This window comes from Lynx canadensis, chromosome E1 (assembly GCF_007474595.2).
Source record: "Lynx canadensis isolate LIC74 chromosome E1, mLynCan4.pri.v2, whole genome shotgun sequence".
Taxonomy (NCBI): Eukaryota; Metazoa; Chordata; class Mammalia; order Carnivora; family Felidae; genus Lynx; species Lynx canadensis.
This window is the reverse complement of record NC_044316.2, coordinates 37,246,526-37,311,730: the sequence shown is the minus strand read 5'-3', so window position 1 is coordinate 37,311,730 and position 65,205 is coordinate 37,246,526. Positions and strand designations below refer to the sequence as shown.

The 65,205-nt window shown below is 51.6% G+C and overlaps 1 protein-coding gene across 2 annotated transcripts; it reads right to left on the bottom strand.

Annotated features, from left to right (window-relative positions):
- Positions 1-31,382: 31,382 nt before the first annotated feature.
- On the bottom strand, positions 31,383-59,363 carry SOCS7 (suppressor of cytokine signaling 7). Of its 2 annotated transcripts, XM_030295562.1 has the most exons (10): positions 58,299-59,363; positions 51,512-51,576; positions 48,169-48,273; positions 47,619-47,720; positions 46,621-46,751; positions 45,943-46,111; positions 43,660-43,788; positions 35,906-36,041; positions 35,341-35,491; positions 31,383-32,131 (listed from the first exon to the last, which is right to left on the bottom strand). In XM_030295562.1, the coding sequence occupies exons 1-9, from the start codon at positions 59,261-59,263 to the stop codon at positions 35,371-35,373; spliced, it is 1,923 nt and encodes a 640-aa protein (XP_030151422.1). In that variant the 5' UTR covers positions 59,264-59,363; the 3' UTR covers positions 31,383-32,131; positions 35,341-35,370. The 2 variants fall into 2 exon arrangements, with proteins under 2 accessions (XP_030151422.1, XP_030151423.1); XM_030295563.1 differs by lacking the exon at positions 47,619-47,720 and having other exon boundaries at positions 58,299-59,360.
- Between the last annotated feature and the right edge of the window lie 5,842 nt (positions 59,364-65,205).

Genomic DNA, 65,205 nt, shown 5'->3' with positions numbered 1-65,205 from the left:
TAGTCCACAAAGGATTTTTTTTTTAATTAATGAAACAGCCCCTGATTTTATGAAGAGACAGGCATGCAACAGATAAAAGAGGCCATAGAGCTTAGTGTTTAAACATTCCTAAACAGGATTCAAAGGGATCTGGGTTTGAATCCCAAACTGCCCACTTCCTAGCTGTGTGTCCTTGGACTAGTTACTAACCTCTCTGAGGTTTCTACAATCATAAAGCAGAAATAATCTTGTGCACAGTAGTATTTCCTGGCGTGGAAATAATAAATGCTAGTTGCCACAAATATGTGGTTCCCACAATGCGTGCCAGGTGCTTCGGGAATGTTCCTTCATCGGACAACAGGTCCTGGTCTAGAAGTTGGAGCTAAAGCAACGAACAGGACTAAGTCCCTACCCTCGTGGGGTTTAAGGTCTCTACTACCCAGAGGAGGAAATCCCCATATATTTGAGGAAACGGGGGGGGGGGGGGGGGGGGGGCTTACAGAGAAGAATATTTGAACCGGACATTGAAGGATGAATAGGAGTTTAAAAAACAGAGGAGGCAAGGAAGGGGAAGACATGGTATGGGACATTTCTGGTAAGGGGGAAAGAGTGATACATCCCACTCCTGCCTTGTCCTCTCCACCTCCACCTCCCGTTTCAGCCCTCATCGCTCGCTTGGTCTGCAGCATCCCATCGCCTAACACCCTCCGTGGTTCCAAAGTATCTATGGAAGCAAGTAAGCTCCTTAGTGTAGTGTGGCATGAGGGGTCTGCCATGATGGTGGAGGAGAGGGGTAGGATCTGGCCTTCATTGGCCTTGACAGTCTCATCTCTACTCTCGGTCTTGCACTCACTGATGCCATAAGAAGCCAGGCTATTTCACACCTTTGCTCATGCCAAACCCCTCTGTCTGGAATGGCACTCTCTCCCCACTCCATGAGTCCCTCTTGTTTCTTGCAGACATCTTTCAAGCCTTGGCAAGCTTCCTCAGTGAAGCCTTTTCCCCCTCAGAGCTGGAGCCTTTTTTGAGGAGGCAGGGGCTTTGCCCATATCTATTGATGGAGCCCTGGGCACCCCTACACCGCTCAAGAGCAAACGCTGATTCCAAGCAGGCACAGGGAGAACCCTGGTACACAGCAGAGTCATGGAGAAGCAGAACACAATTGTCCTGTCTGCATCCACCGCCAGGTGATGTCTGCCCTCCCCTCTCCTTCACTATATCAACCCCTACTTGGATTTCAAGGCTTAGCTGGGGACAGGGGGAAGGGTCCACCTTCCCAGAGTGCGGTGGCTGTCCTCCAGGCTTTTTTCTTGTTGAGGAGGGTAGCAGTGACCACAGGACAGGCTTAGGATTCAGAAAGACCCAGATTTAAACTCAGATGCTAGCTGACCTTTGATGAAGTTGTCTGCCCTCTCAGGGTCTCAATTCTCGTATCAGTAAATATACAACCACTGCATGATGGCCGTTTCATAAAAGAACTTGGGGCATCCTCAACTTGGGGTGCCTGGGTGGCTCAGTTGGTTAAGCATCCAACTCTTGGTTTTGGTCATGATCTCGTGGTTCATGAGATTGAGCCCCATATCCAGCTCCACACTGACAGTGCAGAGCCTGCGTGGGATTCTCTCTCTACCTCCCTCTCTGCCTCTCTCTCTCTCAAAGTAAAAAAAAGAAAAAAAAATCCTCAACGGTAGGTTTGGAAACAGGACATGAGAGAAAGGAGATTAATCTTATCACCAACTGGTTTTTTACTAACCTCGTATGGCAATTCTACCCACCGACAGTCTTTCCACCTTTGTGACCCCATTCACACTCTGATGATGTCCCCTTGTGTCTGCTTCTGTCTGTCTGACTCCCCAGTTAGGCCAGGCCATTTTTATGTTAATATTTTTGGCAGGGAGCAGCAAAGAATGTTCTAGACTGGCAGACAGTATAGAGATAAATCTCAGAACCCATGGTTAATGAAATTGTACTGGAGCTTTTGGGTGGTAGGAAAGGCAGACAATGAACCCCTTGAGGGCAGGGCTGTGTCTTACTCATCCAGATCCCAAGACCCACAGAGAGAGCTGAGAGCACAGACAGTGCGTAGGAAATGGTCACCAAATGAACAAAGGTCGGTTTGCGTTGAGATCTGGCCACTGCCTGATTTTCCAGTTCCTGGAGTCTGCTCCTTCTAACCCCCACGACTGGCATATACATAGGGACACTCTATGTATATGCCAGGCCTGGGAATGTCCTCAGCGCCCCAGGCTGCACCCAGTCTCTCAGATAACACTTTAGCCAGCACAGTGGGGACCTAAGCGCGTGGGAGCCACCAGAGGAGGAAAAGCTCCCAGGAAGGAAGGCAAGAGGGCTGTTTTTCTGTCCCAGCAGCAGTCTCAGTCTGGTTGCTGCCTCCTACTCCCCTCTAGCAGACATCTCACCACCTCCTGGGCTCTGGGTTCAATCTCAGCTGCCCCCTCACCCCCACCAGGAGCTGCAGGGCAGTGGGAGGGCCCAGTGCCAAGGATTCATTAGAGTTAATGAAGGCTCAGCTCTGCAGATGCCAGTGTGAGATACAGGAGAGTACCAGAACCACCCACAGCCCCCCATCAGGGCCCGGGGGTGCTCAGTTCCCTCCTCCCCGTCTCTTGGGGAGGAACCAGGGGCCACACCTCAGAAGAGGAAAGGAAGATTTAGAAGAATCATTTCAAGTATAGAGAGTGCCAGGATGCCAAGGACAGATCGGGGTGTGGGGGACATGAACTAGAAAACAGCCTCAGGGTGGGGTACGGTTCTCACCCGAGCTCACCTGGGCTCACCAAGGCGCCACTGTCCACTGCTCAGTCCAAAAAAAAACCCACCAACGGCCAGCCGCTCCTTCCTCTCCCTCCTTTCATAGAATCACGGCAGGTCAGAGCTGAAGAGACTCTGGAAACTTCTCCACTACCCGGGGATTACGTATAACTATGCAGCCACCTGAACCATCTCCCCACCTGGCTTCTGTCCTTCATCTTCCTCCCATTTCTGCCTGTCCCTTCCCTCTGCCTTTATCCCTTTGACCTTGGCCTTTCTCTAGGCCTTGGCTCCCCCATGAGTCAAGCAGGGAGTTGGGAGGTGGTGGGGGAGGGGGGGTGCTGCCTATAAAAACCTTCCAGTTGAAATTTTCAAAGATGTCTCCCCTTCATTTGGCTTCTCTCTCCTTCCCTCCCTTTCTCTTGGAGAACAATCCAGAGTTTCCTCCACATTGAGAATGAAGGAGAGTGTGATGGGAGGTGGGAGTCTCCGGCCTTTGGGGGGTTCTCAAGAGCAGGAAAAGCTCCAATAGGCCAGACTGCCACCGTCCCTCCTACCGGGGGCTCTAAGTCCTGTGTTGGCACCAGATTCCCTCCAAGGAGTGTTCTCGTGCTCTTTGAGGAAATTAAAAAGGAAGATGCAGCTGTGGATTTAGGAGCCCAGAATCAGACAGAAATCAATGCGGGGACTGATAGAAACCGGGCACAGGGCCAAAGTGAACTCTACCCTTCTCTATATTGACCCACACTTGGGGCCAAGCCTCTTGGAGTGGTTGTCCTCCTAAATGGCTTCCACATGTCCCCCTAGCTTGGCCAAATTCCTCCAGCCCACGCCCCTCCTGCCAGCCTGCCCTCGCAAAGAGGCTGGCACTGGGTCTGTTTCCATCCTTGGCTTGCGGGTCCCAGTCATTCCTAAGCCCCGCCCTGAGCTGTCTCTCCTCCCAGGGATTCAGGCTGAGCTTTGAAAGGGTCACTTCAAAGAGGACCTGCCTGCTGAGGGCCCAGCCAGACCCAGGGACGGCTCCTCCTCGGCCAGATTCCCGGAGGCTGGGGACAAAGGCCCCACTGTTCCCCCGACCCCCAGACGCCCCCAAATGCACTGGGCATAAGAAGTCTTTCTTTCCCCCAGTTCCGCTCTTTACAGGCCCCAGCTCTTTGCCACTGGGAGTAACCCTGGCCCCTCCTTCAGGAGAGGGCTGGGGCATGGGGGGACGGGGAGCTGGCAGATCCCCCTCCACTGCCACCATACCCCCTCGGGCTGCCAGGATGTGAAGGCAGCCTTGGAGCCGACTTCAGGACTGGTGGCCCATGTGCCTCACTGCCCCTCAACCACCAAGCCCTGCCCAGGCCTGCAGTGGCCTCCTCCTTCTCCCATCCTTCAGAACCACAGCCGTCCTTCCAGGCCTCCTCCAGGCAGCCTCCCAGGACTCCCTCTCCTCAGAGGAACCTCACAGCCCCAAACCACAGCAGCCATCTCAGGTTCCCAGGACGCTGGGGTTCTGCCCCTTCTCCCCAGTACCCCACAGCAGAAACCGGGTCTCACCCGCTCCTCTAACTTCCTACCACACGGTGCTGCTCCCAAAGCAGGGCCCTTAAAGTTTCTGTCTCAGCTCCTCACCCCATGCCTGAATTCCTTCTAGACCAGCTTGTGCTTGTTCACCTCCACTGACGGGAGCCTCATTACCTCCAGGGGCAGCTCATTTGCTCGGACCAGACGGGGTTCTCTTTATTGCGCCAAAAGCATGTTGTTCTCATTTCCATCCATTGGTGATTATCTGTTTCATAATAGCTGCTCCTAGTAGGTGAAATTATCTCATATCAGCCACTCTACCTGCATCACCCCCTTGAATCCTGTCCATGATTTTGAGGGGTGATTTCAGCGATATGAAAATTGAGGCTAAAAACAACTAAATAACTCGGTCACAAGGTCCCAGTCAAACAGTGAGTAAAGGGTAAGAGCTGAAAGTTGAACCTTAGCAGGCGGAAGGCAGGGCCCGAACAACCAACCTGCCTCCCACCGTGCCGAGGGGCCCAGGCCTCTTGTCTCCCACGGTTGCCTGTCTGTATTAAAAGGACATCCCCAGGCTGGGGTCTTCGTTTTTCTTAGAGACCTTTGCCAGCAGATGAAGTGTGGCCTGGGCATGGCGGATGACTGATGTTATTTCAGACCAGCAAATGGGGAGCAGAGGGATAGTCAGAGGGAAAGAAGCCACCTGCCCAGGGGCAGTGGGTTTGAGGAGGGTGGAGGAGACGACCCTGGGGCTAAGGTTTAGGACTGGAGGTGGCTGGAAATTCAACCTCTTCCCATGGAGGAGAGGTAGAGAGGCAGCTATGATAAGCCACGCCTTAAACCAAACACTCTGTCCACCCTCCAACTTGAAAAGGGCAGAATTCTCCACCAAGGTGATGCCTTGGGCTGAAGATCTCAGGGCCACAGAGATGAAAAAGGAATGGGACTCAGTAATCCTACCTGTAGTCTTTACCCATGTGCCCGCTGCTCAGCACCATCCCCTTAGAATTCGAGGCGGGGTGGGGGGGGGCGTGGAGAAGGAGGGAGTGAGAGCAAGCCAGAAGCCAGAAGACTGAGGCCCCCCAGTGGCCCCTGTTAAGCCTTAGAAGGCAGTCGTGACCGGGCGTGAGTAGCTTTCCTTTCCTCTCTAGGTTTAGATCAGGCACTCCCAGCACAGATAACACAGTGATACACCTCTAGGCTGCCTTCCCAAGACTCCAACTCCAGCTACTTCCAAAGGGTGAGATTACAGGGCTCTGTGGTTTTTCCATATCCTGTCAATCAGTCCGTCAACAAACATTCTCTGAGCACCGGCTGTGTGCCTGGCCCCGTGGACAACAAGACAAACACCGCACCTTTGGGGCTGCTTGGAATGAGGTTGAGAGCACAGTCAATTCCTCAGCCCTGCCACTTACTACTAGCCGCGTGACCTTAGGGAGACACAACTTATTTGTGCCAGTTTCTTCACCTGTTAAGCGGGATAGTGAGAATGCATCTACCTAGTGGTAAACACTATGGAAGTGGTTCCTATTATTATTTTCTTGTCCTCAAATAACTCCAGGATAATGGGGGAGACTGATGTGTAGACCAACTGTCACAATGCCAGGGGTAGAGCTGGGCACGGGGCACCCTGGGAGGCCAGGAGAAGGGCTGCTCCCTGGCCTGCACTTCATAAACATTTATAGAGAGCCGCTCTGTGCCAGGCGCTGTGCTGGCCACTGGGGACACAGAGATGAACGGGACACATTGTCCACTCATCTGTGCTCCTCCCCTCTCTCCCAAGGCCCAATCCCAGAACCCTGCACTGAGTGGGGGGGGGGGGGGGCATCATGAACAGAACAAAGTGGAGAGAATCAAGGCCTGGAAATCAGGACACCTGGGTTCATGTCCACCACGCACGGGGTACCTGACCTTGGGCCCTCTCTGGCCTCAGTTTCCCCACTGTGGCATGAAGGAGTTGGACAAGATGACCCCTCTGGTCCTGCCCCACTTCTGACAGGTGATGAATAACTCCACTCCCACAGAGCTTGAAACTCACCCCAAGTGCAGTCCCTAGGCCATCCCAGCCTGCTGGCCGGCCCACTGAGGCAGTGGGGAAGAGATGTCTGCCTGGCACTGACTGGCACTGCCTTGCTGAAGAGCTGGCACAATTTCACATGAAATAGGGGGGCCTGGATCTAAAGGCGGGTTGTTTGAAGGGGGTGGGGGGTGCTGGGGAAAGGCAGAGCCAGCTCCCACAGGCCCTATTCATAGCTCTCCCTGGGGAGGGAGACACAGCAGGATAATTAAAACCGGGCTTTGTCCAAATCCCTGACCAAGCCAATATCTCACCTTTGAACCCCTGCAGCCAACAGAGCAGGGCTGATGTCCCTTTGGAAGGAAAACACCAATGAACTGAGCCACAGTCCAAGTGCTATGGGCCGACATGGGGTGGGGGTGGGGGTGTTGGAGGAGTAAATGAGCGGATTCCAGACCCACCAACATGGATGGGCGCCTGGGGCTTCGCCACCCTGAGGCCTCCGGTGGCCTTCCCGGTAGCAGCCTGACAACACGCATCCAAGCTCCAACCCAGCGAGAGGCTAACCTTGTTCTTGGGCTGTGTCCACGATGGACCCAGACTCGGGGTGGGAGTGACAGCAGGGCAAGGGAGGTCCCGAGAAGCAGGATGGCAGGGTGAGAGTGTGGTCTCTGCAGCCAGATTGCCTGGCTCTAACACTTGTTTACGATGTGATCTTGGCCAAGCCATTAGCTGTCTATGCTTCCGTGTCCTCAACTGTAAAATGCCGATAATAACGGGACCCACGTCACAGTGGTGTTGTGAGAATAAAATGAGGTAATTTCTAAAAATCCTGACCTTGCTACCTATCTCTTAACTCTCAGCTGTATTAATAAAGCAACTCCCTCCCTTAAAAACACAACCCCCTCCCCCCCCCCCCGCAAAGAACATATACTCATTTGAATATATTTGCATCCCCTATGAATCTCTCCAGAATCCTGCACTGGAAGCCAACATCACAGGAAGCTACATAACCCACTATGTAACCCACTACACCGGAGGAAACTTCCTAGAGTGACATCCAAGCCAGACTGGCTCGCAAGCCTCTCCCTACAAGTTCCCCTGGATAGCTAACTCCCCTTCCGCAGGGGTCAGGAGCAACCTGATGAGGGGGCAGAGAAGTCCCCATCCAGGCAGCCCAGCACAAGGCCTATGCAAGAGGGACTGGGTTCAGTCCCTCTCTGCTCAGGCTGTGATCCTTGAAAGCCTGCCCCATTCCCCACGGTGTCCTAAAGCCACCTTCCTAACAGCACTCCCCTCTCCAAAGCTTCACCTAATGCCAGGATTCTCATCAGGGTACCCAGGTTCTAGCCCGGGCAAGATCGCTGTGTAGTCTCAGACCCTGATACCCACCCTGCCCGCTCCCGGGGCTTCTGGAGGTCCTGGAAACCAGCATTGGAGGTAAGGGATTTACTGCTCTCATCATTCCCAAGGGGAGGGCAAGGCCTCAGATGCCGGAACTGGAGTTTCCAGGCACCTAGGGGTAGACCCAATCACCTTGTGAGCAAGTGGAAGAGGCTGGGACTGGGGGACCTTTGGGTTGTGTTTGGAGGCGAAATGACTGGTTATGTAATGGAGATTCAAATCGCATGCCAATGAGCACATCTCAGGGAGAGCAGCCACTTTGGGGGAATAAGGCTGTTGCCCTGGCAGAGGGGGAGAACCACAGGGAATCAAACTCCATCCACCCCCAGCTGGGCCTGGGGTAGGGGTGGGGGGTGGGGGTGGACATGGTAGGGGGGGTGGAGATGAAGTATGTGTTGGTGAGGGGGAGACTCCAAGGGACTCAGGCTTAATGACCTCCACCCCCACCCCCTGTCCATCCTGAAATTCAAGTTTGTAATTAGGAAACACTTGGGCTGAAAGGCGCAGGGAGAGTCCAGGAAGAGAGATGCAGATTGAGGGAGAACTGAGCATACATCCAGCTCCTGAGAAACACACCAGTCTCGGAAAGAGTTTGCAAAGCACCAGACCCCAGCTCCAACGTGGGATGGTGGGAAGGGGAGGCAGCTAGGGAAGAACATCCATCAGTAAGCCTTGTCAGAAGAGGAAGAGGCCTCAGCCCAGACCTTGACCACAACCTGGACCCCTAGGAAACTCTTCCAAACTGGGAAAGAGCTGGCCTGACAGTGCCCAGCCCTTCAACTTGGGAAGGAGGGTGGTGTGTGTTGGGGTACTCCAGTAGCCCCAGGGCAGCCAGGCTCGAGGTAGGGGGCTAGCTCCAAAGGGGCCCACAGGCCCTTGCTGGCCCATCCCCAGCTTCAGCAGCTGGCAGATGAAAGAATCCAAGCAAAGCAGCCCAGCGCTGAGTAATGCCCCTGGCACCCCGCGCCCAGACCCACCCACAGCCAGCCCCGAGGGGGCAGAGGGGAGGGCAGCGGAGCCCTCGGGACCCGGGATCCCGGTCCCAGGAGCCAGTGGGGCGGCAGACCCAGCTCCCCCAGCTCCCCCGAAGCTCGTCGTGCGGCCCGGCCCGGTAGGGGGCGAGTGTGGCGCGGGGAGGGGGGTGTCCGGCCCCAGTGGCCAAGGACATCCCGCTCCGGGAACCCCCTCCCCCACTCCCTCTCGCTCCAGCTGTGCCGGGGCCTCACCAACGGAAAACGAAAACTCGGGCAGAGGAAACAGCGGCAGGCGCCCCGCCTGAAAAACCCGGACAAAAGGCGCGGGCCTCCCGCCCCCGCTGCCCGGCCGCTGGGGGCCTGGCACGGCTGCCCAGGTCGGTGCCCTCTGCCCTGGCAGCCCCGTGCGCGTCCCGGCCCCCGGCCTGCCTTCCTCCTTCCCGCCCCTTGCCCAGGGCAGCTCTCGCTCCGGCTCCCTCCCCGGTCCACCACCAGCCGAAGTTCCCAGCAGCCGTGCCCGCGGTGGCCGCACCGTGCGCCCCCGGCTGTGCCCGCCGAGCGGGGGCGCCGCGACCCCGACCCCCCGCGGCCAGCTCCCCCGCAGCGCCTGGATCCGCCCCCTCCCCTAGCCCAGCGCCCTCACCTGAGGGGGCCGGGGCTCCGGGCGGGGCGGGATCCCGACCAGGCAGAAGGCGACTCCATTCATCGGGCGGCAGCGGCGGCTCTGCGGCCAGGGCACTGCCGGGGGCGCGGGCAGGGACCCGGGAGGGGCGGGGCCGGAGGGGGCGGGGCCGAGCGCGGAGCGCCCCCACCCCCGGGGGCCAGCCCCTTCGCTCCGCCCCCTGCGCTCGACGGGGCTCACCCGCCGCCTCTCCCCAGGGCAGCTGACTGGTAAAGGGGGCTCACGCAGGGGTTTGCGCCGGCAGCGGAGCTAGAGGGCAGTATAGCCCGGAGAAGGGAGGTGGTCTCAGGGAGACAATTTGGACTAGCCTCCCGGGAACCGGCCCAGATAGATGGTGATCCAGGCCGGCCCAGGAAAGAGGCCAAGGGCACCGAACCCAGAACTAGCACAGGGAGAGGGAGGCAAGGAGGAAGAAAGGCAGAGAGAAGCAGAGAGAAACACAAGCAGACAGAGGTGCTCAGAAACAAAGACTGAGAGACACAGAAAGCATGAAAGAGGCAGAGACAAGATAGAGACAGAGTAGAGAGCGGCAGAGAAAGAGACAAAGATGAAGAGAAACGCGGGTTGAAGAGACGGAAAGACGGAAGAAGGCTTACAGAGCTTTTCCATCCTCATGGAGACAGGGCAGAAATGGTGATGCCCATGGGGGTGGGGGCGGAAGGGGCTAGATAGGGCCCCTCTATCTAGGGCCCCCGTCCCAGGGAGAGTCTCGGCCCAGGACCCCAGGGAGACAGAGGAATGGAGGCTGGAAGAAAGAGGTGGGCAGGTGCCCCAGCCCTTCAGACCCCCAGCCAGCCAGCCTGGGGCTCAGGCCTCTGGACCAGCCCATAGATCTGCTCTGCAGTAGACAACAGTGAGAGCCCAGATACCCCCAGGCCTCCCAGTTACACGCTCTCCACAGCCTCCCTTTGGGGCTTCATTCCAAGATGGGCCCAAAGAGCCACTGGGGTCTTGACCCAGTTCATTTCCTTGCCCCCAAGCAGGACCCCTCATCAGGCCATCTCCTGATGAGCCAGGAAGAGATAGTCCTTCAGTCCTTCATTTCTGCCGGAAAGTTCTTTCTGCTATCTAACTGACGTCCTTCTTACTTCCTATTTCCGACAGCCCATGCTTACCTCTTTCCCATGCCTTCTTGCAGTTTTCAAGGGCTCCTGTATTCCTTCTCCCAGATTATGAAGGAAAGAAAGCAGAGGCCACAGGCAGATAGGAATTTGATTTGGACAAGACAGGCAACAAAAGTGGAAGACTGACTCTACCTACTGGAATCACCCAACCCCTCTGGGGCAAGGAGACCACCAAAAACCTGCTCGCTTCACCACCATCACCAACCCCAAGTCCCCGCAAGATCAGGGACTCAGGTCCTGGAGGGGGTTGAGGGGCTCAGCCACTAACTGGGCCATCCCTGCTCCTGTGAGTCTGAGGAAGGAGACGCTGACTTGTTTTTAAATCTGATGTTTTATTTCATTTCTTTTACATCCCCTGGAAGTCCATGCAGAGGGATGCTTTTACGATGATGGAAGGGCACTTAATGACCCCTCTTCCTGTCCTCCTCTCTCCATCAAGGTCACATGCAGCTGGAATTATCCCCCACTTCTGAGAAGTGCTTCCTGCTATCTAACTGTAATCCGTCATGCTGCCTGTATTCTCTTGCTTCGTTTTCAACAACGTTCCCGTCTCTACCTCTTTCTGTCCCGTGGTTCCTGTGGTTCAAGGCTTGCTGCCACCCTGGCTCAGGGTCCTTTTCTCTCAGAACAAACGGGCTGTCTGTGTGAGGGGGAAGCAGTAGCATCAGGGATCCAGGCTGAACTGAGGCTGTGGGGGAGGGGAGGAGAGGAGGGAGGTGACCACTGGGGTGCCCCTGGCTCACTTTTTCCAGAGTCTGATGCCCTCAGACCCTGCGGGAGGCAGTGAGAGGAAATGAGCTCACACCGGCCAGCAGATGAATTCCTCCCTCCACAATGCACTGCGCTCACCTCCCCCACCCTCTCCCACTTCCCAGAAAGTGCGCTCTTCCCCCACCCTGCTGCCCTTCCCACCTCTTCCTGCACCTTGACCCCGCACCCCCATCCTGTCCCGGCCCTCCCCCCATCAAACTTCTCCAGCCCCTCTTCCTCCCGTCCTTTCCCTCAGACTCCCCGGGTCTCGCTCCCTGGTCCCACCACCCACCCCCAAATCCACTCTATCGCGGGCACACTCTTGCTCTAGGGGTCCTAGAAGTACCGCTGAACAGGGGCAGAAGGTGTCCCTCACTGAGGACCCTCCTTATACTTCCCCTCTTTCTAAGACCCTCCCCCCAGCCCAGTCACCTGCCTCTGTTCACAAATGCTTACTGGGAACCCTAGTAGATGAGGGGTTGAGGGAGTGGAGGTCGCCCCTGGGAAGATGGAGATTAGACCTAGCTCCTTCCCTTGAGGAGTCCTCGGCTTTTACCAATCCTGACTCTGTAGCGACATCTCTGAAAAGGAGCAAAGGGAGGCTAGAGAAACAGAGGAAGGCTTCCACAAGGAGGTGGCCTTGAGCTTCTGGGGGCTTCACGGATGAGGGGGGCAGTGGGGTGGAGTGGGGAATGCGGGGAGCGCTCCAGGGAAAAGGACTCTCATAGGCAAAGGCAGGGAGGCAGGAGAAAGCAGAGTCTAGTGGTGTGGCTGGCACCAAGCAGAGGGTATGGAAGGTACATACGTGGGCAGGAAGCATGGAGGGAAGAGGAAGGAAATGTGGGCGGGGATATGACGACGGAGTGACTGGGCCTTGAGGCACTTTGATTCTAGCCTGGCCGGGGGCAGGGATTGAAGCAGAGATGTGCCACGTCGCCAGAAAGAAGGAGGGCAACAAGGAGATGGGAATGGTGGGGAGCGGGGTGGGGGAGACACTGCACCAGGGCAGGGGCAAGAAACATCAGAGACCCCAGGAGGACGCGGTGACCAACTGGGAGTTGGGGGAAGGAGAGTGTTCTCGAGGGAGAGGGGGCATGCCAGGCCCTGTATGGGCCTTTGTATGTATTATTCCAGGTCAGCCTTACAAAGGAGCTGTGAAAGAGATACTATAATCCTCACTTACGGATAAGGAAACGGAGGCCCAGAGAGCTTGAGTCTCTTACCTAAGTCCAGCCAGGATCTGAACCCAGGCATGTGGGCTCCAGAGTCCACACACTGAACCTACAGGCTGTGTTGCCCGTGGACAACTGCGGGCAGAGGCCCGAACGGGGGACATGGCTTTGGAAGTCGTCAGCAGACCAGGAGTGTGATTCAGATTCTACAAGGGCAGGTGCAGGGAGGAGACTGGGTAGGTGACAGGACATGAGGAGCACCCACCTTTAGGGGCACGTGAGGAGGGAAGAGGGCGTGAGGACGACAGAGAAGACAGAGTGGAAGCAGGGGGCCAGAGGAAATGGCACTGTGTTGGGCAGAGAGGGCACTTTCAGGGGACTGCAGGAGGCAGAGGCCAGCTCATACAGGGAGAAAGAGTCAGGGGTGAGGAAGTGGAATCGGGCTTGTTAAAAAACAGCAGCACACGGGTGCCTGGGTGGCTCAGTCGGTGAAGCGTCCGACTCTTGATTTGGGCTTAGGTCTTGATCTCATGGTTCAGGGGATCGAACTCTGCACTTGGGCTGGGCACTGGCAGCGCCGAGCCTGCATGGGACTCTCTCTCTGCCTTCCCCGCACTCTCTCTCTCTCTCTCTCTCTCTCTCAATAAATAAATAAATAAACTTAAAAAAAAGAAAGAAAGCAAGCAGCACAGGTGAGCTGTGGGAGAGACTTGGGTGGGAGAGAGACCTGGAGTAAAGAAAAAACCAGAGCATGTGGGGCTCCAGAGGGAGAACCTGTGTTCCCCACCGTCAGGGAGGAGTCCTCGGACCAGAGCCATCCAGTCAGGATCAGGCCTAGCCCAGGAGCCAGCTAGGAGTCGTATGGTGTCATCAAGGAGCACTGACTCGAGAGTCCAAAGACCTGGGTTCAAGTTCCCATCCTGCCCACCTGATAGCTCTATGTCTTTGAGGAAAAGGACATTCTCTGAACCCGTTTCACCCTCTGTAAGATGGGAACAACAAGACCTTCCCGGCCTGCCTCCCATGTGCGGGTCACATTTGATAATGGATTCAAAGCACACCGTAAGCTGTGAAGGAGAAACAGAGGATCGAGGTTATAGGCCGGGCAGCCCTAAACCTGGACGACAGGGGCGGCCCTTCCACTGAAGGGGAAAGAGCACCCCCTGGTGGAGAAGGGCGAGAGGGCGGGACCAGAGGGGAGAGAGCCTGTTCTTATGCCTCTCTGGCTTTCGGACCCCCAGGTTGTCCTCTGCTTGTCCCCCAAAGGAACCTACCCCCACCGAAATTTTCATCTCCAAAGCAGGTGTGGGCCCATTCATTCAAGTCAAGAGATGTTTATCAAACAAGCCACACCCCGTAAAACCCTGCTGTCAGGGCAGGGGCCGGATAAAAGATGCCCCGTCCTGCCATTCTCCCCTGGCAGCCCCTCAGGGAACCCGTGTTTGTCGCGATGCAGGGAGAAGAGGCCTTGGGCTGGGGTCTCAGCCCTGCAGGCTCCCAACTGTTTGACACTGGGTGATTGAGGACCCGGTGGCCTGGACTGAGTGTACAAGGCTAACAGATGACTTATACGGGCGATGACACCACCTAGGACATCACGAAGACGTGTTAAAATGTGCCGAGTGCCTACTGTGTGCCAAGCTCTTTACCAACATTATTCCATTTACTCCCCATGACCACCCTGTAAGGGGGGCATTATTAGCCCCGCTATATAAATGAGGACACAAAGCTCAGAAAAGGTTAAGTAACTTGCTGAGGTCTGATGCCAAGCTGTTGCTCTACGAAGCAGGATCCCTCCGGGAGGAGCTAGGCCAGGTAGTCCCTTCCAGCTCCAGGATGCTAAATTCTGAGGTTCTGTGTGAGGGCTTCTAAATTCTTCCAGCAACTGGCCTGCAGTCCTGCTTCTGCCACGGGTCCCCAGACCCCGCCTGGCTGTCCCGAACCACTGCACATCCTGCACACAGAAGGGCCCTGGCCCCTCTCCTCCCCATCTCCATTCTGCCCTTCTAGGAAAGGAGGGGGGTGGAGAGGAGGAAAAGGGAGAAGAGGGAAACGTAGAGGGAAGGAAGAGAAGGAGAGGGGAGGGGTGAAGAAGGAGGGGAAGGGTAGCTCCCACCTCCCCCTGGAAGCTCTGGAAATCCCCGGCAGCTGCTCCCTCTCCTCTGTCTGGCTCTGAGCCAGCCCTGGGAGGGAGAGGGGAATTGGATGGAGAGAAAAGAGGGGCAGGGCTCCGACCGCAGGGGGCAAGCCCCTCAGTCCTGGCACCCACCCCACCTGGCAGTTCCAGCCCCTGTGAGAGATTCCAGGCATGCTCCCCTTTAAGAAACCTACATGCCAAAATCCACACATACCACACAGACACATTGGGACGGTTCTTGCACTATAAAAGGATTCTTTGCTTTACAAGAGGGCTCAGCACATGGGAAACTTAAAATAGGAGCTTCCCCTGGTGAAAGAAGCTCCGATTTCAGAAGTACCCCATACAAACCGTGCTCCCGGCACATCCAGAAAGCTGGTGACGCCCATGGGGCCAGCAGGGCTGGGGCTGCCTTAAGACATGGCCATCAGCCTGGGCACCTCCCTGGTTGTGCTGATCACCAGAGTCCCTGTCTTGCGGGGCGGGGGGGGGCGGGTGTCTCACAGTCTAGCAGTCACAGGCTGGCTGCTGTGCTGTTCAGCAGAGGTGTCCTAGGACACCTAGAAGGGACCTGGAAAGCCACCGCTCAGCACAGCTGGCAGGGATTTCACAGCAGCCCAGAGAGAGGACAGATATCCAAGACCTCCCAGTGTCCCTTTGATGGGGACGGGCAGGAGCCCAATGTCCTACTCTCCTCCAGCTCTCTCCTCCCTTCCACGGTGCCAGGGCACAGGGGAGCCAGGCTCTCTCCTCTGGGGAAGGGGAAACAGCTGACCCCCCCGAAGACGTATAGGGAAGGCAGATGGGGGCAATTGGGAGCAATCTGGGCAGAGCAGCACTCCCGGTGAAATGCATTTAGGGTCCTCTAGGCAGAAAGTAGTGAGGGTCCCTAGCCCTACCCTTCCTTTTTTTTTTTTTTTAAATTGAGGCAACATTCACATAACATAAAATTAACTATTTTAATTCAGTGGCATTTAGTACTGTCCCCCCACCCCCCACTTGTTTGCACTCAGAGTGGAGCCGAGGGTAGAGTCGGTAATGACAGCAACAGCAGATAATGACGAATGGAGTCCCCTTCCCCCTGCCAGGCCTGGTGCTGCCACCAGCCATTTAAATTAACAACCAAGATGCCAAACAGGCCTGGAGACTAGACTAGCCCACAACTCCGCCCCAAAGAGCACACGCAGCCCAGGAAAGATGCCCAGAGCACTTCATGCCTCCCCAGAACTTAGGATCATCGTCGCACACCCCCCCCTGCCCCCGCCACCAACTGCTCACCCTCTATCCCTCCTCCTGCCCCTCCTCATCACCGGCACAGACAACCCAAGAACCCCTCTGCCAGAGGCAGGGGGCCCATGCTCAGCCTGGAGGGGAGGGGTCTCAGAGCCCAGGTCCCCAGGCTACTGCGTTAGGCTGATCAACCCCAATGAGCCCAGCAGTGTGGCTGAACTCAGCAAGCCCAGGAACAGAAAACCCCACCACTCCAGACCCCACCCCAAGTCAAGACTATGAAGATTATGAAGGGAGTAAGACAGCTTCAGGAGCAGCCCCCTCACTCCTGCCCACGTCAGGCTGTGCCCTTCTTTGAGCGGGAGACTACAAGTCAGGATAGAGGCCCCCCTCGCTCACTTAAGGGGACTGGTCCCGCTTGTCCATTTGCTGAGCTCCCCGGAGGGGGTGAGGAGCTCCAACCTGACCGGGTCTTCACCCCTGCCCCCTTGCGATGGAGCCTGTGTAAAGGAAAAGACAGCCCCCAGGGCCTGGCTGGGGCTGCAGGTGTGCATTTGGGGCGCCTATAGAGAAACTGCCCAGCCCACCCCATCTTTTCACTGCCATGAAATGGTGACGGCAGCTGCAGCAGCTGCCGTAACTGGGAGGGGAGGGGGAGGCTGGCTGGGAGAAGCCCCTCGAGGTGCAGGTGGGGGAGGGAGGGGGTTGGATCTTGAGGTCTCGCTAGGGGGTCAGCGGTCGTTGTGGCCTTGGACAGCTACCTCGACCTCCTGTGCCTCCTTCATTCCGCCCAGCCTGCAGCCCCCTTAGGCCTAGGATCCTGGCAGGGCTGAGACCTCACCGAGTGGGGAGGGGGGCTTCTAAATGCGGGTGCTCTCCTGGGTGGGGAGAGAGGCAGCGTGCGCGCCCTCTGTGCGCGCCTCCCTGTGTGTCAGCGTGTGTGCGTGTGTGTGTGTGTGTGTGTGTGTACCACCAGCTGTGTGTCACACCAGCCCCATCCCTCCCCCCAGAGCTCCGGCCCCGCTCGGAGCCCCAGCGCCCCAGCCCCCCCTCCCCCTTGGCGCGCCCACCCTCGTCCCCTGCTTACGGCCCCCGCCCTCCCCTCCCAGACACGCACCCGCGTCCCGCGCCCGCCGACCTGCTCCATGCTGCTGCCCGCTACGCCTTCCTCGCCGCGCCAGCCCCGGGGGGCGCCGGGGGCGGCGGCCCCTCCATGCGCCCTGTCGCCCTGTCGGTGCGGCAACCCGGCGACCGCCCAGCGCGAGGAGCACCGGTTGTCAGCCGCCCAGACACCCCCCCCACACCCCGCCCCGCCCCGCAGGCCCCGCCCCCTCCCCCTCCCCCCCGCGGGTGGAGGCGCCGCGCGCACGCGCGCGCGCGCACGCGCGCGCCCGGTCACACACCCACACACTCACAATCTCACACGCATAATGCACACCCACTCACACATCCAGGGCCGCATCCCTGCCAGCACCCCTTGTTCTGCCTGTCCTGGGGGCATTGTTAGCCCAGAGAGGACCATCCCTCCAAGGGAAGCCCCTCTCTTCGTTTCTGAGATTTATGAGTTAGAGGGGCCCCACCCCTCATCTTACAGGGGCCACAGAAAGGCTTGCCGGGGGTCACACAGCAGCTTGGACAGAGCTGACCCCGTGGCCCAAACCACTCGTCTCCCAGGCCGATGCCCCTCCTCGAGCAGGTCACAGACGCCCACGGAGCCTGGAACACAGGAAGACACGGCAGCGGCCCCCACCCTGTGAGCAGGGGTCTGGATCCTGTGACCCTGTGAGCGCAGGAGATGGTCGGGAGGCGCCCCTCCCTGTTGCCAGGATCCAGCCTCTGCTCAAACGTGCTCTGAGGCCCTTGGCTGGGGGTGGGGAGCAGAGATGGAGATTCCTGTCGCCTACCGTGTGCCATGCCCCAGGCATATGCCAAGCAGGAGGAGGGGCTGAACCGTTTGCCCACTGCCGGACAAGGGTCATCTGCAGCCCCAGATGCCAGCCAGGCACCTGACTTGTGGCAATGGGGCCACCCACTCTGGTGAAGACCAAAGAGCCAAAGAGGTGGCAAAGAGACTGCCTCCCCCACTCCCCTTACCGTACCCCCCCTCCCCCCGCCCCATCAGGGGTGACTCCTGCCTGCCCACTGCCCCTGTGCCTTGCCCCTGACAGGGCAGGGCTGAACTGAGGGTGATATCACATGAGCAGGCATGTGAGAGGCAGGCATGCTGCCCAGGAGTGTGGAGTCCAGAGTGGACAGGGGTGGGAATTAACCTGCCCTGAGGTGGGGGAGAGTGTCGGTGGGTAGGGGCTGGCTGCCCAAACCCCCTGGGCCACTGCCCAGGCTGGCAGGGAGGGGGTTTCACCACCTCTCACTGCACCCTGGCCTCTTTGTTAGGCACCAGAGGGTGAGGGGGCAGGGGGCGGGAAGCTGAGATGGGGAGAGTTAAGATCCTCAGTGGGCCCAGACAAAGGGGGCTTTATAGGCTGGGTGTGGGGGACATCTGGGGGGAGGGAGGCAGGAATGCAGGCCGGGGAGGCCCTGAGCTCATGGGCAGCCCATTTTAGGGCTGAGGTTGGACTCCCCTAGTGCCCCCCCACCCCCACCCCATTCTCTGGACTGTGGGGTATCTGCGGCTTTGCTCCTGGGACTACAGCCAGGCGTCCTGGCAGCCGCTCGTCCCCGGCCACCGGTCCTTTCAGTGGCCTCGAGGGCCCTGTCCGCAACCCAAGTGAGTGAGTGCCCTCTCGGCTGCCTGGGGAGGGAGGGACAGTTTTGGGTGGGGTCACAAGGCTATGGGGTCAATGGGGCCCTTTGTCTCTTCAGACGGAGTCTGTCCTGGGCTAAACAGACAAGCAGCTGAGAAGAGTGCCTGCAAGCAAGTCCCCCAGACCCTGACCCGGCCTCCCCCAGGTCGTGGTGGAGCTGGGCCCTGGGCTGTGAAGGCAGGCTCCGGTCTGCCCAGTCCGTTTCCCTGTGATTCTCTTTCAGGGCGGAAGCAGCCACTGGGAAGTGCAAACAAGCAGGGGGAGGTGGCGGCAAGGCAGCAGCCACCCACGATGGGCTTCTGGAACAGCTGCTGCTTGGCTAGACCTAAAGTCTGGGGTTGGGCTTCGCACGGTTGAGAACTGTCTGTCCCCAAAGATGCTGATCTGGCCCTGACAAATAGACTCCTACTAGTCAAAGTCACGGTGGCTCGATTGCTAAACCCCAAAGCTGGTTTATCAACACACCTGGGCACTGCAGGAAGCTCCGCAAGCAGGGTCCCTAAGAAGGACTGCAAGATCCAAGCAGGCAGCCCCCAGTCCTCCCTCTTCCCTGGCAGCCTGCATCCTGGACAAGCTCTTCGTTTCCTGTTGCTACGCCTCACAAGGGCCAGAATCATCAGCAACAGCATTTCCTCAGACGGGCAGCAGTGGGGGATGGGGGCAGGGCCCTGCCCAGGCCATTTGACATACGTCTTATAGAATCTCCTTCCTAAGATTAGAAGAGGACAGTAGTCTTGTCTCTTGATGAGTGTCTTGGGCAAAAACCTCCTTTCAGGGGCGCCTGGGTGGCTCAGTCAGTCAAGCCTCCGACACTTGGTCTTGACTCAGGTCATGATCTTGCAGTTCGTGGGTCTGAGCCCCGTGTAGGGCTCCGTGCTGACCGTGTGAAGCCTGCTTGGGATTCTCTCTTTCTCCCTCTCTCTCTGCCCCTCCCCACCCCACCCCTGCCCATGCTCATGCTCTCTGTCAAAAATAAACGAATAAAACTTAAAAAAAAAAAAAAAAAAACACCACGTCTAGTTAGGGGGTAAAAAGACAATCCCAGTCTGGTCAGCATTTAATTTTCCAGCCATCTCTTCAAGAAGCTTTGAGTTCCGCTGGAGGAAGACGGACCAAGGATCAGGTCCCATGTCTGCCATTTAGTGGCCGTGTGGTATCTCACCTGTCTGAGCTCTGGCTTCCTCCTCCGTAAGCCGAGAGTGATAATAGTACCATCTCACAGGGTTGATGAAAGATTGGGATGTGAGTATAACATTCTTGGTTCACGGACAGGCACATAAATCATCGATAAAAGCGAAGTATTTTCTCCAAAGAGCTGAATTAATTCATCTCATGTTAATTATTATTAGCTTTATCAGGTGACGGTTTCTAACCTTGTTCCCAAATGCGGAGAGACCGTACCCTGACTGCAACCAGGTGCTGCTTTTGAGGGTGGCACCTGCCTTCAACTGGGTGGCGCACATGATGAGGGCATTTTCCAGCCTGGTGGGGATTTCTGCGTTCCCGCCCCAGCCTCCTTCCCCTTGCCTCAGGGGCTCCCTGGGGAGCAGGAGAAGGTGGAAAGGGATCTGAGAGCCACGGGTGAGGCAGACAACTCCCAGGGTGGGGGTGCGGTGAGCCGGAGAAGGGAGGAAGGAGGATTACCCAGGAGGGAGTGGAAGGAGATGAGCGGGGGGGGGGGGGGGGGGGGGGGGGGGGCCGCGGACAGCGGGCCTCACTCCTCCACCTGCTGCTCTGTGAACAAAGCCAAGAATGATGCAATCCTGGCCTGGTTGCAGCTGAGGCTGCGAGGCCCTGAGAGGAAAAGTGGGTGTTGAGGGTGGGGAGGGCAGCGGGCAGCAGGGCGGATGCAGGGGGCCTGTGGACGCCCGACCCCGGATTCCCAGCCCAACGTGTAGCTCCTGGCCTCCTCCTGAAGCCCCTCACCCAAGCTCAGACCCCTCACCAAACAGTCACAGCTGCCTTTGAAGCGGGAGCCAGACATGATGCAAGTAAGACATCATTCCAGGCAGCCTCCTCCGAGGGGCTGGCACCTCTCATGGGGGAGGGAGATGACGAGACCCAGAGGCAGAGCTGGCTCAGAGGCCCCCTCCCCCGTTGGGCCCTCCGCGGGGTGGTCGGGGGGGTGCGCGGGCTGCGGCTCTCTGTCCCCTTCCCCTCATCCTGGAGACAAAGGCGAAATCCTCTGGAGACAGTGGGGTGGCCAAGCTCAAGAGAATCCTGACCCAGGCTCTGCACACAGTAGCACACATAGAATTCAATAAAACCCAACGCAGACCCCGGGCTGGTCTGGGCCCCCAGTGCCAGAAGGCCTGGCACCCGCCCCACCCCCCCAGGGCAGAATACCATTAGCAGTCATCAAGCCAGCAGGGCAGACTGGGGCCCGGGGGTGGTCTCCACCAGCTCCCCCCTCTGCCTAGGAGCCTAGAGAACAAAGGCTTCCCCCCTCTCCCTCCACTAGGAGAAAGGAGTCTTGTCCCACACACCAGGACCATGTGGAGGATGTGTCACAGGCCAGGGTCTCCGAGGGGACAGGGTGTTAAATGGGGGCAGCAGAAGAGAACCGGAGACGCTGAGTTCAGGAATATTCAATCCAGCCTCGCCCCACTGCGCCCGGCCAGGCAGGAGGGGATGGCATAGCCCAGAGGAGCCACTAGGTGGCAGAAAAAGCCCAACAACTCACCGGTTACACCTGTTCCCGCCACCCTCTCCCCCCTCCTCCTGCCAGCCTGACCCTCCAGCAACCTTCCCTCCCTCCTCCCTTCTTCCTCCAACCCACTCCTCACTGCAGCCTCCGGCGGCGACAGCCCTGAAGTCTTATCACGTTTCCTTCTGCTTTACAGAAGGCAGAAAGCCCTCAGCCCTTCTCTTCAAAATGCCGCTAATAATGCATGCAACATCTCATTTACTCGCCCCTGAGGTAAGTAAAAACCCTCTCCCTCTTTTCGAGAGGAAACAGACTAAGAAAGTATAAATAGACTTCCAAGATCACATGACTAGCAAGTGGTGGAGCCCACGTTCGAACCAGGTGGACAAATGCCGGGCAGGGTCCTCCCTAACAGTGTTAACAAGCGGGTGTAGGCATGGACCTCTCAGATGCATCGTGTCCACCATTCTAACCCCCCCCACCCCCCCATACCTGACCCCTTGAGATTCTAAGCGGGCCAGCGTTGGGTGGGGGGGGGTGGTGGTGTCTCAGTCTCAGGGTGAGTGTGAAGTTTAAAAAGTTTGCCTGAGTGATTCAGGCTCACCAACCCTTGCTCTGGCTGAGAAGCACCGCACCCTAGCTTCATGCTTCTGCCTCACACTCCACAACGGCCTTCTGGGTTCTCTCCTTACCCACCTTGCTTCCGGTGTGAATTTCCGTTCTGGTATGGTTGCCCCCCCATCCCCCCCCCCCCCCGCCCCAGTTCAGGACCAAAGGTGATTCCAGCCCAGAGGACCTTCCCCTACTGCCACCTTCACTTCCGGCCTGGCTGTCTTTGACCCACTCCCTTGTTTGCAGCACTTGTTCTTGTGGGCATCTCTTGGTGCGCTGGTACAGCCCTGGGCTGTGGGGGTGGGGGACAGAGCAGAAGATGAGCACGACGCAGCACCCACTGTCCAGATGCAATAAGAGTTCACACTGAACGCTGGGCCTGTGCTCACTTCTGCATATGACGTCCATTCAGAGAAACAGCCCTACATCCAGAAGAAAAGGGTATCTACTCCTATTGTTGTTTCCTTCACTGACACCAGGGCATGTGTGTGTGTGGGGGGGGGGTGGCAACTGCAGGGAAGGGGTGCCAGGAGATGACACCCAAGGCGCAGTGAAACTTCTGGAAATCTTGGGGCGCCTGGGTGGTTCAGTCGGTTAAACGTCCGACTTCGCCTCAGGTCATGATCTCATTGTTTGTGAGTTCGAGCCCTGCTTCGGGCTCAGTGCTGACAGCTCAGAGCCTGGAGCCTGCTTTGGATTCTGTGTCTCCTCCTCTCTCTGCCCCTCCCCGCCCTTGCACTCTCTCTCGGTCTCTCAAAAATAAGAGAGTGAGAGAGAGAGAGAGAGAGAGAGAGAGAGAGAGAGAAAGAGAAAGGAAGAAAGAAAGAAAGAAAGAAAGAAAGAAAGAAAGAAAGAAAGAAAGAAAGAAAGAAAGAAAAGAAAGAAAGGAACTTCTAGAAATCTCCTTTAGCTCTACCAATGTCCCACACAGAATGGCTGCTACCAGACTGTCCCTCACATTTCAGACTCTCCAAACTACAGCCCCCTTGCCCTGAGGGTGCTCTCCACCAGCTCCCCACTCTGCCTGGGAACTGAGAGAACAAAGGCTCCCTCCCCATCTCCCTCCACTTGGAGAAAGGAGTCTTGTCCCACACACCAGAACTCAGCTGTGACCTGCTCACACTGATTTTTCCCTCCCAGTATAAACCTAGCTGGCGTCTTCTATTCCCCACCTGTCTTATCACCCCTGGATCTGCAGAATAAAGGCCTAGACACAAAACCAAGTTCTCAGAAGTGGGCAGGGAAAGCCAGGCTGTGATACCACATAGGATGCAACCAGAAGCCCAGGACATGAAGAAGGGTCCCTGAGCTGAGCTCTTTATTATTTTTTTTATGTTTATTTTTATTTCTGAGAGAGAGAGACAGAGTGTGAGTGGGGGTGGGGCAGAGAGGGAGGGAGACACAGAATCTGAAACAGGCTCCAGGCTCTGAGCCATCAGCACAGAGCCCCATGCAGGGCTCAAACTCATGAAGCACGAGATCATGACCTGAGTGGAAGTCAGATGCTCAACCGATGAGCCACCCAGGCGCCCCTAATTTTTACTTTGAGAGAGAGAGAAAGAGAGCTGGGAGATGCAGAGAGGTAGGGAGAGAGAAAATCCCAATGCAGAGCCCAACTCAGGGCTCGATACCAATACCATGAACCACGATATCATGACCTGAGCTGAAACTAAGAGTCAGATAAGCTTGGCCGACCGAGCCCCCCCCCCCCCCGGCGCCCCTCAATGCAGACTTTCTGTTGGCAGAGAATTCAGTGGGGGGGGGGGGTTCAGTGCAATTTCTGGTCACTGGACAAAGCCTGCTGACCCTACATGGGGAACATCTTCCACCAAAGGGCAGCAACAGCTCTGGTGCTTTGCCAGCACTGACACCAGGAGGAAGGGGTCCACACCCCACCTTTGGACTATCCTGGGTTACAGTCATGTCACATAGTTCCCACTCATACTTCAACCACCAAAACTCCAATCTCTTGAGAAAATTCCGAAGAAGCCCGACAGTTAACAAAGAATCCCTATTTCATTACCAACAAGTTTTCCCGTGTGAACAGTGAAAATCCAGGTTCAAGGCTGGCTGACTGGGCAGGGGGCTGATCTCACCTTTCCTCAACCACCACCACCACCTTGGCACATCTACCCAACTGTGCCAGCCCCGGGAGCAGGGAGAAAGCTGAGCGGGACACAGGCTCCATCCCTCTCAGACCAGAGGTCACAGAGGAGCAAGCAGGCAGACACATGAACGAGTAACAGAGGACAGAGGACTTGGCCACAAGCAGCTGGCGAAAATTCCAGAGGTGACCCTGGAGCAAAACCTTGAAGGGTGAGTTTTCAAATGAAGAGGGTGACAGGTCAGGGTCCTCCGGCATGAGAGAAGCTGGAGTGGCAGGGGAAGGGATGCCAACATCTGGGGACTTCGAGTCTCGTGTCATGACCAGAGCACAGCCTGTGTGGCCGGGGGAGGAAAAACAACCTGGAATGTCAAGTTGAGGAGTTAAGATTTTCTTCTCTAGGATGAGCCACCGATGATTTTAAACTAAGAAAGGAACTTGAGCACCTTCTTTGGAAGGACTTTTCTTTCTTTTTTTTTTTTTTTTTACTTTTTTTAAATGTTTATTTATTTTTGAGAGAGGGAGAGACAGATTGCGAGTAGGGAAGGGGCAGAAAGAGAGGGAGACAGAGAATCCGAAGCAGGCTCCTGGCTCCGAGCTGTCAGCACAGAGCCCGACGCGGCGCTCGAACCCACGAACCGTGAGATCATGACCTGAGCTGAAGTCAGATGCTCAACCGACTGAGCCACCCAGGCGCCCATGGAAGGACTTTTTAGAAGGACTGGAGAGGGGAGACAGCAGAAAGACCAGCTGGGAAGTCACTGGACTTGCCCAGGTGACAAAAGGGGGACATATAAATTGGGGCATGACAATGGCGGCTAGAGCAGGATGAAGTCTGAAGTGGCAGCTTAAATGGGGATCAGTGCGTAGGATTAGACTGATCAAAATTCATTCTGAAAATCTCTCGAGAAGGGGCTCCACTAAAGGCCAGCGGTAACTCAGCTAATGCCTCTTCAGAGCTGGAGTCAACACCTGTGCCTTTGGCTGAGCGCCAGATGAAAAGGGTTGGTCTCCAGAATCCACGTGGCACAAGAATCATCATGCACAAGATGCTCACGAGAGGCGGAGAGAACCAAGACAGAAAATTCACTCTTCGCACCTCCTCCTCAGGGGACACGCAACAAACAGAACGAGGAGGGGAATCCCCACACGGTCACCACTTGCCGCGTGCTTGTACTTGAATTCTAGTCAGGCAGGTGCACAATGAGGCACCACTCACAGGTGAGATGGAACAGCCTTCGTGCCAGAAAGTGGTGGCTGGAGAGAACGGCCAGGGAACACAGGGGGTGACGCAGGAGGGGTCAAGTTTTGGGGGTAAAGAGGATGGCAGGGGGTCATTTTTTATTTGGGGCTTACTATTACCAAAAGAATGCCTTTCCCGGGCTGTATCGCCCAAGTCAGAGGCTCTATCTTTCCTAATTAAGTCATTACTAATATCAACAATGCTGGTCGGAAATGAGGAAAACCTACGTCTCTCCTTTGAAGAAATGCACACTAACACTCTTGACTGATGGTGTTACCAAAGATTCCTTATGATGGACAACTGTGTCCCAACGGCAGCCATTAGAGCATTTCAATTGCTGGTTCTGAGTTAAGCCTTTTCCCTTGTAGTGTTGTTCAATTCCGTTGCTTGGAGCACCTTTCCTTCCAAAAGGGCAGAAAACTTTAATGGGGAATTCATGCTATCATAGAACGGCTGTCAGAACTGATACGCCGTTTCCTCTCCACACGACCCGTGACTAGCGCGAGTGGGGATTCCCAGACTCCCCCGTGAGGCGCTTCTAACCAGTCCTATGAAAACACAACTCCTCCAAACTGGGCTTCATCTCACATGCGTCCTGCTCTGAAGATGCAGAGAAATTGCAGAAAATTCCCCTCGATGTGCCAAGGTGGCACAGTGGCCCTCTGAGTGGGGGACTTGGGAGAGGGATTAGGAGGGAAAGTGAAGAGGAGAGTTTCAAGTGGCTCCAAGTACGCCTGGTTGTCCATCAGAGAAACATTCTGTTCCTTTTGTCTCCAAAGGGCGCAGCTCCAGAAGAGACTGGGCTGGAGAGGCGCGAGGGATGCAGGTTAAACTCTCGAGAAACCTTGACTGCCAGCCTGGGGGGAAGACAGCGGGGAAGACCGCTAGGGGAAACATACATCCTCCCTCGCGACAGTCCCGCACCACTGCTCACCAACCGGAAGGCCATGGGCGCTTGGCCCCAGAAAACGCTCTGGAATTCTCCTGCGCTTGCCGGGGAAGGCGAAAGCAGCGTTGAGCAATGGCCACAGGTCTGGGGGAACTTTCCAACGTCTCGAATTCTGACCAGACCAGTTCCGGATGTGTGTGGCTTGGCTGACATCGCGGAGAAGCCCCGATGATTACCAGGGGTGGGTCGCGTGAGCCTGCGGGGCTGGTGGCGGTGAGGAGCCGTAGGAGAGGGCAGAAAGATTGACAAACACGAACCCAAATAACATGAAGTAATTTCTAAACATTTTTATTTCAAATCTCTTTTCACCCCTCCCCCGAAAGACATGGGTCAGTACAGCAATCATAAAAAGGAGATACAAACACAAGAGTCAAATGTCCCCCGCACTGACACTTACAAAAACTGGGAGTTGTACGTGGGGTTTCCAAACAGGACCTGCAGCAGAGCTACTAACATCCCTTTATGAGAGTCAAACATGCCTATTAATACAGTATATACAGACACCCCATTCTGGAACTGATCTACAGGGACATCCCAACACCCACCCATCTATCCCCAGAAAAATACCAAAACACACCCAAAGTGCATTTGTTTATATCAAAACATCTTTCCCTTTCCCCACCCCACCCACCCCACAGACCCTCCCGCCCCGTTTAAGATTGGCCTGCAAGTCTATTTTAACCATTTAGTAATTTTTTATCGTTTATGAAAATAAATTATACAGCAACTATTTTAATAAATTAAGCACAAAAAGGGGAGGGGGGGGAGAGAGGAGGAAAACTAAAGGGGAAGACAAAAGCCAGGCCACACTTTGGCTTGGAGGAGGGCAGGGTGGCAAACAGGACAGAGGCGGTTGCAGGGGGTGCGGCTCCCCTTCTGGGAAAGAACTGGCAACCACCCTGAGCCCAGAATGACACCCCTCTTCATTGAGTTTCTTAAAAACAACCAAAAAATGTACAGCAGTGGCTGTGCCACGGGCAGCACCAGCGTGGGCGCTCCGACGACCGGCCTGCCCACAGAGCGGTGCCTGGATTATGCTGTCCCTTGAAAAAGGTTCTGGGCCGAACGGCGAGGGGCAGGTCCCCGTTCAAGGGAGCACCAGGGATGGAGTAGCCAGACCAGCCTTCCTGCCCCACCCGAGCTGGGCGGGCGGTGTGTGATTATCCTGGGTTCCGAACAAGAGTGTCCTAAGTTTTCTTCACACTCTCTCTCCAGGAGCCAAGGCTGCAGTCCAGCTGCAACCAGACATTCGCGTCTTCCATGGCTGGCTGCTTTTTACCTGCCCCTTCATGCCTCTTGGCACTTGGGAGGGAGCGGGGAGGGAGCAGCTCCAGGTACCCTCTAACTGAGATGAAATGAGCATGAAGGCAAGTCACAGACTCAGCATGCAGGACTGGCTTCCCAGAGGTAGATGGGGGTGGAAGGGAGGAGAGAAGGGGTACAGAGGACAGGACGGACGGGAAGCAGGGAGCAACTGGGCCGGCACCTCCCAGGAAGGTCAAGAAGCGATGGAAAGGACAAAGACAGTATGGAATCTGTATGTAAAGAAAGGTCTTTCCCTGGCAGATTAGACAATCGGTATTTTAAATACACTTTACTCTGTTCTTCGAACTGAAGCACCTGAGTCCCCAGTGCCTCCGTCTCTACGGCCCAAACCCCACCTCACTCCTCCCAATGCTTTGCTCTCCATCTTCTCAAGGCCTCCTGTCCTTTTGTGCTGAGCACGAGGGCTCTGATGGCAAAACGGGATAGGTCACGGGGACTGGCAGACTGGACTTTGCCTTCTTGAGTTTCTTTGAGGCCCACTAATCCTACAGCTATCACAGGGGGAGGGAGCCACGCTTTGCTTTCTTTCTTTCTTTTTTTTTTTCTTTTTCTTTTTTAATAAAAAAGATTTTACTCCCCAGGAGCAAATAAATCATTTTGAACTACTGATAAACACTGCTGCAGTGAAAAGAAAGATGGCTACATGTATGCAATAGCACAAATTCAGTGTAAGAACAGCTGTGTTGACAATTAGAGATAAAAATCATTTATCCATTCCCCCCTTTCCCACAAACCAAACCAAGAGGATTCCCATAGGGAAAATGTCTAACTCAGAAGCTCCTCCCTTAGGGACAGGGGGCGTGTCATTCTCTTAAAAGTGGAAAACAAATGGCAGGTCTCCCCACGATGGAGATGCTCTCAACACCCCAACTGGTGGCAAGACCTCCGCAAATGAAGACACACACACACACACACACACACACACACACACACACACACACACGCAGACGCACGCTGACTTTCAGACCTCCTTCCTGCAGCCGTGGAGCTTTATCCCAGCACCTAGTCCTCCAACTTCAGGGCCTGAGGCCAAGAAGGAGGCAGCAGTGCAGAAGGATGTAACTGGAGGGAAAAGTCCCGTCCCCATTTCCTGCTGGGACCCGAGGGCTTCGAGCAGCCTGGCTCCCCTGAGGGCCTCGGCTGAGGGCACCCCACGGCATCCAGCTCTCCTCTAGGCTCTCACGTTCGGATCTGCCAACACCAAGCACCATCCCTGCTCCCCTGATCTTCCTGGATGGGCACCGTGAGTGTGTTTGCAGCCGTCCCCACACTTGGCGAGGGCCACCATGAGCCCCAGGGAAAGGAAGGACAAGGGGAGAGGAAACCTGGTGGCGAGCTCCCGCCCAGCCTCTCCTCTCAGGGGCCTGCACGCCGCCGCCCGTGGCTCACATTCACTAGATCTAGGCACCAGCTGGCCAACAGCCGAAGGCCACCGTCAATGGCCCCAAACTCCCAGTCGTCCCCCACTTGCCTAGTTCTCACAGCAAAGCCCCACCCTCCTCACTCTGTGTTCCTGCCACAGCCCGCGAATTTCAAGTAACAGCAAATTGTAGCAGTAGCTGTCACTAGCTTACGGTGGTTCACACCGGTCCTGAGGAAGGTTGCAGTAGGTTGACCACTAACAAGTAAGGGTCACACGAGCAAGGACCCATCCACAACTTAGAAATCAATGGTGGGTCCCTAGAGGTGAGAACCTTTTCCAGTTTGTGACTTTAAAATACAACAATCAAAGAGGAATGAGTTCCGTCTGTGGACCGCCTCTCAACGAGCACGACACAGGACTGGCAAAGGAGGAGTGGGCCCAGCCCGGAGAGCTAAGCGGAAGTGCTGGCGACAGGCCAGCCGCTCCTGCTCTCTCTCTGCTCTCTCACCAGGCCGGTCCTTCAGCCGGCTGCCCCACTCCCGCCTCTTCCTCCCCCTCATCTCCGGAGACAGTCTGTCTCCCCTCTGTGCAACTCTGTCTCGCAGCCCACCCTGAGGAAGGACGAGGCTACAGCCTGGGCCGTGACTAGCGCACCAACAGATCACGGACACAGGTCTACGTTACCCTTTCCCAGGAGGAGAAAGAAGGACGGTGGTGAGGTTGGGTCATGCCTCTTCAGCTGAGGTTTGCTTCTAGACCTGACTGTCTGAATGCTCCAGCTGAAACCCCTGGTCCCACAAAGGGTAGCACCCAGACTGTGCTGAGGGCAGTGAGGCCCCTGGTCATGGGCAGGAGCCAGCTGACTTCTGGCTTTGGGTTCCACTTCACCATCACAAGCCCTCAGTACTCAGATCTACCTGATGCTAGGAAGTTTCCATCTAAACTGAGAAAGGAGGGACTGACGCTGCTGCTCTGGATTGGGGCTGCACACACTACTCAGCACACAGCCTGCAGATTTCCGCTTCCAGCCTTCCATTCACGTGTTTCCTGTCTCACTGTCCTACCCTCGCCCAGGACCCAACGCCTCGCCACCAAAGAGCTCTCCTAGACCACCTCGTCTACCCCGATCTTAACCATCTGAATTTCTTTAAAGACAGCCCTTGACTCTTCTGCCACATTCTCCAATTGCTTCATGGACGGCAGTCAGTCACCTAAAAGATCCCTTAGGCCAGACATCATGTCTTTCCCCTCTTGTGTTTTCCAAAGTATCTAGCCCAGAGCCAGGCAAACACACTAAGAAAAAGAATTTTAAATGATGGGTGGGTGAAATGGTATATATATATATAAAAAAAAGAATCCCAAAGAGCTGCACATCAGCCACTCAAGGATCCCACTGGATTCCAGATATATGGTCTACTGTTGGGTGGCACTTTCTGCAAGATGGCAAGTTAATCTGCACCCCCAAGAGGCAAGACTCACAGACTAAGCCAATTTCTGGGATCACTATCTTAATTGGCGGGCAGTACCACACAGAATTCAAGGAGAGAAGAGGTACCTCACAACAAAACAAAGGTGGGCTGTGTTTATACTACAAGCTCATTTTGTGGGCCCCCTCTTTACTTATGCTTACACACAGGTAACACTGCAAGTCTCCTCCCAATTCCACTACAAGGAGGAAGACTGGCCATTCCATGCACGACATAAGGCAGAAGGCCAACACTTCTAGATGAGACAGTCCTATAAATTACTGAGACACTGGGGCCTCACCCCCAAACCATCAGGAAACCACAAACCTGACCATATTATTTTATCTCATGAGATGAGGCAGATATAAGCACAGGGGAACCAAAAAAGGCAGTCTAATGGAATATTACTACAAAAGAACAATAAAGACCAAAACAGCTTGATTTTCACATCTTAATAGCAAACCTCTCCCCAGAGTAACTCTATAGAAAAGCAAACTCATAATATCGTATGATTTGACAATGGCCCGCTTCAGAAAAAAAATCAAAGACCACTGAAAAGCACTGGAGTCTTTCTCCCTCCTCCTCCACTTCTACCTGGAAGGTGGGCAACTCCCAAATCAGCATCTGACACACTGCCCCACGAAGGGGGGCCAACAGGATCTGACTCACGAAAATGCTTGGGTTGCTAGAAAAGACACAGGAAAATAAAAAAGCTCTTGCTACCTCCCGTCACGGAAGTGGGACAACAGCGATAAACCTAAAAACAGGAGATGTAATGCTCTCCTCCTCTCTGATCCAATGACGTTCCATTAAGGCTGAGACACTGGAGAGCTTCTTCTCGGAAGAGCACAAGTACAACAGCTTCGTTTCTCACCGTCCTCCATGTTCCCTCTCACTAGCTGACAGACATATGGAGGGAAGTACCACTGACTCCTAAGTCACGGGTACAGCCTGCCATTAAGAATCTGGAAGCATGCTCCATTAACTTCAGCAGCTCATGATGAGGGCTCTCAACTGCTCAGGTGATGAGAAAATCCATTGCCTTGACAGCTGGCAGAGGCAATAGGAACGATGTTGCCATGATCGGAGTGAAATGTACAGTCATCTCGAGGGGAGGGGTGGAGGGTGGCGGGTGGAGGAAGAATGGGACTGGCTTGAGGTCACAGAACTTAGGAATTCCATAAGACAAAACTAGCACAGCTTCTATGAGAGGTGATGCTGAAATCACGTTTAAAACCTTAGAAGGAAAGGATGTGAGGAGCCACTACTTTCCCCAGCAGGGGCGGGCCCTTTGCTGGTTTTTGTTCAGCAGTCTTCTGTTCGAGACCACCCACCCTCCTTTCTTTCCTGCTGCTACTGAGGCTACCCATGCTTAAAGAGAGGCAGATTCTCATCTCTCAGAAACTCCCCACTTGATTTACACTTCTGACTCCTCCTCTCTCCTTCTTCAAGGTCAATGGTGAACGCGCGCACTCTGCCTTTGGCACCAGCTGAATGACCGTCACTGGCAATCCCTCCTCCTCTCCCCTCCCATGGACCTGTCTCGCCCTTGGTGCCACTTCCAGCCCAATGGGGCACAAACCCCAGCTGCCTTTAAAGGAAGTTTTCCATACGGAGAAATGCAAATACCCAAAACAAAACTTCTAAAAAAGGAACAGTGTTGAGACTTCTTCCAGTTTTCCAAGGAGCTTGTCCAGTTCCAGGATAGCACAGGGGCTGGACACGAAGAGGCGGAGCCCCCGCTCAAAGAGTGTGGTTGTGTGCTTCTTCCAAGCCCCAGAGCGGTGAGGGGAGCCAAAGTCCTTGCACAGAGGGTCTCCGCCCTTCCCGTTCCCTCGTTCTTCCTCACTCCCCTCCACGGTAGCTTCATTTGGTTCTTCAAAACTGGAGCTTGGCAACCAAATGCCTAGATGAAAAAAGGAAAAAATCAGAGCGGCCCACTGGAGTGGAACCAAGATGGAGAGCAGCCCAGCCTCGGGCTGGGGAAAAGTACAGCTCAGAGAACGGAGACCTGAAAAGCCAACGGCTTCCACCAACACGGCCGCCCGGCTCAGGATGTGGCAACGGCCTTTGCTGCAGGGACCTGAGCGGCCTAGGACTTGGACGCTAAAAAAAGGTCCTAAAATAACTAACAAACATATTCCATCACATTGCCTAACCTCTCTCTCCTTTTCCCTCACCTTTTAATTTTCCATCCACTTCCCCCCCCCCCCCCCCCCCCCGCCTTTCCTGAGGCTTGTCTGCTACAGGGACTAGAAAGTAAAAGAAAGAAAAAACTGAGCCCCTGGAGTAACCCCTGGTGAGCCCGGCTAGAAAACGCTATAGGTCGTTGCAGCTTCTGGCTACCGAAGAGGAGTGATATATAATCACAAATGCCAACGCGGCTTCTACCTCCTGACTTAATGAGGGCACTGTCCCAACTGTTCTTCTGTCTGCTGACTCCAAGCACCCTGACACGAAACTCCCCAGGTGACAGTACGCACAGACCAAGTGGCCCATTCAGAACTCCCAAATTAAAAGCAGGCTGACCAACAAGAAGTCATAAGGGCTGAATTTCACAAAATAGGGCCGTCCCCCTTCAGGAGTGGTACTTCCCTTTTTTCAAGGGGCCCTGAGGTCTGAATCTGGAGGGAGTATGGCATGATGCTTACTCTCTGCCACAGGCAACAGTCCCGGTGTCACACAGAGCGAAGAGACCCTGGGAGCTCAGTTCAATCCTTTGTCAATACACGACTGTCCCCCATACTCACGACAAATGGCTACCCCTGGCCTGTACCTTATCAGATCAAGCCCCTTCCCATCTCAGGGCCTTTATGCTTATTGGACCACTTGCCCAGAATGCTCTGCTCCCAGATCCTCTTCTGACTCCTTGATATTCAGATCTCAGCTGAAAGGATACCTCCTCACAGGGGCCTTCCCTGATCATCCAAACCTAAGTACCACTCTCCCACCCCTAATCACTAAACTTCACCAAGTTTTATTCCTCGTAACAGTACAGTCAACTGAAATCAGCCTATTCACTTATTTACATGTTTGCTGTCTGTCTGTCTCTCCCTATGAGAATTGCAGCTCAGCGAGGTCAGGGCCAGGGACTATCCCGCACAGCACTTTTCCCAACCTACTGTGGGTACTCAACAAGTAGACAGATATCTGCTAAGCGCATAAACAAATGGGGGAACTCACTAACGCCTCTGGAAAACCATTCCACTTTTGGACCTCTCTGTTAAAACGGTTCTTCTAGGGGCACCTGGGTGGCTCAGTCAGTTAACCATCCGACTTTGGCTCAGGTCATGATCTCACGGTTTGTGAGTTCGAGCCCCACATCGGGCTCTGAGCTGACAGCTCGGAGCCTGGAGCCTGCTTCGGATTCTGTGTCTCCCCGCTCTCCGCCTCTCCCCTGCTTGCACTCTGTCTCTCCTGTCTTTTCTCAAAAATAAACATAAAAAAAACCCAGTTCTTCTAAAGTTGGACTAGACTCTAGCTCCTTATAACTTCCATCCACTGTGGTCCCTGGAGCCACACAGACTAAGTTCAACCACTCTTCCTTTGTATTTCTTTCAGCCATCAAGCCCCTCTCACCTCAAAACTTCTCTGCTCCGTGTTAATCATGTATTCCCCATATGATGAAGTTTGGAGCCCTCGGCCACCCCGAGCCCACCCCTGAATGTGCTGTGAGGGTTCCTCCCGAGGCACGGTGCCTACAGAAGCAGTGCTCTGACTAAAGGGTCCTAATTACTCCACCAGGGTGCCACCGTGCAGGTGCCGCCGTTCCCTCCTGCCTTCCCTTCCTAATCTCAACTGCAAAGCCACCAAGCATGGAAATCCTCCCAGACATCGGAGCATTTCGATGTTGTAGGAGTCGCTTCCGAGGGCATACAACTTGCCTACAACTGAAGATACGACAAGAGACTGCACACCCAGCCCAGGATGCTTTAAGTTAAAGCTACGCAGCCTCCCAGGGTCACCATTTCTTGATCACTCTCCTTTCATTCCTTCTCCTCTTGTTAATCTTTACTAGGCCAGCTCACATGCTTTCCACCAAGAGCACAGGCTCAGGGATGTCCAGAGCTAAGGGGAGACACACAGCTGGGATCACCTTGGTCATGGCCCAGGAAAACCCGTGGGACATAAACGCCAGTCGTCACGCTCTCTGGTTATAAAGACAGCAGAGAGCATGGGGAGATGATGGCTCCCTTGGTTCTAAGGCTGTCACTCTGCCGGTTTTTCCCCTAGTTTGCTCGGTGTGGGAGGGGGCACTGGGAACAGAGAAGGTTAGAGGGAAGCAGACGTAGTGGGTGCTTCAAGAGGACACTCTACGCAAAGGGGAAAGACGGGGGATCACTGCACCCTGCAGATCACCGGAACGTGAGATCCTGCAGGTAATCCACACCACCAAAAATCACAACTCTCTGGCAATTTTGTTCCCTACTCATCCTTACCTTTCAATGCTCACGTAACTGCAATTTAAGAGACTAATTACCATTCATCTGCACAAACCAGTATTCCAAGATATTTTATGGGGAGAATAAATGACTAGAAGTCAGTTAATGTAGTGACGGGAGAACAGCCACTTAGATAAATGAATTCCTTAGCTAATTCACTTACTCTTTTCAATAATTTACTTTTCAGTGGTCCGGATGGAAATCTAAGTAGAAGAGTGAGCTTTTTTGCTCTCGCCCTCACATGCCAAGCCATGGGACTCGGGAGTTCCCACCGAAGCACACGCCTGTTGCAATTAAAGGCACGTCTGCCTCCCCTTTGATGAAGTTTCCTCCCCTTTGGTGTCCTGTTTTACACGTCATTTGTGCAACAGCAAGAAGAGTGGTCAAATTATGAGAGAAGACCGCACACTTACACTTGTGTGCCCTCCTCCTTATTTATATTCAGTGATTAGCTTGCATGCTGCTTGGCAAATACTCTTGAGGCCTCTCATGTCTATCTGTTCTTCTCCCATTTGGCGTATGTGCCCCCTGGACCCCATGACCAGATCTGGTAACTGTATGGGCAGATGCCTGGATCGAGAGTATACGCGTGGGGTGTGGGGGAGGGGGGCGAGGCCGACGATGATAACTGTCCAGAAACACTTAGCTGGGCAGCGAGACAGAGAGCTCATACCCTTGGTGGCGACCAGCAGGGGGCCCCTCGCTACGTGGAGGGTTCAGCCTCTTGCTTCTGTTTGGAAATGAGCTGCGCTTCCTTTAGAGACAGGTACACCTCTTCCTGAGGATCATAGTAGTAGAACTTTCGGATATAAGAGATCAGAGGTCTGTGAACACAAGAGGGATACACGTAAAGTGTTACATACAAAGATCATAAACAAAAGGCTGCTTTTGTTCAATCCTTCCTTCTTCTTCAACCCCTGGATGGCTGAGACTACACAAAAAACTGTCGACCTAAGAAAATTCCCACTTTCTCACTTATTACAGTTCTGTCTCCCTCCCTCTTACCACCTCCACTCCACTCTGCATAGCGACTGCAGAAGGGAGGCTGACACACACGCACACACCTTCCTCCCTTCTGGCTGCCGGCTGACATTTCCAGAGTTGGGTGCTAAGACACGTGAGAAGTGAAAGGGCGATGCCTGTGAACACTGACGGCACGATCAGCTGGCGGGCCTCACTAACATTTACAACCAACCCTCCATTCCATTCCCGCCCCACCCCTAGAGACCCCACTTTACTTAGGCAGTGGGAGATCCGGGATGTGATCTATCCGGACGAGCTGTCGGATTCGGAATCTGCAAAGGTGCTGGAGGGATTTGACGTTGCTGAATCGAGACACCGGATAGAGCAGCTGGACTGGAGTTGGAGGCAGTCCTTTGGGAACGAAAACCAAGAGACATATTCAGAGGGAACAATGCAGCTAACTACCACTGCCCTCGTGAAGAGAATCCAGGGAAGGGAAATGGGGCTTCTTTACAGTTCATATGTGCGTTCTGTGCAAAAGCTCCCTTCCACAAAGACCTGCTGATTTCCATTGTCAGAAGTATTACCGCTGTGTTTCACTCAAGGGACTCTACTTGCCCCCACCAAGGGCCCCCCGAGCATTACTCGTGACAGCTGACAGTCTTGCTCTTCAGAACAGCCCAATGCAAAGTGCCAAGCCACAGACTTGACTTGGAGCCAAGTGGCCAATCCCAGGCCCGAGGCTCTCAGTGAAGGGCAAGAATCAAAGCATCCCTCCTAGGAATGGGACGTACTTGCGCAGCACATCTAGCAGCATCCTGCACGGGACAACTGGGGCTGCTCAGAAGGGTCCCCAGCCGATTCCAGCTAAGAGGCTGGTAAGTAGAAGGCCATGGCTGGGATCAGAGTTTATAAGCCTATCACTCCTACCATTTACTTCAAATCAGGACAAGCAGGTTTAACCACCTCTTATTTCCCACACACACTGCCCCCCTCACCTCCTCCCACCCTTCTTGCTCCTGAAATTTTAGCCCGGGTGCAGGAACAGAAAAAAAAAAGAGGATGCTTTTAAAAGAGAAGCAACTACAGTAGCTTGGGCAGGCTAGAGTCAGTACTGCTCCATGCCAGAGTGCCTGCTGACTGATGCCAGCCAGGCCCAAGGGGAGTCCCACACCCTGGTTTCGTCAGCATCAGCAGGCTTGGTGCTGGGGAGTTCCAACCCCCCTCGAGAGTCAATGCCACAGAACAGAGACCTCCAGAATGGCAGGAACACGGACAATGGCTCAAGGGAGCAAAGAATATTCTGGTTCCGATACACAAGGGGCTACTGGAGGCCAATTAGCAAACTGCTCTCAGAAAGCAGCTCAGGTGCAAAGGCTTTGAAAGAATTCTTTTCTCAGTCACCGTCCCATCAAAAGAAATTCTGTAGACACAACTTGTTGGAAAATAACACATCTACTGTTTTTGGAGTTCAATTTCAAACAGTTTTAAAATTTTGTTTGAAGGCATGAGAAGAAAAAAATTAAGCTTGTGGACTATCTCCCAAAGCCTTTTCGTGGTCACTGATAATGGACTTTCTGAAAAAGAAAAAAGTCCGAATACGTATTCTGCTGTTACCACATGGGGCGCCTGGGTGGCTGAGTCGGTTGAGCACCCGACTTCGGCTCAGGTCCTGATCTCCTGGCTCGTGAGTTTGAGCCCAACGTCCGACTTTGCACTGATGGCACGGAGCCTATTTGGGATTCTCTCTCTCCCTCTCTCTCTGCCCCTCCCCTGTTCAGGCTCTCTCAAAATAAGTAAATAAATAACTTTAAAAAATTAATTTAAAAAAAGCACTTAACTCAGGGGTGCCCGGGGGGCTCAGTCGGTTAAGTGTTGGACTCATGACTTCGGTTCAGGTCATGATCTCATGGTTTGTGAGTTTGAGCCCCACGTCATCGGGCTCTGTGCTGACGGCACACAGCCTGCTTGGGATTCTCTGTCTCCTTCCCTCTCTGCCCCTCCCTCACTTGTTCTCTATCTCTCTCTCTCTCTCAAAATAAATAAACGTTAAAAAATTTTTTTTAAACTTCTAACTCGGGCGCCTGGGCAGCTCAGTCAGTTAGGCATCCACTTTAGCTCAGGGGTTCCTACCTTGCGTCAGGCTCTCTGCTGTCGATCCCCTGTCCCCCTGTCTCTCTGCCCCTCCCCCTCTGGCACACACTGTCAAAAATAAACGTTAAAAAAAAAAATTTAACTCATTTAGTCATTAAAACTATACTTTGAGGCAGATATCACTATTATCCCCATTTCATATATGATGAAACTGAGGCCAGGCTTAGAGCACTCTCTCATGGCACAGAACCAACCAAGCTGGCCTGCCATGAACACCTGCTCTGAGGAAAAGCTGAGCCCACAGAACCTCAAAGGAAGGTTCTCCAGGAGTCTCTCCAGAGCAACTCTCCCTCTGTTGTCTGACGGGGGCGCTGTCCAGGGCAGCCCCAAGCACTCTGATTCATGACCAGCTGCTCTCAGTCTTCTCCTTGCTCCTACCCCTTCAATCCTAGGGCTTATATTCTGAAGCACTGTAGCCCTCCTCCACCCACATGGTTGGTCGTCTCCTCCCACACGCTATTAAAAAAAAAAAAAAAAATCACACATGGATTTCTCTCTTGAATATATTTAAACTCAAGTGGTTTTAAAATGGTATTGGGTTCAAAGGCCTCTTTGAATTTACCCTTTCTCTCTCTTGCATTTTAAAAATATTCTTTAGTGAATTAAACTATGGCAAACAGAAAGCTTTTGGGGATGGGTTATAATAATGCTAAATTCAACATGATGTTTCAGAGATAAAAGTAATTTATATATCTAATTATTTATTCCCAAAGACACAGTACTATCAGACTTGTGGTTAAAGAGACCAGGATAATATGCAGCAAAAAATTATCTGATTGTTTGCCTACTTGAATTTTAATGACCACATATACTTGCCTATTTAATTGTGTTACTTATAGCCTTAGGTTCACAAATAGCGATTTGAAACCTGTTAATTCTCTGATATCCCCTGGTGTCAACCTGACCATTTACTGTTTGCCTCCAAACACAGCAAACAACTGGAGCTCTTGCATCCAGAGCATGTTAAGGGAAGAGGTTAGAGATGGAAAGAAATCCAAGACAAGACACCAGGTCAGCTGAAAGGGAAGGGACAAGATGGAACAGTGGTCATCAGGAACTTTCCTCTGGTCCTTCATACCAGGGGACCTGGGCTCCAATACAGTTTCCAGCCACTTCATTATTTTCTCTCCCCCTGCCCCCCCACCTCAAGGACCAGGTTAGGGATGACAAATCTCTCCCAAGTCTGAGCACCCCAACACATAGGTCTTTCTGCCAAACCAAACTGTTTCCTGAAGACCAGAATTATCCAGCTCAAAATGTCAATAGTACTGGGAGGGGCACCTGAGGAGCTCAGTTAAGTGGCCAACTTCGGCGCAGGTCATGATTTCGCGGTTCCTGAGTTCGAGCCCCACACCAAGATCTCTGCTGTCAGCATGGAACCCACTTTGGAACCTCCATCCCCCTCTCCTGCCTCTCCTGCGTGGATGTGCTTTCTCCTTCTCTCTCAAAAATAAATAAACATTTAAAAAAAAAAAAAAAAGAAAAAAGAAATCCTGGGATACAGACCTGTCACTGAACAAACAATTATAAGATTAATGATGGTTACAAAAGAGAGACCTATTTCCTTAGAGTTGTGTAATTCAAAGTGTGATTAAAAAAACGAGAATTTGGGGCGCCTGGGTGGCGCAGTCGGTTAAGCGTCCGACTTCAGCCAGGTCACGATCTCGCGGTCCGGGAGTTCGAGCCCCGCGTCGGGCTCTGGGCTGATGGCTCAGAGCCTGGAGCCTGTTTCCCATTCTGTGTCTCCCTCTCTCTCTGCCCCTCCCCCGTTCATGCTCTGTCTCTCTCTGTCCCAAAAATAAATAAAAAACGTTGAAAAAAAAAATTAAAAAAAAAAAAAAAAAAAAAAAAACGAAAATTTGGGGAACCTGGGTGGCTCAGTCGGTTAGGCATCCAACTCTTGATTTCAGCTCAGGTCATGATCTCACTTCTGTGGGTTCAAGCCCTGCATTGGGCTCTGCGTGGACAGTATGGAGGCTGCTTGGGATTCTCTCTCTTCCTCTTTCTCTACCACTCCCCCACTCATGTTGTCTTTCTCAAAATAAACAAACTTAAAAAAATTAAAAACAAAAACAAAAAAAAGGTATTGGGGTGCCTGCTGGTTCAGTTGGTAGTGTGTGACTCCTGATCTCAGGGTTATAAATTCAAGCCCTACACTGGGTGTAGAGATTACTTAAAAATAAAATCTTAATGGGGTGCTTGGCTGGCTCAGTGGGTTAAGCGTCCAACTCTTGATTTTGGCTCAGGTCATGATCTCAAAGTTGGGAGATCGAGCCCCACGTCAGGCTCTGTGCTGACAGCATGGAGCCTGTTTGGGATTCTCTCTCTCCCTCTCTCTCTCTCTGTCTCATCTCCCATCACTCGCTCGTGCACTTTGTCTCTCAAAATAAACATTTAAAAATAAACTAAGAGGCACCTGGGTGGCTCAGTTAGTTAAGCGTCCGACTCTTGATTTTGGCTCAGGTCGTGATTTCACATTTCATGAGTTCAAGCCCTGCACTGGGCTCCGCGTCGGCAGCATGGAGCCTGCTTGGGATTCTCTGTTTCCCTCTCTCTGTCCCTCCCTGCTCATGATGACTTTCTCTCAAAAATAAATAAACATATAAAATAAAATAAAATAAAATAAAATAAAATGAAATAAAATAAAATAAAAATCTTTTTAAAAAAGATTTTCTTTTCATGTACTTCACAGATGACAAAGATTCTCCCAACTAATAAAGATATGTTCACTTTCAGTTTGGCTCGAACAGCATCAGGAGTTCTGTGTTAATCCAATCATAGTCTCTCTCTGAGACTGCTGCCCCGTAGCATAGGCATTTGGTTTATAACTGTGGAATGGACCAGACTGAGATGCAAACAGTGACCTCGGACCTGTGACAATCACGCTCCACTGTGCTAAAAAGAGATAAGGGGGAAAGCAACATCAGGTGCCATCATTTTTATTTTCACTAAGGGTCCCTCCCCTGATGTCAATTATTACAGTTGTTCTAATTTCCTTCCTTCTGCTCCTTACTTGCCACCATCCAGAACTTTCCCATTAGTCCTAGCTTTATGATTCCTAGGATCCCTAGCATCCCTTTATCACCAGCCTGCATGCCCTGTTAGTGCAGCCAACTCAGAAAAACTTGACTTTGAATCCTGGCTCTGCAATTCACTGTACCTCAGTTTCTTAATCTGTGCGGAAGGATGGGAGGGAGGAAAGGGAGAAGGGATACTGTAGTATGCTTTTAAGATTTTGTAAGGGTTTGGGGCATCTGGGTGGCTCAGTCTATTGAGCATCTGACTTCGACTAAGGTCATGATCTCGCAGTCCATGAGTTCGAGCCCCGCATCGGGCTCTGTGCTGACAGCTCAGAGCCTGGAGCCTGCTTCAGATTCTGGGTCTCCCTCTCTGTCCGTTCATGCTCTGTCTCTCTCTGTCTCTCAAAAATAAACATTAAAAAAAATTTTTTTTAATAAATAATAAAGGATCTTGTCAGGGTTAAATGAAATAATACCTGGCCCCTTGTAGGCATTCAGTTACCATCATCCCAAAGTCTCAACAAATAGGCTCCTTTTAAAAACTACGGAGTTAAAATCCCTGGTGCCGGCTGAGAAAGCTCAACCCAAATGCTAATGACTACCTCTTCTTCACACCAAGTCCCTCACAGAATCAATCTCACAGAAAGTCTAGACCTTTACAACAGCAAAGGAGGACAGCAAACAATGGTAAAGAACACTGGCTTTGCCCTCTGTCCCAGTCGTTCTGAGAGCGGTCACTTACAGTCTAGGAGCAAATACTAACTCTGCTTTGCCTTCTCAACTTGATTACAGCTCGAAGTGCAAACAGATATCCTATCTGCAGCATTCCTCATGGGTCCTAAAAAGACACCCTCCACTAATAAAAACACTGCTGTCTTCCCTGTAGTCTCCACAAATCCCAGCAAGCTCGCGTTTCACTTTGCTTTTGCTGTTACTTTGCCCCGTTAACAGAGTGGTGGCAAATAAAGCGCACAGTTTGGAGTTAGTTGAGCCTGGGTCTGAACTCTGACTTCAGCACTCATCAGCTAAGTGACTTTTAGAGTAAGGAACTTCACTTTTGAGCCTCAGCCTCAGTTTCTTCGCTGGCAAAATGAAAATGGTCTTATCTATAAACGGACCGATCTATTAGGTTGTTGTAAGTAATCAGAGATGTTTAAATAAAGAATCTGACAAAATAACTGGCACACGATACGATACGATACGATCTCAACAAATAGTAGCCGTTGTTCAAAGTTCTAGCCGCTTAGTTAACAATGGTAAGAATCTTAGTTAAAATTTCTGCAGACAGGGCACATTTGTAGAAGGAAACGAGCTATACCAGAGGAGTCCAACAAAGTCTCTCAATACTCTACAAGTAGATACATGCTCCAGACTTCAGAATCCTGTGAGAGGATTTCCCTGGTTTACCCATAAACACAGCTGCGTCTCTGCCCTTGTCAATCTCCGCCGTGCCTTGTACTGAGTTTTACATGCGCTTCTGCCTTTATCTTCCTACCTGTCTCCCCTTTGAGGAAACGAGGTCTCTGAGGGTAGAGATGTTGCTTATTTTTGATAATGATAACCCCCAAAAGCCACAAACTTTTTTTTTTATGAAGTTTGACTAGCAATTCTTTTTCTTTTTTTTTTCTTTTTCTTTTTTTAAATTTATTTATTTGCAAGTTAGTTAACATACAGCGTAGTCTTACTTTCAGGAGTAGAACCCAGTGATTCATCTCTTACATGTGACACCCAGGGCTCATCCCGAAAAGTGCCCTTAGTGCCCGTCACCCATTTAACCCAGCCCCCCAAAAGCCACAAACTTAAAAAAAATTGCTAAAGAGTCAATTCCTGTAAGAAAGGATTCTAACTTTTCTCTTTAACCAAGTCAACTGCATGAGACCCAACTGTGTTGACAGCGCTGAGGCAAATATTAAATGAAGTGAGAATTAATACAGTTCGCACCCTGTCATGCCTTATTTAAATCACCAAGATTATAAAACACATTCCTATAACCTGGCTCAATCCTGTTACTGATGTTCTGCCTGAGGCTCCACTGGGAACTTCTTTTTAGAGCAATTTCTTGGCAGTCAGTGTGTTTAAGAATCTTAATTTGATTCACTGGGAATGTATAAAGTTCTCATTTTCAGTTCTGTTTGTAACTTACAAACTCCTCAATTAATATGCTTGTTTTGCTTTTCCCCAGCCCTATTACAGCAGGCTCTTTCAAACCATTCTTTCAGTAAAGTTTATTTAGATACCGCACTACTAAGTGGGCAGAAAGACTATGTAATCGCACTAGCAAGGACGGGAACTTCCCAGGGCACCCAGATGGAGAGACATCTTTATAGTCAATGCCGGTAGAGACAAGAGGCACAACAAAGACTACCTACTCTTTAACAGGAAGTTTAGTGCGGAAGGACAAAATCCACAGCAGACTGCCACTGAATTCAGCCTCCTTGACACTCAGCATTGGCTTTCTAGTGAATACTCTTGTAGCTTCCCTGTTCCCATAGAAATTGCCTGAGCAAGTTCTCACCTCTCTGCTTCACACGGAAGTGTGAGATCCCTGGTTCAAGGACAAGGAGACACCTCTGAATGTTAAATATTCATCATAAGACACCTGGACATCAGAGGCGGGATCCGTTTTCTCATTCATGTGGTCAAAAAAGCAAAGATTCCTTCTCAACATATTGAAGGATTAATGTTCAAGGGCAGGGGATTAACCTAACCACTAGACTCTAGGAAGAGTGGTTACCATAAGAGCCAGAAAGAAAACTTCAACGAAGTATGGCTCTTTCTGGGGAGAAGGGGGGGCACATTTTGGTACTGTACTGCATCATGACCATGTTAAATAATTAATGTAACTATAGCCTTACCCGGAACCCTGGATCTCAAGAAGTAGAGAAACTTCCCGTTCTTGGAGTGCATGATGGCTCTCTTAATGAACTCCACCACTGATTGACAGCGATCCTCAAATTTAGGATGACACCACAGGCTGAAAGTTCCTGCCACGGAAAATTAAGGAGAGGTAAAAATGTAGAAACTTACTTTCAAAAGATCTGGGAAGTCACCTTGAACGTTTTAATAATTCTCAGTTCTGGGAGGGTAGTTTGTGGGCAAGCTGTTGGACAAAGGTCCTGAAGCCACCTGTTCCTGTTTGTTCCACAATGAATGGGAAGAAAAGATGTTGCCTCTAATAAGATATTAGAATGCACACTAATCCTTAAATCATGGACCATGAGAAAAGACTGGCATAGCAAAAGCAAGTTTAAATGACATCCCCTCTAAAGATCTGTCTACCTGTCTTCAAGCATTCATGGAATAGTTGGGGAAAGAACGGAACAGCAGTTCTGCAAGTCTCATTCATTCATGTGTTAGGCACAAAAAGTCAAATTCTAGGTCTTCTTTAACTTCTAAAATCCCACTCCTGCCCCAAACATGTTGCAAAGATCCCACCCCAAATTCTAAAGTCCCCAAAGCCAAAGAAAAAAACAAAAACCCAAGCACTAAGTGCAAAGAAGTCACCCACAAAAGGGACAGAATCACTCAAGAGAACTGCAGACTTGAGTCTCTCTAGCCACTCTTACAGTATCACTTAAAAAGATGAAGACAGATGCTCCATTGCAAACTGGCAACGGAAAGACCCACACGGCTTCTATTAAAAATCCCACTCATTCAAGAAAGAAAAGCTGCTTTGAACAAAAAGTAACTGGAGAACCATTTGAAAGTTCTCTCGTTACCGGCATCTCACCTATCAGGGACCTAGAGGTCAGGCATTTATTCAACATTCTCCTAGCCTAGTCATTCAGTATTTTCACAGATTTATAAAAATACTTCATTCTGAAATGCTCTATTTTGCATGTTGTTTTTCTGCTGGTCTGATTTTGGCTTTTAGGAGGGCACAGGCAGTCTATGCCATGGTTATCTAACTAATTCTCAGGACCAAAATTCCTTTCTCCTCATGCATCTTTAAGGCAGAGGTGGTGACAGAGGAAACCATGGACAAAGCTATGCTGGCCTAACACGCTACCTTCCTGACTCGCATGAGAAGCAAACCAGATAAACACAGCACAACATGGTTGAGAGCAGAAAAGACGTGGTGGTGGCTGAGAAGAGCATGAAAAAAAACTCTCTCTGGAGCCTGTTTCAGATTCTGTGTCTCCGTCTCTCTCTGCCCCTCCCCCGTTCATGCTCTGTCTCTCTCTGTCCCAAAAATAAATTAAAAAACGTTGAAAAAAAAAAAATTTTAAAAAAAAAAAAACTCTCGCTTTGAGATGCTGTGTCTAACAGCTCGTTTAATGTTGATCACGTGTGGGGACAGTGTGAAGGATAGGAGGGGCAAGTCCCTGAAACTCCCCAAAGTTCCCTACGCTCAGCAAATTTGTAACATAGGCAGTTATTCTGACAAAGGATGGATCACCGTGTTACCCAGCCCCACCACCTGTGACCATCACAGGTTTCTGGCACATGTCAAACCCAGCATGCCATGATGCAAAGCCAATTCCGACAGTGGTGCTGAACAAATCAGCTTCTAGATGTGACCGCAGCATGAGACACAAGCAGGCCACAAAGGTGGAGGCACCACTAGGGAGGAAGGCAGAGAGTCTAAAGCATGTTGACCCGGCAAAGTCTCTGAGTTCTGATGACTACATAGCTGACCGAAAGAAATTAACACCATGCTGCTTGGCAGGAAGAGCGGATGTGACTATCAGGCAAAGAAATTCACTACAGAACAGTCACAGGGTGGACACTAAATTCTCCTCTTTGTGTATAGGATTTAATAGAAAGTCTCTCTAGATGTTAAGTTCAATTATGAATGAAGCTTGGGAGAATTTGTCTAGTGGTCCTAGATTATTTCTTCCCTCTATCAAGAGAGTTTCACTGGCTTTGCTCTGTTCAGCAGTCTTGTGCAGGCCCTCCTATTTTGGAGACAAAATGCTGAGAATACTTCTAAATGGAACCCTTACCTTCCTCCCTACCCCCGCCAACATTTCTTCTAGTGACTGAAACCAGTACCCACAACAACGTTCAACTGAGTATGAGATTCTCCTCCCTCTTCATAGTTCCACTTCTACAAATCCTTCCTATGACAAAGCCAGACAGCACAAGTAGAGGCAGGCAAAGGGGGAAGAAGGCTTTCTTCAAACAGCACCTCTTACCTCTGTAGTGCTCCATTCTCGTGTGGTGGGTGATACCCTGTGACCGGAAACTGAGGCTCAGGATATAACGAGGATCAGAGCTATCTCGTACCAGGAAAGAGCCATCTGGCTTCCCTTTCAGCTTCATCTCTGCATCTTCCCAGTTCATTGGTCCCCAGTACCAACCACACTACCAAAGATAAGAAGTGGTCAAGTGATTTACAGCACAGGGAAATGTTCAAGTTCTCAGCACAATCTATTTTACCACAGGAGAAGCCCCCTTCTTATCACTTCCTAAACATATCGCTAGGCAAAAGCTAAGAGTGTCTTAACCATTAGCAACGAACGGCAGGCTCGTTGTTTTAGACCTCCAAAGTAACAGAAGAATAAGCCTACAATTGCATTACTGAAGCCCTCCGAGGAAGAGAAGTGGGAACTGGGTCAGTTAATCTATTGAAGTCAGCTTCAACTACGTAAACATTTCTCCACAACCTTTCTTACCACGTTCAATATTTTTCCTCCAAGATTTAATTTTACAACGTCTCTTATGGAATTGATCAGAGCAGCATAATTGTTTTGGCGCTGTAAATACAGAGGCAAGATAACTACTCTTCCTCTAAAAATAATGAAAGGAGAGCCCAGTACAGAAGAAGGGGAGTGGGAGAGGAGGCCAGCCGCCGGTCCCCAGGCACCACCCACCTTCTCCAACTCTCGAAGGCTGGCTGCAAAGCTGCTTGAGTCGGGCCGGTAGAGGGGACACTGGAGATGCTGGGGGGGCTGGCTGTGCAGGGATTCAGCTGCTCGGATGGGAGCGATCCGGGGAAATGCGTCTGCAGGGCAAAAGGGTGATGGTCACTTGTTCCCTCCTTGCTCCCAACCACAAGCAGATCCTCCCCCCCAAAACAGAGATGCTAACTGAAGAGGGGCAAGGCATTAGAAGCTAAGCTGGAAAGGGTGGAAGCCAAAGCAGTGGAAAAGAGCTGGATGGGCTGGAACAAAAAGCTGTGTGGGCTCGTGGAAGCTGTGAAGGATGGGTGGGGGCATTTTGCCCCAGGAGAGGGGGAGGGGGGCTGCTCACTAACCTGACTAAGGTGACTACTTCAGGGGCTTCACCAGCCTAGAGCGATTCCAGCTTCTCCCACCTCGAGGTGAAGCGCCGGTAAAGCAGCCTTGGAAATAGTGACTCGCTTACTTGCCCAGGAAGAAGAACCATTTTGCCAGGCAAGTAGAAAAGAATGCCGATTTCATTCATTTTACTCCGTGGGTACTGGAGGCTGGCAAAGCAGGTATGGGCTACTAAAGGCTTGGTACTTATTTACAAGGCTGCAGTAAACATTAAAAGCTTAGAAAAACCAGGGAACTTTGAAAACTTTAAACCTCCTCACCATCCTGAGATTAGGGAAGTTTCCCAAGTGAGATCTACTCAGAGATTGCAAACCAGTCTCAGCAACAAGGAGGGGAAAAATTCAATAGTCTTTTTATCCCTAGCAGAAGTCAGATTCACCTCCACAGGGAAAACGGGTCAGAAAAACCAGTTCTTGGCCTCAATTCCAAGGAGTTCTGGCCCAGCCAAGGGGATAAGATTTAAGCTTTCTCGTAAGTTCTGTTACTTCCATAAATAGACTTCTCCCATCCTTCAAGAGTACGTCACTTGGTACTCCCAACTTTTACAAGGCTTGCCTCTAAGCTAAGCTAACCTGGGGCATGGGGTGGAGGAGGCGGAGGTAGGGGGAAAGACTGCAGGGAAGACCCCATCGGAGCCACAAGGACAGATGTAGGCAGCGTCCCACTGATATCATCTAGAAGAGAGAACAGAAGCAAGAGGTTCAGAAATATGAGCACAGATGAGTGAGGTGAAGCACAGGAGAGGGAGAAGGATCATCAGGCTGCCCTCTGGAGCAAGATGGCCTGACCTTCACCCTGGCTTTTTGCACAGAGGGCAACAATCATCTTAACCTGGTTTCCTCTGTTGAAAGCAGAAAAGTAAGGATATCCCTAGAGCAGTCTACAAGCAGTAGATTCGGGGCCAGATAAATACAGATCTAATCAACACATGGACAGCAAATGTTACAGCATGCAGATAAGACACCCATTTAACTGCTCAGGGAGATGACAAGGGACAGGGAATATTTGGGTCATTATTAGAAGCTCAGGAGCTTGTTTGCTCCTTCTGGAAAAGAACAACAGGTCCCTAAAACTCACCCCCTCCCACTAAAGCAAGAAGGCAGAGAAGGTCAGAGACCATACCTAGGAGGCTGAGGCTTCTTCTCGGAGGAGGGGGGGGAGTTGGAGGGTGTGGAGAGGTCAGGCCCCGCTGAGAGATGTCCACGTCCACAAGCGACACAGTTTCACCTGAGGGATTCACGGAGCAAGCATGTTATGGAAGCACCTTGCCTGAAGCCGAGGCCGGAAGCGGAAAAAGGTAAAGGGCAAGCAAGAAAGGCTCGAGGTCCTCAGCTCTCAAAACCCCCAAAACCTAATGTTTCCCAGAGCTGGAATCACTCCCAAACACCTGGGCAGTCCATTTTAAATTCTATCATTTCTTTGCCCTGTTAAAGGTCAAGGATTCTTTAGGACAAAAACACGGGATCGACAGTAGAAAGGCCAACTAATTGTGGCTGCGCCACTATGTAACCTTGAACAAGGGCTCTTTATTCAAATAGAGCCCACACCATTTATTTTTACAGACATGTATACCAATTTCTGCCTGAGGGAGCAAGGCAAGGAGCTTGTTAGAGGTCCAAATGGACATGGAAAGCAAGTGCCAGAAAAACATAAGAACAGCACGGTAAACTGAATGCAGATAAATGTCCCAATGTGAGCCCCAACTTCTTAAATGGCTTTCCATATCTAGATTTTCCAGAATATTCACTCATAAGAGAAGCAATCATTTCAGCTATCAACTAGCTCCTAACAAGCTGAGGCTACAAAGGCTGAAAAGTGCATTTACAATCTTAATGATGAATTACTTCCACAGTCAGCAAATCAGCTAAGCTCCATAGGAGCCTGATGGGGGTTGGCACATGGTTTCCCTTACTTCCAGCATAAGTTCTATTCTCTGCCATATACACTCCTTCTTGCCACCCAAACCCATCTACCCTCTCTCTACTTCAGTCACCAGAGGGTAAAGGGTATTTTATTAACAAAGGTTGACAGCCAAATTTTGGTAGGTCTGACCTATGGGGCAGAATTTAAGATTTCTCTAATTTGGCCCTTAGGGTGTTATTTCCAACAATTTTTTTTTTCTCATTTGGGAGGCTGAACCCTTCAGCTAGAATTTTATTATTTCCCAGTTAAGAAAAATGAGGTAACCAGTATCTCCAAAAGGCCAAGAGCTGGGCTTTCAGAATCTAATACATGGTTTTTCACAAAGGTCTTGAGCACTAATTAAGAAAAGCAGAAAAGCTCTGCAAGGGGCGGCTGGCTGGCTCAGTTGGTGGAGCATGTGACTCTTGATCTCAGGGTTGCGAGTTCAAGCCCCATGTTGGGTGTTGTGCTTACTTTTTAAAAAAAGAAAGAAAGAAAGAGGGGCTCCTGGGTGGCTCAGTTGGTTGAGCATCCGACTCTTGATTTCAGCTCAGGTCACGATCTCATGTTTTGTGATACCCCCAAGCCCCGCACTGGGCTCTGCAGGGACAGCACAGAGCCTGCTTGGGATTCTCCCTCTCCCTCTCTCTTTGCCCCTCCCCTGCTCACATGCACGTGTGTTTTCTCTCTCTCTCAAAATAAATAAACATTTAAGGAAGAAAAGAAAAGAAAAGAAAAGAAAAGAAAAGAAAAGAAAAGAAAAGAAAAGAAAGAAAGAAAGAAAGAAAGAAAGAAAGAAAGAAAGAAAAGAAAAAAGAAAAGCTGGGTTAAAAATCATCAGTGGAGGGGTGCCTGGGTGGCTCAGTCAGTTAAGCATCCGACTTCAGCTCAGGTCATGATCTCACGGTTCATGGGTTCAAGCCCCATGTCGGACTCTGTGCTGATGGCTCAGAGCCTGGAGCCTGCTTTGCATTGTCTCCCTCTCTCTGCCCCTCCCCCACTCACGCTCTGTCTCTGCCTCTCAAAAATGAGTAAAAGGTAAAGAAAGAAATTTTTTAAGTTGTTAAACGTCATCAGAAGTTCTTGGAAGCAGGAACCAAAATCATCACATAGCTTAGTGACTGAGAGCCGAGCAGCCCAGAGTAACAGAGTAAGCCCAGACAAGCATGTTTACTGAAGGGCCAGAGGTCTGGATGGTAGATATAGCATTTATATAAAATGTGTAATTCAAGAGAGATAAGGCTGGAGTTTTTTGTTGTTGTTGTTGTTTTTTAATTTCTTTTTTCACACTGATTTATTTTTGAGAGGCAGGGTGAGACAGACCGTGGGTGGGGGAGGGGAAGAGAGCGAGGGAGACACAGAACCCGAAGCAGGCTCCAGGCTCCAAGCTGTAAACACAGAGCCGGCGTGGAGCTCAAACTCACGAACCGTGAGATCATGACCTGAGCCGAAGTCGGATGCTCAACTGACTGAGCCACCTAGGCGCCCCAATAAGGCTGCTTAAAAAACAGGAATACCAAACCTTAAAGTACAAATGTGGATAGGTGTTCCTTGCTTTAAAGAGGCAACACTGATTAACGAGAAAAACATGCTGCTACAAGATACGCATCTTTAATTCTGGGCTTGGGGTAAGAACAGTGGCCTCCTTCTCCACCTGTGCCTATTACAGACACCAGCACACTTGTTCTGGCAACTTGGGGCACTCCATGCAGTCATGGGGGTCCCACTAGCTTGCTTCTGGAAATGTCCATTCCTAAATCATAATTCTTCCAGGCATCTTTTTGAGGGATACCATCTCCAAAAGAGTTTGAAGTCAGGCCTTTCTGGTTAGTCCGCACTGAGGAGTACTCAGTTCCTGAGACTTCAGGCAGCGTGCTAAAGACTTTCTCGACAGCTTACTCAAGCAGGAGCTCTGTATGGGACTGATGTAACAAAAAGGCTCCCTATCTGAACAAGCTCCCCCACTAAAGAGAAGGCAGTTACCCAGAGAGATTTGGCCACTCTTCTACTTGAGCAACTGTGTTCCCTGCTGCAAGAGGAAAGACTTAAATTAGACGTGATGAAGAATTCTAACAGCTGCAAGAACTCCTGGCCCCTAAAATGGGTAAGACAAGAGTTCACGTAATCCCCTTTGCCCAAAGTCCTTAAAAATAGACCAGATAATCGTGGATCGTGTTTATTAGAGAATCCATGAACTCCCTTGGAAGCAGGGACAGGAATTGTACGCCTTCTAGAGAGTCCTTTATGCACTGTGAGCCTATAAATTTGCAATTCCTACTTTTAATTTATATGTGATGACCCTGAACTAAGCACTGCATAACTGCCAGGGCCACCTAATTACCAGTAAGCAGTCTCTATCTCAAACTATAAAGCATCCAAAGTCAAGAACACATTCCACACCATAAAAATAGCCTCACCCCAAACCCAGCGGGTATGGAATGAAGACAGTAACTGTAGACACGCCTGAAGCTCCCGCCGTGATGCATCTGCAGGTGTTTCCTGACAGGTCTCAGAACACTTCTGCTTTCAGATGTCAGAAGAAAAAGAAAGAGATCACCCTTACCTGTGAACAGCGGGCTGAAGGAGACCGGAGAAAAGGCACTTTGAGTTCTTGTCAACCTGGGTTTCCTAGGGGGTGAGAAGGCACACAGAGAGAGAATAATGGAGGGTGGGGGAAATGAACACATATGCATTGAAATCACTACAACACTCAATTCCAGAGGCACTGAAAAACAAAAAGCAAATCCTAGTCACCGTCAGCCACACTTTTGTAATAAAGCCTAACATTTAAAGGGGGAGAATGAAACAAGGCAATTTCTAAACAGCTTTGGCTACACAATTCGGCCTACAAAGCAATGAGAAATCCCTTTGGATGTCTCCACACCCAGCGTATTACAAGAGTAAAACACCTTGGGTGGTAATTAGCAAGTCCATTTCTAGAGGAGGGAAGTCAGAGGCAGGGTTGATTTTCACAAGGAAGCAAGAAAAAGGCTCTTGACCCGAACAGGTGCCATCTCAGAGCAAAAGTTTTCCCTGTGGCCCTGCCCCAACATGCAGGAGGCCCCCCAGTGAAGCAGGGAAGAGACCTGGCCTTGAGAAGAGCGCTACAACAAGCACAAATGTCCCCGAGCTGTGGGGCAGAGCCACCAGCTAACAAGGGGGTGCCCTCGGGTCAGGGGCTCTGCCTGGCACCCCAAGAAATGGCCCCTTCCCCTCTCTGAGCTGCCCGTCACACAGCTCCCCCCAGGGCTTCTGGATGCTGCTCCAGGGACCCCGCTGGAAAACCCTGGGACAAGAGGCGCCAAAGGTAACTTCACTTTGTACCAATTTCAACTGGCTTTTCAGGGAGAAATGAAAGAAATCCAAAAGACTCTGACAAAGACTTTCTGGAAAGAAATGTGCTAAGCTCAAAAAAACTCCCCTCAGGATGACTGAATTGACGACAAGGGAAAGAACTTGCCGAAATGATAAAAATATGCTGTATCTGGACTGTGGCAGAGGTTATGTGACTGAATACACTGGTCAAAATTAATAGAACGAGACGCCTAAAAGAGGTGAATTTTAGATGGCTATAAATTAGACCTCAACAAAACAGACTTAAAAAAAAAAAAAAAATCCCACGAACTGAGTGCCTGCCTCTAGGCCTTACACCTGGCTCACCTTCCAAAATTAACTCTACCCAAAGTACTAAATAAAACTTCAAATGCACCATAGAGGAGAAGCATCGGAAGTCCAAAATAGAAACCCTACTTAAAATTATTTGACTTCGGAAGATCTTTGCGCGTTTGTTTTAACACAGATGCCCAAGCTTCTCAAGACTCACTTCAAACAAAATTTCAAAAGCGTCTCGTGAAGACCTTCCTCAGAAACAGCCAAGACGCTGGATTCTTATCTCACACTCCCCTGCATCTTCTTCCGTGCTGAGACTTCTCATCTGATGATGGCGCGCACCGCGCCTGCCCCACCCAAGGCGCGCACAGGAGAGATGGCCGCATCCAAACGAGATACAGCCACACATGGTCCTCTGTTTGTACAAGTTGCTCATGACAGGCTGCAGCTTAGTTCCAACACTCCAGAGGGCTGCAATGGAAAGTTAATTTCCACTGGACATGAACTTTGAGACTGAAGAGCTTCCAAGCTGATTTTTATGTGATAACTTGTGGGTCTAACGTTAAACTCAGCAAGTAGAAACCTACAGCACTGGCCTCTCAAAGGGTTCGCACCTCAGCCATTTGGCCGTTTGCCTCTTTTCAAAGGAAGCTGCATTACTCTGCCATCTGCCCATGCTGGGGACGCGCCTCTTCGGTGCCAAGCACTGAAGAACGGCAGTACCCAAATGCCCACATCTTGCGGGGGCCTTCTCACTCCAGCTCATCTTCTCCCCCACCCCCGGCATTGTGAAGGAGAAAACCATAGTTTCTAGGATCTAGAAAAAGAAATACGTATGAATCTGAACACTGCCAGAGCCAGTTGAGAGCCCTGGGATGGCTTATTCTGGCAAATAAGGGGGCCGCAGGGCTGGAAGCTTGAAGAGGGAGAAGGTTTAGGAGGCTGAAAGGCTAATAATAAAAATGAGTGCTTCCTTCTTTCTTTGGGTGGAAACGGTCTAACTAACAGTCTAAGGCAGTTTCTGTCTCAAGGATCCTGAGAGCATTCTAATGGCAGTCATTCATGAAAAGACCAATCTAGACAACTATAAAAAACAAAGCAAGGGAACGATTAGCATAAAATTGGGGATGGTGGTTATGCGGGGGGAGGGAAGAGATGTAATCAGGAAGCAACACACAGGGGTCTTCAAAGATACTGATAACATTCTATTTGCTGAGCTTAGCGGTGGGTACCCAAGTATGCAATTCATTATTATTATAGTACATGCACTTTATGTGTCTTTTGTACATATGAAGCATTTAAAATGGGAAAAGCCCGTCTAAGCTGGATGTGCTGTTTTTGGAAAGCGACACAAATGATTCAGGTCCAGCAACATTTTTAACTAAACCCTTCTATACTACATTCCTGTGTTATTTGCTTCCTCCCCAGATCACCCTGATAAGCATTAGGGTGTAAAGTAAAGTCATCGTAACTTTGCCAGTGGGCCACTTGCATCTTAGCAGCAGAAAGACTTGAGGGGTAGGGTGGGGCAGGATTTGGTGGGCTATACCTCAGGTGGCAGAAAAGCACAGGGGCAGCAGAAGACCTTAGGCAAAGGTCTTCTTTGGGGCTAGCAGTCCTTTGTGTCAGCTACGCATGGCTTGTGCTACAGAAAACAAAGAGAAGGCCTCTGTCCATTTCCACTCTGCAAATTGCTAATTGTATAGCAACAGATCCCTGGGATAAAATGAGTTAAAAGCATTAGGCTACATGGGGCCGACAACACATTGATAAAACCACTGGCCACTTCTCAAATTCCCTGAAACCTAAAATATGAACAACGCAAGAATAATGTCCTCCCTCTCTTGTCCATGAATCCCCTCCACTGATGTCCTAAGACTCCAACATGTCCTTTTCTACAGTAACTCCCAAACTAGGATGTCCAAATTTCAGGTTTTGTGGCCACAATTTACCTCTGCCCCTGCTAACGCACACAGTGCCAAGTCAGCCAGCCTGTGCCATTTCCAACACGTCATAAGCCAGTGTCTGTTCATGTGCTACAGGCACAAAAACCATGTGTTCATTTTTACTTCCAATACACAGACATCTGTGCAGCAAGGTCAGATCCAAAACTCCATCATAAACCAAGAACCTATGGAGGGAACTTCCAGGGGAAAGCCAAGAGACGTAGTCCAAGATCTAAAACCTTAAAATATTAGCAGGGAAAATGTCAAGGAGTGAAAGACACGGGCCCAAATGGACAGAGATTTCTGAAGCTAGGTTGCTCATTCTGAAAGAGAGATGCCAACCACAGCCGCTTGGTGAAAAATAGTTGATAAGATCAACGGAGTATTGACCCAAAACCCAAACATAAAGTCAGAACTTCCTCAGCACACACCATAAAATCATTTTGCTCTCAGCATGTCATGCTATTTCTCAAAAAGACCCCCCTTAGACCCGAAGACCCAAGGAAACAGAAAAGGCTTTCCAATGTCTCCTCACATCTCAGGTCTGTCCACGACAGCAGGGCCCCAAACTGATGCCAAGGCAGGCTGCCTCTCTTTCCAGAACCGTATCTTTTTTCCAAACAAATAGACGCAAACCACTACATAACCGTTCTCCATTTTTCCACCTCACAACTCTCAAAACTGCCAGTAATAGCCTCAACTGTTAACTCACAAAAGACAAACCTTGAAAAATGAACAAGGTACCCATTTCCAACCATGTGTGTATTCCGTGATGATTTGAAAAGGTTAGAGCAAATGCTACTCTTTACCAAATACAAAGGAAGACAATCAGCTCAACATATGTGAAACAGACAAGGGAACTTCACTGGTTTTCCTGAAATAGCAATTCTATATCACACCAAGGCCCACAGGCATCAAGCCCAGCTCTTTGAATTCCAACATATGTGTGTTACAAGGCCTCGCCCAGTTCTCCAGAACAGAAACCTGATTAGTTGCTGGGCCCATTTCTTCCTTCACTTGAAAAGAGTTCTCTAAGCCAATTCATACGAGACTTAAGACTCAGTATATCCAGGCAGGTCCACTTAGCAGACTCTAAAGAACCTGAAAGGAACTAAAGGTTTGTTTCATGTGAAAATATGGAAACTCTTAAGGCTTATAAAATGACTATAGGAAGTACTTTCTAGTGACAGCTGTGGGAAAGGTAGGTGTGAAGAAGGGCACAGAGAATCATACCCAGAGGTTACTGAAAAGCCCCAAATGATACAGCAGCGACGGCAGAGACTCATAATTAACTCCAACCAACAATAAGGAGGGAGGCATATACCTTCTGGCAAAAGACTGACATTTCTCACAGCCTCCAGGTCCCTACCAATCAAAACAAGAGAACAAACTAAAATTCCAAACTCATCCTTCTTCCCAACAGGGCGGACTTACTTAGGAGGTGCAGATCCATAGAAATCACACAACTACCCTGGCCAGACTTACCAAGTTTCTCACAGCTGCGAGGCTGCCAACAAGACTGGCACGTAGTAAGCTGTGGAAAAGCTAACAAGCAAATCTAACGGCACCAAATCCTAAGCATTAAAAAAAAAAAAAAAAAAAAAAAAACCTACCAGTTCAATCTTATTACTTTTCCAAAGGCACAAAATATTCCATCTCAATTTCTCTTGTCTTCAGTCTGTTCCTACAGGGACAGGAACAAGCCAAGAATCACTCCCATTTTACAGATGGAAAAAAAGAGGAAGCATGAAGAAGACAAAATTGGCCTACATTCCCCAGCTGATGTTGGAGTTGGAAGGGGAATCCAGATGTTCCTGTTGTTCTCTGTACAACATGCTGCCTCCTAATAGCAGTCAACCAACTGTTCATACACAAATACCTAGCTCTTCTCCAATTCATCAGAAAAAGCCCTTGGACCAAAAAATGTAATTCTCCAGTGCCCTGAACTAAGCTTCTTTGCAGAGCTCCAGCCCAATTTGCTCTGCAGCAGAAATCTGTATTGTGCTTAGTGTGAGGGTTGGTAACAGAGCAGCCAATGACCATTAAATTCTGCTTCCAAAGGCAAAAAACCGTATAATGTTATATGCCTTTTCCTCTTCCTAATCTATTAGACGTAGCAGCCAATTTCACGCCACACCTCATATTTGGCGTCTCTGGAATCTTAGACCAAGTCCTGGTCAATATGGAACAAAGACAAGACAAACCACAAGAAAATTAGCAGTCTATCCTATGTCATTACCCACAGCTTCAATCTTGCCCTCCCCCAACCTGATGAAAATTTCACCTATGCTGGTAAGTGGAGCATCGAATGCAGAGCCTACTACAAAAAAAGCTGTTCCGGCAGCCACACATTTTTCAAGACCTGAGCTCCCAGCCTAAGTTCATTGGGAAGCAAATGCAGAAATACAGGTCTACCTGAGGAGGCAACACACATCAACCTACTGATTTCTTTAGGCAGTCTGGGTTTGGTCTGATCCCCAAGATGAGCCCCTGGCACAGCTGGTCAAAAAGGGCAGCAAAGTCAAAACTGACCCCACACTTTCCTCCTGGGGTACCCAAACTCCGGGGAAAGGAGAAGTCCATGGATGAGTGGTTCCCAGTCCAGGTCATACTTCGGGGTCACGTGGGAAACTCTGCAGAAATTCAAAATTCTTGGGCCCTCAGACAGACTGATCTCTGCCCAAAGTTCTCCCACGTGATTCTGGTGCACAGTCAAGTTCTCAAATTTATGGGTCTACCTGTTCTTCAGCCTTGGGTTGTGGCTGCCCGTGTGTCTCAAGAATCCATCATATGAGCTGCACCAAAACCAATTCCAATCTTTGTAAGAACCCACTCAGCAGTGCAAACCACAATGGCAGTTACCACAAGTCTCACTTCTTGAGACAAAAGTTGACAGCTTTCTAAACCCATATGCACACCCAACACTGGTTGCCACAGTGCTGTCCGTCCTTCAGAAATGCAGAGAAAAAAAAAAAAATCAACATCTAAGTCTGGAATTTTCAACACTTGGCCTAGAACTCAGGCACCCATGTCTATACCTTACACTTAGAATACTCACATGGGCTTGAGAGCAAACTATTTTCTATTCTCACAATGTGTCCGCACACAGGCTTGAGATACCAAGTACATCTAAGGGACCACCCAGGAAAACATTAAAATTTTGAGTAGAGGGGCACCTGGCTGGCCCAGTAGGAAAAGTGTGCCGCTCCTGATCTCAGGGTTTGTGAGTTCCGGCCACACGTTGGATGCAGAGATAACTTAAATAAATAAAACTTTAAATAAAAGATAAATTTGGAACAGAGATGCCCAAACAATTGCTGGCCTACAACTGCACAAGTGTGTCACATCATTTGTATGATTGAGTGTGAAAACGGTGGGGGTGCTGGTGCACAGAAAGAACACTAAGCAAGGTGGTTACAACACCAACTTTTTGCCCCAAAGATTTGCCCCAATCATTTCCAGCAACCTCCCTACCAAGAGTAATGGTAGACAGACACCTTGGAAAACTTTAAAATCCAGGCCAGGGTGGGGGGTGGGGGTCTGGTTTCAAGTCATCTCCCAACAGGAGAGACGCTAACCAGCTGAGGAGTGTCACCGGAGTGGACCCTTGGAGTGAAAGCTGTTCCCACAATTATAGCTCTGACCTTATGGGCGAGGTCACCACCTTTAGCCCCAAGTCTCTGCCTCTTTAGGAAAAGCATATCGTTAAGAATGGTCAGGATCTTGTTCGCAGAATGAAAGGGAAATGAAACAAGAAAAGGAAGTTTGTCGGCCAGCCCCCCCAGCCAGTCTCACCTCCCCGCGTCCAGCTCCCGGCCCGAGGAGCCTCCCATGTCCGTCAGGCTCGCAGCTGAAGCAGCCAGCTCTCCAGAAGGCCTCTTGCCGGCCCCATCCCCACCTCCGGAGCCGCCGTTGCAGCTCTTCGTGCGAAAGAGGCGACTGAGACGGATTTTGAGGGAGCCCTTCCGAGAAGGGCCCGCGAGTGGCCGGAGGGGCCCAGGAGGAGGCGGGGGCGGGGGCGGTTGCTGCTGCTCCCCTCTACTGAAGCGCCCTGGGGGGACCAAGTCCTGCATCGGGAAGGGCACCGGGGGCAATTCAGGACCCGGGGGTTGCAGCAGAAGCCGGCCTCCCCCTCCTCCTCCGCGGCCCGGGCTGCTGAGCTCCTCTTCCGAGCAGCTGTTCGTCTCCAGGCTCTCGGCCTCCGACTCCAAGCCCTCCAAGACCAGCAGCGCGTCGCTCGTTTCCGTGGGGTCCTCCCCGGCCTGCGGGGCGGCAGCAGGGGGCTGGGGCTGCGGAGGGGGCGGCTGCGGGGGGCACGGGCACGGGCAGCAACCCGCACCGACCGTCTTGACCCCCGGCCCCGCCGGCTGCCCGAGCCCCAGAGCCGCCAACTGCGCCTCCAGTCCAGCCGCCGGTCCCCAGGTCCGCTCGAGCGCCAACCCCGGCGGCAGGGCCTTGGGGTCCAGGGCACAGCGGTGCCGGGGACACAGCAGTTCTGAGGGTCCCGGCTCTGGGGCCGCCTCCGCGTCCTCCTCCTCCGGCGGCCGACCCACGTTGCGGAACACCATCAGCTGCGGCGGCCGGGAGCCCCGCGGACCGGGCCGCGCGAGGAAGGGTGGCGGCGGGGGGCCATGGCCCGGGGGCGGCGGCGGCGGGCCTGGCTCGGGGGCCGCCTCTCCATAGCCGAGCAGGCGGCTCAGGACGCGGTACGAAGCGGCCGCCGCCGCCGCCTCGCCATCCCGGAGCTCGGCCCCCTGCATCGGGGAGAGGGAGGGAGGGCGGGCGGCTGGGAGCCGGGCTGGGGTGGGGACTAGGCCGGGCCCCGCCGGAGCCCCGCCCGCCGCGGCCCCCGGAGCGACAGCGCTAACGGCCGCCGCGGCCTCTGCCTCATAGAGGGGGGCGGGGGGCGCGCGGAGCCCAGCGCGAGCCCAGGCCGCGCGCCGCCGCCGCCACCGCCGCCGCCGCCGAGGACCGCCCCCGGATGGCGTCACTTCCGGGAGGCTATGACCACGCCCCCTCCCCCAGGGCGTGCTCGCGCCTGCCTCCACAGAGCGTGACGTGAAGTGCGGCCTGGGCCGCTATTGGCCGTGGGCTGCTTCTCGCCTGGCCGTTGGTCCCCTGCCCCGACCCTTGCTTTTTACTTCCCGGGCGCTGAGGCCAAAGCCGCCCCTCCCCGGTACGGTCGAGGGGCCCTGGAAAGCCGGGTTTAGCCCTGGCCGAGAGCCGCTGGCCTTGGGAGGACCTCTGATCTGGTCCCGCCTCTGCCGCTTGCGCTGTGTGGCCGTGGCCGAGTCATTTCTACATTGATTATCTGTATCCCTGTTGGCATCCAGTGAATATTGATGGAATGACACATGAATAATGTGTGTTCTAGAGCCAGTGGTGTGCTGATTTAAGTGTTCGACAGCTGACTCTCTGGAGGGAAGAGAGCAATATATGCATATATATGGTACATAAATTTATTCCAAATTTCACTGATGTAAAGGATGTAGAGCACACAATTTACAAATAATAATAGTACAATTGCAAATTCCATATAACTCATTGATTCTCAAGAATCCTTTCATTGGGGCGCCTGGCTGGCTCAGTCCATAGAGCATACGACTTTTGATCTTGGGGTTGGGAGCCCCGCCTTGGGTATAGACATTACTTAAAAATAAGAATCTTTTTCTTTAGATTTATTTATTTGATTTTTGAGAGAGGGTGGGGGGGGTGGAATCCCAAAATCAGTGCTGTCGGTGTGGAGCCCTATGCAGGGCCCGATCTCACTAACCAGGAGATCATAACCTGAGCCAAAATCAGGAGTTGGATGCTTAACTGACTGAGCCACCCAAGAACCCCCCCCCAAAAAAAAAAAAAAATCCTTTCATTGATTTTTGGCAGACTCTTGTATGGGTAGCCTGTGGTATGGAATTGCAGCATGAATGTTGGTTGATGTTCTCCTCAATGTCAGTGTAAGAGGAGAGTGAAAAAAATAAAGAGGGTCTTCTTATGGGAGTGACTTGCTTGCTGAATCAGAAAACAGTTTTCAAATACTGAAAGAACATTTCCTCAGTTTCTTTGCCATTCACATTGCAATGGCTATAGGCATACGTAGCACATTAAATTAAAATCTAAACTGTTAACTTTTTCTCCATCACTTTCTTAAATCTAGATAATCGACACAACAATAAATCAAGGCCCTGATTTGTAGCATTTGCTGATATCCATGGTGTAAATACTCCCACCATGGCTGATTTCAATCTGCCGCACACGTTGTTACTGCAGGAAAGAGACGAGTGGTAACGTACCCTTTCGTAGCCGTTTCCTCATGCAGGTACAATAACAACTCCAAGAGCATAGGTAAGTAGTAATAGTAAAATTATTAGAAAGTGATGAGTTTTGAAATTTTATTACCTTTGTCTTAAACCTCATTTAATTATAAGTGTGTACAATTTCATTTTTAATAGTGGCTGTGTTTAACAATTTGGCTTGCAAAACTCCTGAAGTGTTAACAGTTGGCCTTCGCAGTCCTGGACAAGCCAGCTCCCCAGCACCTTTACGCCTCAGTTTTCTCATCTGCAAAATAGGGATAAGGACCGCTGCTTCGCTTACTTGCAGGCCTGTCGTGAAGATCAAATAAGGTAAAGCTTGTTGTGGAGAGGATACTGGACTGGAGGGGAGGGAGAGGACCGTACTGGAGACTGCAGGCAGAGAGATCGGTTAGGAAACCATTGCAATCCCATGAGAGATGCTAAGGGATGCAAGAGAGGAGGAGGAAGGATCAGCCAGCAGAACTTCGCAACTCTGCACCTCAGGGTGCATTGAGGCGAAGAAGATATGAGTCCTGGAGCCAGAGAGACCTTTTTTTTTTTTTTTTTTTTTAATTTTTTTTTTTCAACGTTTATTTATTTTTGGGACAGAGAGAGACAGAGCATGAACGGGGGAGGGGCAGAGAGAGAGGGAGACACAGAATCGGAAACAGGCTCCAGGCTCTGAGCCATCAGCCCAGAGCCTGACGCGGGGCTCGAACTCACGGACCGCGAGATCGTGACCTGGCTGAAGTCGGACGCCCAACCGACTGCGCCACCCAGGCGCCCCCAGAGAGACCTTTTTAAAATGGAAATTTGTTGGGGCGCCTGGCTGGCTCAGTTGCTAGAGCATGCAACTCTTGATCTCTGGGTCATTAAGTTCGAATCCCACAGTGGGTGTGGAGTTTACTTAACAATAAAATTAAAAGCGAAAATAGAGGTGCACCTGGGTGGCTCAGTCGGTGAAGTGCCCAGCTTTGGCTCAGGTCATGATCTCACAGTTCATGAGTTCGAGCCCCGCATCGGGCTCTCTGCTGTCAGCAACAGAGCCCACTTTGAATCTTCTGTCTTCCTCTCTCTCTGCCCCTCCCCCTGTGCACACTCTCTCTCAAAACTAATTATTTAAAACTAAATAAATAAATAAAATGGAAATTTGTCCATAACCTGTGACTGTAACACTTTCTAGTTTCCCATCATTCTTAGGCTAAAGACAAAACTCCTTAAGGAGGCCTATGGGGTCCTGTGTGATCTGATCCCTGCTTCTCTCTGGCTTCATCTCCCACCAACCTTCACCTCTCTTCCTCACCACCTTGGAGAAATCTCCCTGCTAGGTACTTCCTCCCCACCCAGCTCCAAAACCACTCCTTTGTTGCACTGACTTGCACACGTGTAATTTTTCATCTGTCTGTGGGGTTATTTGATTAAAATCTGCCTTCCCTACTAGGCTGTAAATTCTGTAAGGGCAGGGGCCAGGTTTGCTTTTGGCCCATTCATGGACTCTCCAGGGCCAAGGACTGTTCCTGGCACAGAGTGGGCCGCTGGAACATAAGCAGGGAATGGTTGTTCAACCCCATGCCTTGCAAGGGGCTCCTGATACAAATTCATCTCTAATTCTGCACAACACAGTATCTTTCCTTGCCCATGAAGAAACTGAGGCTCAGAGAGTTATTCACCCAAGGTCACACAGTTCAAAAAGGTACAGTGGATTTCAAAACCACCCTCTCTCCTTCAGCTACCTCTCAGATGTCACTCAGATTTCTGGAGAGAAGAAGAGAAGTTGCTATAGGATCACAGAACACTTGAAGCCAAAGGTCCAAGGACCCAAGGTCCTTGGCTGTCTCTGGCAAACCTTTCTGGCCCCGGAACAGGTTAGCCCATGAATGCAAGGTCTGTAGCTGTGCAGCGCCCTCTGCTGTCCAGCTACTTTCTTGGTTGGGGAGGGAAGCTATGTCCCCACCTGGCGTGTCCCCATCTGGGGTATCTCGGCTCTCCTCCAGAGCACACAGAAGCACAGGGAAACGCACATAGGCTCTTTTTTTTTTTTTTAAGTTTTCTTTATTTATATTTTTAGAGAGAGAGAGAGCGTGAGCAGGGGAGGGGCGGGGGGGGAGGTGCGGAGAGAGAGAATCCCAAGCGGGCTCAGTACTATCAGCACAAAGCTCCACGTGGGGCTTGATCCCACAAACCGTGAGGTCATGACCTGAGGTGAAATCAAGAGTCGGAGGCTGAAATGACTTCGCCGCCCAGGCGCCCCCACACAGGCTCTTTCTAAGGTTGGGCAAGGAATACTGCCTTTCTCCATTTCCTTAAATGCCCGAGCAAAGGAAGTGTATCTTTGTACGAGCTGGATTTGCATTTGCTGAGCAGGTTTTGTGTCTACACCTCTCTCTTTCACTGAGGACTATCTAGGGGGTCCCTGAAGTGGTAGGACCCTAGTTTAAAAGGTTTGTGAACGGGTCGCCCCGGGTGGTTCAGTCAGTTGAGCGTCCGCCTCTCGATGTCAGCTCCGGTCTTGATCCCAGGGTCGTGAGTTCAAGCCCCCCATGGGGCCCCACACTGGGCATGAAGCCTACTTAAAAACATAAGAAATGAAAATAAAAACTCAGAGAACTTAAACCAGTCCTGAGGTTCGCTTAGTCATTCAGCAATGGGCTGGGCTTCGGGGGTGTGGTGACGAGGCGATCGACACTGCCCCTGCCCCTCTGGAGCTTCCCAGCTAGCTTGAGCCCTAATCACCCCCTTTCCTAGATGTATGACCAAGAGCAAATGATTTAGTTCCTTTGAACCTGTGTCTCATTGGTAAAAATAGTTCCATAATAATCCCCCCGCCGCCGGGGCTGTTGTGGGGGTTACGTGAAAACTTACACAGAAATGCTAAAACGCTACCCAAACATTGTTTGTCATTATTATGAAAAGCCTCTTGGGGGGCAAAACCGATTATTATTATGTCTGTATACAGTGTGTCTGTTGCCCCTCCGCTAACAGTCACCAGTAAGACCAAGAACTTGGAATGGGTCGTTCTGCCCTTCGTCTCTCTCTCTCAGCACACGGAATCAGAGAGACCGCAGAGAGACTATGGATGTGTGATACAGGCCTGCCTCCACTCCCTGGCTTTGTGGCTTTGAGAAGGTCAACTTCACTGGCCTTCAGTTTTGGTTTTAGTTTCCTTCTCTATCCGAGGAAGTTCTGGGCTATAGGCACGTCCAGGTCTGACATCATAGCGGTTCGGCTGGGGGGTTGTCCTCAACCCCCCTCCTCACCCTCCCCCCTGTTCCGTCCCCACTTAGGTTCCAAGGCAGAGTTGTGTGCAGGGCCCGCCTGTAAAGCTCATCCCTGTGAAGGGAAGTTTTTAGCAACCACCACCCATCCCTTCCTACATACTTCCGGTGCTCTGGGACATCAAAGGTTCAAGGGAGTGGGCAGAGCGAGAGGGGAAGAAGCCAAGAGACAGCACGTGTAAGTGAGGCCAGGTCTCTGGGTGGGTGGGGAGCACCAGTGATGGAAGAGGGAGGGAGAGGAAGGCAGGAGATTTGTTCTATGACAGCCTGCAAGAGTCTAGCGTAGGGAAGGATGTGAGGGGTGAGAAACCCGGGAAGAGCAAGAGGGGTTAGGCACAGTTTTCATGAAGGAAGGGAGGAGACAGGACTTAGGATGACAAAATGAAAGGGGAAGAAGCAGAAGCAAAACGTTGTTCGCTCTCTTCTCCCTGTCCCCGTCACACACACACACACACACACACACACACACACCCATTGGCTGTGGTTGTTACCTCCGTGGTGCTGGAGAAGAAAGGCTCCCCCCCAGTGTGGAGGTGAAGACTTCGCGGAGGCCCCTACTCTGTCACGAACAACCGTGCGCTCCTAGGGGAAGTCTTTACCTCTTTGGGCCTTGATTCACTCCTCGGGAAGGAGGCTTTATTAAGGTCTCTAAGGTTGAACAACAAGGTCGTGGTGGGTTTGATGGGGGGCAGCGTGGAGAGTCAGAAGTCTGGGTTTAAGGCTCAACTTTTTTTTAAGCTTATTTATTTATTTTGAGAAAGAAAGAGGGAGAAAGAGAGAATCCCGAGCAGTCTCTGCACTGTCAGCACGGAGCCCGATGAGGGGCTCGAACCCGCGAACCGCGAGATCATGACCTGAGCCTAAACCAAGAGTCGGACGCTTAACTGACTGAGCCCACACAGGCGCCCCTGAGTCTCAACTTAAAGTGAGCATCTATGTGATCTTGGGTGAGTCTCTGAGCCTCAGTGTCTGCATCTGTGAAATGGGGATGAGGATGTTGACCCTACTTACGTGCTTGTGGGGAAGATTCATTGAGATAACGTACATGAAAAACACTTAATAAACTGCCACCGTTTGTACAAAGATTGACTGTAGTTATGTTAGGCTCTCTTCCCCACCCTTGCCACCCCCGAT

What these genes read in the sequence shown, in the direction of transcription:
- SOCS7 (XM_030295562.1), bottom strand. Translation starts at nt 59,263, where the DNA reads ATGCAGGGGGCCGAGCTCCGGGATGGCGAGGCGGCGGCGGCGGCCGCT. An exon ending in CTTGAGATCCAGGGTTCCGG is followed by an intron (nt 36,042 to 43,659) that starts GTAAGGCTATAG and finishes TCGTTCCCAAAG; the next exon opens with GACTGCCTCCAACTCCAGTC. An exon ending in CCGGATCTCCCACTGCCTAA is followed by an intron (nt 35,492 to 35,905) that starts GTAAAGTGGGGT and finishes TTGTGTTCACAG; the next exon opens with ACCTCTGATCTCTTATATCC.